Genomic DNA, 72089 nt, shown 5'->3' on the forward strand with positions numbered 1-72089 from the left:
TCTAGATAGTGGTTTTGTCCTCGACTAGGTGTGCATGTGTAATTATAAACACAAGATAACATGTGATGTTAACTGAGTAAGGTAAGGCAACTGCAGATAGTCTGGAATTAGCAGTTCTAGAATCTTCTGAAATTCCGAAGGGTTCAGAGTTTCCCGAATACATTTTGTTAGTTAAGGTGGAAGGGTGTGGTTTGCCATCAGACCGGGGGGGGGATCTTCTGGTGTATTCTGGTAGCAGACCAGAGGCCTGTTCCATAAAGCGAGTTTACCGAATAAGCCAGACTTATGTCGGTTAGTCGTACTCATTTCTTGTTCATTCGGTTCCATAAAGCTAGCTCAACGTAGTTCGAACTCGGTTACTATGGCAACTTAGGCTGCGAAACTAATCTGGTCAGGGTCAGACCAGTGTTAATTTCGTCGACGAAAACTATGACGAAAAATGTTCGTTAACGACCTTTTTCCCATGACTAAAACGAGACTAAGACGTGACGTAAACGGATCTTTGAAAATAAAAACTATGACTAAATATATTATAACTTTCGTTAACGAGACGACACGAAAATGTTGGTTGTTGACGAAGTCACAATACTTTTTTTTCCCAAGAATTTTATATTTAGATAGATTCCTCCTCTCTGTTTAATAAGCGCGCTCTCATCTCTACTGCTGTAAGTGGCCGATTCTCGTCAAGTCCATCTGTCTTTCGCACGAGTTAGAGGCGTGTTCGGGCGAGTTTTTTGTCGTGCTGGTGCTGCTATAGCCCACACAGGCAGCACGGTTAATTTAGGTTGTCATCTGAAGAGGCTACATGGTATTTGTGTGGAGACGTCTGCCTCCCCCTCGGATTCAGCTATGGCTACAGTCGGTGGCTAGCTCCACCGGTACCTCTAGCAAGAATCGGAATTCTATATTCTCCTAGAAACAAATCCCTGTTGTGTACGACAAAGTAAGACGAGAGATAGCTGAGTCATTGAGAAAAACCTTAAAGTAGGACATGAGTTCAATTTAGTGTGTGGTGTTAAATTAGTGTTTACAGCAACTTGTGACTGCCAGTAGCCTAATATAGTTTACCATTTTTTACTTTCAGAGAACACATAGCCTACAACAGGAAAAAAGAACTAGTTTAAGGCAAGGTCCAGGCCTGATGTTATGTCTTCAGAGACTTTGTTTAATATGTGAAGTAAAACTTTCACTTGTTAATTGATTATTTGCTGTCTGACAGAGAAATACATCATTATGTAGGCTACCATATTAAATTGCATAGCATCATATTCTTTTGCATCGCATCTGATCGAATCACATCTTGTCAAATCGCACTGCATCGCAATAGGGGTGAATCGTATCGCATTAGTAGTTGCTTTTATGTATCTTTAATGTATAGGATCGTTGGCAGTGCACAGAGATGTGTATTTCATCGTCCTCAGTGATGGAGATGCACATCTCTACTGAGAAGGGAAAAAAGGAGTCTAATATGGCTATTAAATATGACTAAAACTAGACTAAAACTAGACTAAAAATGTAATTAGTTTTCATCGACGAAAACTAGACTAAAACTAAGAAGGATTAAAATGAGTAAATGTGACTAAAACTAATAAGCATTTTCGTCTAAAGACTTAAGACTAAATCAAAAATAGCTGCCAAAATTAACACTGGGTCAGACTAACTGTTAGGCTTAGCGTGACTTCGTGCTTAACCAGACGTTCCTGTAACACTGACCCAACGGGAAGACGATGATTTACCACGTATATTCTCATTTTCTTATTCTCATCAGTTCAATATGTTCAACATTGATAGAAAATCAACGTAAATAGCCTACATAGGCTACAACATTTAGCCTAATGCATTAAACAATGATGAACAATGGTTTGATAGGCTACGCACCATAGCCGTTAAATGTATGGATGTTAGTTTGTGATTTCAAATGTTTAGGCATCAGGCATAGGCCTATATCTCCATCTAAATTATCCGAGTACAATTATCATAGCAATATAATTGTTAACAGTAGCCTACAATTGCAAAACGAACCTAAATCCGCCCTCAATTTCCCCGACACAAAACCCATGTTAAAAAGTTAGGCTACTGGATAATGTTTTAATTAATAGTTGGCTATTTATTTTAAACGATCAATTTAGATTAGTTTAGAGGGTATTTTTTAATCAACGAAGGTCTAAAAAGGTCCTCAATCGTTCAAGACGTCAATCATGGCGTGTCATTTTACTTTGATTGAAGCGGTGGATGAGGGAGCTGTCATTGTACACGATTAAAAGGGGACGTTCTTTCTGGAGGAAGTAATGTGGTCGTGTGCATTGCTTTTGCCGTGGTGGATTGTATGATCCATGTTTTACCTCTCGGGCTGTTAAAAAATAGGGTGCACGCGCAATTAGCTTGACTGCGTAATTCTGACTTGAATTAGTAGGACTGCGTGAGCTGAAATTGGTCTTTATGGAACCGCTTAAGCCCCGCTTGACTAATTAAACTTATTCAAGTCTGGTTTAGGACTTTAAGTATAGCTTTTTTGAGCGGCCTTTATGGAACAGGCCCCAATTCATGGTTGTATTGTGCCTTTATATGTGTACTAGAACAACAATAGGCACAGGGGAACACTAGCTATATCTCTTTCTTCCCTCTCTGACTCCCTACCTCTCTCTCTCTACATTTACATTTAGTCATTTAGCAGACGCTCTTATCCAGAGCGACTTACAGTAAGTACAGGGACATTCCCCCCGAGGCAAGTAGGGTGAAGTGCCTTGCCCAAGGACACAACGTCATTTGGCGCAGCCGGCCGACCATGAGATTACTAGCCCGATTCCCTAACCGCTCAGCCACCTGACTCCCTCTCTCTAATGCAGAAAGCTGTTTTTTACGAATGCCATGTCTGTTTATTTCGGCTTGTTAGCTCCTTGTTGTCAGATCAGTGCTAGGGTTTGCCTTCAAACCCATGATGTCATGTTCACACGAAACTTCCGTGGGCACCGAGGCTAGTAAGCATTAAACACTTTCTGAACTTCTATTTCAACTCGGCTCTGCCACTGGATTTCCTCTTCGAGAGACCGTGCCTCATCTTGTCTGCCTGGCCTTTCTCTGTTGTTCAGGCAAAGTTTTCTTGGTCTCTCCTGTCTCTTTCAGTTTTTCTTTATGCTTGTCGGCCATTGTGCAGCACTTTGCACTTTGGGTAACAGCCGTTATTGGGTGTGCTTTGCCTTTGGCAAGGGGACACAACCTTTGTTCTCTCACATATATATTATTATTGTGAGAATGCTGTTAAGCAAGTATTGTTCTTTGAATCTTTAATCAACTTATTCTTCTATTTCTTCCATGGCACCTTTCAGCGCCTTCAAATCTTCAGCTATTAAAGCCGTTCAGCTATCAAAAAAGTCAGCAGTTTCAGGCCATTCCTGCTATGACTTTTCAGCTTTGTACCTCTTATGCTTGAATTAATATAAATCAATATTTATAATACTTTTTACATGGGTTACCAATGGAGTTTTCTTTCAAATCCTCTCAAACTTCTTAAAGGGGCGATTGATTGCATAACCGATTTTACCTTGTCATAGTTGAATAACGACAGTTCGGTGGGTAAAATGAACATACAGTGAATATCAAAGTCCATTGACACCTCTTTCCTATGCAAATCTCAAAAAGAAAAAATGTGGCTGTAAAACGCTAGCTTTTCAACAAAGCCACCGGTGTGACGCAGGACGGGGGACCGCCCTTTTTGGCTCTGGTCTGTATCTGTCACGCCCCAAAATGTACATCCAGACCAGCCCGAGGTAGCGTCTATCTCCGATACTAGTTTAGCTGTGCGCTGCTCAGTGTAGGCTACTTATAAGGAATTACAAAGAAGAACGTCTTGAATTATAACAAGGATATTGAAAATGGACCACGGTCGTAAATGCTGTGTTCCAGGCTGTACAGGGAAGGCTAACACTCACAGTCTTCCCAAGGAGCCAAACATTGGACAGGCATGGTTGCTGTTGTCAATGAGAAGATCCCGGCGAAGTTCGACACTCAATCATTCATTTGCTCTGAACATTTCACCCAAGACAGTTTTGACAACCTTGGACAATTTCAAGCAGGATTTGCTAGGAAGCTGAACCTGGAAAGAGGTGCTGTTCCGACCGTATGCTCATTGCAACCGCAAGCTATAAGGACAGTATGATGTTGTGCTAACAGTTATTAGCAATGCTAACGTTTCCTGTATATAGCATACCAGGTAGAATGCTAAACACGTTTCTACACACATCAAATGACTCTAGCTAGACTAGCTGTAGTCGGCATTAGAAGGGAAGCTTCCGAAAAAATTGCCAGAAAACGAACAGCAGTCTAGATGATCTATTTGAAAGAACTGGAGAAAGGCAGGTGCTACATACAGGATACGTTAGCATTGCTAGTAACTGTTACTAGTAACACCTAGACCAGAGGTCGCCAACCTGTCGATCGCGATCGACGTGTCGATCTCGGAGACTTTCCCTGTCGATCTCCAAAATAATTTCAGAAATACTGATCTCCGACTAATTCATGAACGCGGAGGATTCTTAAACTGAACGCGCGTTCTCTTGTACCTGGATTTGCATATTGGCCTGTGCGTGTTGCAAAGCAATTCACCGACAGAATAAATGGGCGTTTTTTCCCGAAGACGACCTTTGAGAGACCTGCTATCCCAGGATACCTGTGGGCGTGGTTGCCGTTGGTTTGTTTATTTACCCGGCCGTGTTGTCCACATAGTGTTAGCAAGCATGGCAGAGGCACCACGAAAGAGGGCGAAAAACTACAGTTTCCATCATGAATGGGAGGAGGAATTCATCTTTACCTTGGTAAAAGACAAGAGTGTGTGTATGTTGTGCCACCAGCCACAGGCACTGTCTAAGCGAGGGAATTTGGAGCGGCACCACAACACTAACCATCCGAAATTCAAAGACTGCTATCCACCAAAGAGCGCAATCCGCGCCAAAAAAGTTCAGGAGCTGAAAGTGGAGTTGAAGGCTCAACAGTCGCTTTTCTCACAACCTACGTCTCAAAGTAAGGCTGCAACTGAGGCGTCATTTCGTATTAGCCACATTTTGGCTAAACACAAGAGACCTTTTACAGATGGGGATTTGTTTAAGGAACTATTGACCGTCACCGCAGAGACTGTTTGCAGCACCTTCAAAAACAAAGAGGACATAAAAGCTGCATTCCGTGCTGTGCCTCTTGGTCCTACAACAGTGACACGAAGGATCGAGTTACTGTCGGATAACGTTGGTCAACAGGTGTTGGAGGACTTGTCACTCTGTGAATATTTTTCACTGCAGTTTGATGAATCGCTGGATGTAATGGACACGGCTCAGCTTGTTGTATTTGTCAGAATGGCTTTCCAGGACTTTACAACAAAGGAGGACTTCCTCACTCTTCTCCAATTAAAAGAGAGAACGAGAGGTGAGGATATTTACAACGTTTTTAAAAGCTATGTCCGTGAAAAGAACATCCCCATTCAGAAACTGGTGGCAATCACTACCGATGGGGCACCGGCAATGTGCGGTGTGCACGCTGGTTTTATAGCACTGTGCCGTAATGATCCGGATTTCCCCGACTTCATGAAGTATCACTGTGTGATTCATCAGCAAGCCTTGGCTGGGAAAGTTGTGGACTTTTCTCATGTCATGTCACTGGTGGTCAAAGTGGTAAACTCGATTCGAGCAAAAGCGCTTCAGCATCGCTTATTCAAGGCGTTATTGGATGAGCTCGATTCGGCGTATGGAGACCTGCTTCTGCATGCTGATGTCAGGTGGTTGAGTTGCGGAAAAGTGCTGCAGCGATTTGTTGACTTGCTGCCTGAGATTAAGACGTTTCTGTCGAAAAGGAACGAGGAGCACGAGGAACTTTCAACGGATGCGTGGCTACTGGACCTGGGGTTTCTGACGGACCTAACCGGAAAACTGAACTCGCTCAACCACGAACTCCAGGGAAAAGACCGGCACCTCCTCCACATGATCAGCGCAGTGAATGCGTTCAAGGCCAAACTCTGTGTCTGGACCACGAATCTGAGGAAAGGGATGCTGACACACTTTACAAACCTGGAAAAAATGTCACAGTCCATCAAAGACTCTTCTGACTTTCACCCTGAGCAGTACTGTGTGCACCTGGACAAACTGGCAGCGGAGTTCAGTCAACGTTTTGGTGAGTTAGAAATCATGAAGGATATTGCTGCATTTCTTTCAAACCCATTCCTGCCTATTAATACAGAGGAGGTTGCAGACCAATTCGAGAAAGCATTTGCTTTGCCAAGTGGAGTGGACATGGAGATGCTTGATTTGCAAAATGACATTGAGCTGAAAGCCAGGTCAAGGGACAGTGACTTTTGGGGACTTGTCAGCCGAGAGAAGTTTCCTCTCCTCAGTGCATGTGCACTAAAAGTGAGTGCCTACTTTGGATCGACCTACCTCTGTGAAATGGCATTTTCACAGATGAAAATCACCAAATCCAAGTACAGGAGCCGGCTTACTGACAGACACCTCACAGACTGCCTCAGACTGGCTGTCTCTGCTTATGAGCCAAACTACAAGGCACTCACAGACAGTGTTCAGTCACAGCCATCACACTGACTTGTCACATGAGAAATTTGTCAGTGTTGTGTTGTAACTTCAGTTTATAAATAAAACCGTTCATATCCAGCCTGCTCATTGCAAAAGTGTTTTTTCTTGTTCATATTGTTCACAAAGTGTTTGATTTCATTCAATTACAATAAGGCCAAATATAAAGTTAAGTTGTAAGTTCAGTCTGGAGTCTGTTCTGTCTCTCAACGCCTCAATAGGTAGATCTTCGGGTCACCAAGGCAAAGGTCGGTGATCTTTGGCCTAAAAAGGTTGGTGACCACTGACCTAGACTGTAGTAGGCATGTAAACTAGTTTAGCTTGCGCAAGATCATAGGTAGAATGTGTGATAATTTAGCCTATAGTTTATTGGAAACGTTATTTCATGTTTCTGACTGTGTTTCATTCAAATAAATAACCTGTGTTTTTTAAATCTACAATTCACAATGCATGTTTGTCCAGATCTTTGTCGTGTTAATTTTCAGCAAGATATCTAGAGCTACCTAACTGAAGCCGAGTAGAATCATGATATGGTTTGGTTGCTAAGCTGTAGCCTAACGTTCTACCCACCTAAGTCAATCCAGTTTGCTTCAACAACAGAAGTGTAAACAATTAATGTTATCAGTTCAAATGATGTGTAGTCAATCTGTTGTGTTGTGTAGACACAACCTGTTTGTTGTGTAGACACAACCACAACCTGTAGACCAAACAGATTGTAGACACAATCTGTTTGTCAAAACAGTGTTGTGTAGACACAATAGATTTATTTGCGCGTTTTTATTTCAAGTCTCCACCTTCGGTGTTTCATTGAGTGCTGCTGTTGGCCGTGTTGCGTTTTTGCTCCCCAGCTTCACTCGTTGAAAACCAACTAATCAGCGCGCAGCTTATCTAAATATTAGTGCTGTCAGTTTAACGTGTTATTAACGGCGTTAACGCACACCCATTTTAACAGCGTCATTTTTTTTCGTTTTGTTTTTACGTTTCGATTAACGTTCTTTTTGGCCCAGCAATTGTTGTAGTCTTTTTCACATGCTGTTGCAGCAACTACTGAGGTTAGAAAAACTACAACACCACACCGGATCTACCTACACCGGAAACAAAACAACAGGCATGCCGCACACACTTGTTTGGGCTTGCGAGCCGGCTAAAGAGTATTGGCTAACTTTACGCTTTGAGTAGATGGCGAGCGCGAGACGCCGAAATGGATGCCAATAAAATTCTGAATGCAAAGTTTACTATTAAAAAGTTGCCAAATGGTCCCATTGACAAGAGCAAAGTGATCTGTGTGTTTTGTCGTTGTGAACTGAGCTATCATCGCAGCACGTCCAGTCTGAAATACCACTTGATGGCAAAGCACACTAGCCTGGCTCTGCCCTCCTACGTACTTCCGCTCAATTTGGATTTTGCTTCTGTACTAGGTCTGGGATGTCGGTTCTGAAGTCGGTTTCCAGAAACACATTTTTTGTAGGTCCAATCAGCGAACAGCTGAGAACGGCTGAGAACGATGACGTTAATGTTGTGCACTTGTTTGAGTAGTTCAGTAATGGCGGCGGAGAAAGATGCGAGCGAAACTATTCTGCGGTTGTGGCAACGCTGCCGAATATAGGTTAAAGCCAGAGCAAGAACATTCCTTGCTGAGTTTTGTTGGTGGCCATGATGTTGTGGCCCTCCTCCCTACGGGGTTCGGGAAAAGTTTGATTTTCCAGCTACGGCAGCTAGCTCCGTTACAGTAGTGGTGAAGGAGTTGGCTAAGGCGAACGCTTGCGATTGGTTATGGCAAATCAGAGTGGCTCTGGGCGGATTCAATAGTTTTAAACTTCAACAGAGGACCCGCCTTCAAGGAAGCTAACGTTTGTCAATCGAGAGATCCCAGACCCTCTGTACAAATGAAATGTACGAGGGTCTGGTTAGGACCAGGTTAAAAGCACACAGCTGATGCGAATTCTCCACCCCCTCGTCAAAGCCAGGCGATTGCAATGTTATTTTCAATTAAAAAAAACATTTGCACTATGCAATCTGATCCACTTTTCCATGTTGATAAAAAAATTAAAATGAGAAAAAATTATTGGACAAAAAGAAATCAAGGGACATTTAGAATAGACAAAAATGTGCGATTAATTGTGATTGATCGCGAGTTAACATTGACATTAATGCGATTAATCGCAATTAAATATTTTAATCGTTTGACAGCACTACTAAATATTAACGAGCATACCATAAAAGGAGAAAAGCTAGTGTTTTTTCCCGGGAACATTTCAGAGGATCTATCAGGGGGCATAGAACAGCACCCGGGCCATTTTCAACCCAACCGATGTTACATACCCTATTCAGAGACCTTAAGGAACAGTTTGAAATACCCCCAAAAAACAGTCAATCGCCCCTTTAAAACTTCAACTTCCAAATCCTTTCAGTTAGAGCCATCATTTAAACTTTAAAATGTTGACAAAACCCTAAACTATTTCAACTAATTCAGCTATTTGATATCTATTCAACTTTTTTTGGTTTCAATATCACTGATTATATTTGAGGACTTTTTCAAACCGTTTCTGAGATGTACATGGGTGTGTACGTGAAAGGCTAGAGTGCAGACTGAAACGCTTAGAGTGGAGGGGAGCTTCGGATGTCGTTGACAAAATATTTCTAGTTTGCCAGCATTGCCACAATTTTCGCTCTTCATGCTTCGTTTTTGGATCAATAGATAGCAAATTTTGTGCTGGTCGTAGACAGTTGTCTGTGGAATCCAACAGATTTACACATTTGTTCAGAGCCCCACGAAAGCGAGACGAAGTCCAACTCTCGCCCCATAGAGTCAAATGCAAATCTGGTGACAAATTCGTCAGAAAAGGCAAAAACAACCAGATTTAGAAACTGCGGGTAGCAGGGACGTGCACAGGAATTTTGAAGGGCATTTGCTAATGATAATAATTCATGTAATGCATTACTTCCATCTTTTATTCTTATTGTTAAAACAAAATGTTATAAACTAACCATCAGCAGACATGTAGCTTAGTTTTCATACCAAAAACTAGCATGTGATAACGGGCTGGTTGTCTGGTAGGCAAGCTAGCCATCTGATTATTTAGGCTAAACGTGGCAAACTGAGCCTGGATTTATGAAGATTTTATTTCATAAAACTTGATGATTGTTCGTTTGTTATACATTTCTACAACTTAAAACTCACCTTTTCTGACAACGTCAAAGCAGTTTTTTATCGACACAGAATAAAACAACCGTGACCGTCTCTTAAGTGCAAGAAAATGCAGGCTCAGGTGGCGGTCGCGTGCAGTACCGCAGAGCAAACAGAGTAGGGGGCATACCCCCTCCCCCTTATGACTTCCACTCTCGTTGCCCATAGGCGTATCGATTGGAATTGAATAAGGCTACTTTATGAAATGTTTCGGGTGGCGATTTTCTACATGAAATCTGCAGCTGTTTAAATTCACTATTATTTATTTATTTATTTTCCTCGGAGGGGCACTTTGACTTGAGCAGGGCAAACGGGCAGTTGCCTGGGCAACCTTAGCCATAGCGTGTGCACGTCCCTGGCCGGTAGAGTCGTAATTCTGACTGCACAGACATATAAAGGACATCTCTGGTTTCTTGGAGTCTTGGAAAATATCTTTATTTTTTGGATTGGACATATAGTTTTGCGTCTAGGTTAACTTGTTTGAGGTGCGGAATCTAGCTAAATTTCTGTTATTCTCTGTCCTCAGAACGTTAGCAATCATAGCTGCACCATCACCGTGGCAACCACACAAACACGCGACAGTCTCTTACACAGGTGATTGGTATTAGCTGATTAGTGGAGACACAAGACAAGCTATTCAGTCAACTCGTCTCATTAAAAGACTAAGAGCACCACGACACAACTACTACCACTACTGATACTGCTATATCGTATGCCACTACTAATTCTGCAGATGCTGGTAATATCTCTTTTACTAACTACTATGCAAATGACACTGTTTTGTTCTACTACGCCACTGAGTGCGCTCACATGACCATGAGAAACGCCATAGCAATTGTCGGTTTATGCCAATAATATGATTACTCCATTTACATGTGTAATTGGGGTGGCCTTCGGCAAGCACAAACCATTGTTATCTCACATATATATTTATTATTCATTATTATTGTTTATTTTCCCACCCCTAAAACTTTGTCAATATTTGGACTACATAGACAACCTAGGTGTCAAAAGTTTCGTCTTGGTAGCAATTGAGTTGCTTTTCGTTCCGTTGCACAGTTTAGGAGGTTACAACGTTTTTGTGGCGTCAAAGTCCCTTTAGTCGACGAAGGGTAATCTTTGCTAGCTACGTCACCACACGTTAGCAACGACGCATGGATACAACGTGATAGAGACGTTCTAGTACGCAAATTGGAGCTTGGATTACGAGTGAAAAATACCACCCAACCGACGGTAACGTCGTTGGAATAATCTTCTAAGGGGGTTGGTTATTAATGAATAAATGCAGTATGAGTAGGCCTAGGCTAAATTCCTGAAAATATCCAGAGAAGGGAAAAACTTCCCTTCTCTCCAAAGGATGTTTAAATTATAGAGATTAGATACATTTTTACACCTGTCTGCCAAATGTATTTGTTTTGATTCAACTATGAGGCTGCTCATCACCATTTCCTCTTGCAGGGGAAATCAGAAGACAACTATTTCGTTTACACTTCACTGTTAGTATTTTGAGTTGTAAATGAGCAGCAAAAAAATGCTTTTAAATATATGTAATCTTTATAAATAACGAAACCTTTTTATATAAAATATTCTGAAATATCAGTTGTAAAAATGTAATAAAAAAATTGACCCCCCTGCAACTGACGCAAGCAAGCCCACCCTACAATTTCCCCAGAAATTGTACTCTCTCTAGTTGTAATTAGTCTAACTTTAATTAATTCTGTAACAATCTGAATACGCCTCTTAATCAAGTTTAGTGGCACAAGGCAGTTAGGTTGTGACTTCCTACACACTCACTGGGTGTGTAGGAGGTCACATCACCTCTAGGTTTGTTTGGCCATGTAAGGATTAAACCAAAAAAAGTGACCATGTCATGTTTTCATTCTCCACTCCTCTGCTCAGGCTTTCACTCCTGTTTAGCCCCCGTTTGACAGGCTCCATGCTGTAGCTATCTGCCTCTAATGACAGACCCCGGGAGCCAGCCTCCCCTCCCACAAGCGTCCGGTTCTCACCTGCCAGCTGTCTTTCTCCAACCTCCCTCTCTTCCTTGCCCCTAGTCGTCAAAGTGCTCCTCCTCTGCCTAATTAACTTTTTCCTGTCATCAATGGGAACTCCAGCAATGGCCCCTAACACCAGTCAGTAGAGCGAAGTAATGGGGCATTTGCAAAGGGACTGCACCAGGGGCCTGCTGTTGGCCAGTTGTGTATTGGTGATACTTAACTTCATTTCAACTGGATCACACTGTGGGCCTCATATACGTACATTCGCAAACGTAGCGCTATTAGCGCCATGGGCAACCCGCAGATTGTGCACGCTGTGATACTTCAGTTTACGTTGTATTTACGAAACTTGTAGGTCATCGGGTAAACAGCGCCTTTCTCCGCCCACTATACTGTACATTGCAAGCATTTATACGCGCAATTGAATGGGCCACCTTCTCTCTTTCTATCGTGGATCAGCCACCAAGTCAAAACAGCGATGACTGTTTGAATGTAGTGAGGAGTTTACAACTGCTGGAATGGAATGTGAACGCTGAGTCGGAGATTCAATGTCATCTTTGATTTCTTCCAGTAACTGTAACATTGCATGGCTGCTTAATCTTTAACGCGTAATGATTTTGTGTTCACTCAACTCAAAAAGTGTGATCCTTGTGGCAAAAATCATTTGGCCATTTCACCAGGAGGCATATGCACATCCTGGTTTACGCCTGCTTTTAAAAAGCGGATAATTTTCACCGCAAAATGGAAGCACGCTTTCACGGGCGGTTTCTGTACATACCGCGGAATACATAATTAGGCGCACTTTACGCATCTCCACCCATCTCTTTATGGCAGGGTTGGGGAACGACATTCATTTGACATCATTTGGTCCGGCCCGCCGTGGCACTGCAGGAACCATATTATTAGGTGCATTATTTGTTGGCAGCAGCGCTATTTTAAAATGTGGAAGAGGACGTGGAGGCGCGCAGCGTTGCGTACCAATGTACCAAAAAATGTCTGCCTGCTCGCATCAAGTGTGGAATTCCTTTCTAGCAAATCAAACCCAGAATAAGTTGTTGGTTTGGCTTAAGCCCCGAATGTTTACAACGTCTGGCTCCGCGCTTGATTAACATGATTAACACTCGAATCAATAAGCAGTCTAAAAAATTGTATCAATATAAAAAATAATACGATCCTTTTCCGTAATCATGATACACCCCCAGAAATGTTCACTGCGCCCCCAGTCAAAGCAGGCTGCATCTGTGCCAGCTAACATCCCAAACCTCACAAAGAGAAGCAGTTAGAGCCATCACATTATCGGTGAGTTAATTAAATGTTTGACCAAATATATCAGGCACATTATAAGTTGATAATTCCGTACGGCCCCCGAATGATTTTATAAATATCCAAATGGCCCTTTGCAGAAAAAAGGTTCCTCACCCCTGCTTTATGGGAACTTCCCCTTGACCCTCCCGTGAATGCATATGCATGACTCGGAAAAGCGCAATTTGCCTTTATCAGTTCCCCCGACAGGCAGTCTGCACTGTCCATCAGTGCGGCATGTTTGTACATACCTCGCCATGCTTTTACGCACTATTTGCGAAACAAATTCACGTGAAGTGGGTGCAAAAGCATTGGTACATGAGGCCCGCTGTGTATATAGAGGACTTTTAGGGACTTTGTTAAAATCAATATGTACACCATGAAAAGAAAAAAATGGGAATGAAAAAAAAATATATAGATATTTAAATGTAATGGTGTATCTACATGTATTTAATAATTATTTATTTTTATTATTTATAGGTTATCCTGTGGGTAGTGTAAGCCCCGGGGCCTCTTGCCTAAAGCATGTGGCTATCCCCTTTCCCCCTGGGAACAAAAGCAAAAGGTGTTAACTCAAATTATGGCGAACAACAATGAACAAAGTTAAAAACAGCAGCACACAGACCAACACAGACCAACACAGACCAACACAGACCAACACAGACCAACACAGACAGCAGTCAGCCAAGCTTCCTAGCTGGTCAACCTCTGGGCCTTATACAAGGCACATCACAGCTGCAGCCACTGACGAGGGGGGGGCGGAGAGGAGTCCTGATCAGGGACTTCGACCAATCAGCCACTGCAACTTCAGCCATCCTGCCCAGGATGACAAACCTGAAAGAAAAGAGCCCCCCCACACACACACGCACAAACCACAAACAAACACACGTACGGACACAGAACCACTGGGAACATAACATCCACAGAAGCGAAAGTGCAGAGACAAGGATGAAGATGACGTCAGTGTGTGTAGCTTTGACATCAAGGTAAAAAAGAACTTCCATCTTCTCAACCAGTTCACTTGTACTTTGGGAGCTTTCAGCTGAAAGCTTTCTCAGTCATCCACTCAAAACACACATAAAAAACTGTGTCTCCCAAGAGCTCTACGCACTCTTTATCTTACAGCCCAGAATATAATGTCACTATGACAGCCATTATGCCATTAAAGCCCAGAATAGAATGTTATTGTCATAAAGTCAATTTATTATACATTTGAAAGAGTATCCCAAGAGCTCTACACTCTCTTTCCCCAGAAGTGGGGCCTAATTGCAGCTCAGAATAGAACAGTGTTGTCATAAAGTCAGTTAAGTCTCAATTTGGAGGGTAGTTTTCTGATGTATCCTTTCCTGTTTTTCTCAATCCACAAAGCCTTGTTCTGTTAATTTTTTTGTTTTAATGTGTATCTTGGAAATTGCTTTTTATTTTTGCTGAAATTTCTATCATGGCATGAAAAGAAAATGGCTGGCAGACCCATATCATTGAAAACTATCAGATACAGAGATAAGGAAATGATGGGAGTAAAAAACTCTTCCACTCATCTCTAAGGAGTTCTGTCATTGGCTTTTATTTTGGTTTATTTAAGTTTGTTTTGGAAGGTTGATGAGCAAGACTTGTGAGATATACCGTGTTCCTCCCTTAGCACTGTGGATGTATTGTTCTGGTGTGTGTGTGTGTGTGTGGGGTGGTCCACATTCGTAAGCCATAGCAACACGTTTTTTTATGGTTTTGTGTTTCACAACTGATGTCTAAACTGAGCACACTTCCATCTGGTGTGGGAGGACATCTAACCTTGATTCACCTTGCGCCTCTGATATCAGATACGGATGGATTTCTCATGCTTTGATTTTACTGGGTAGTGCTTTTTGAGGAATCCTTCATCAGACAAGAATCTGAGGTCAAGTTTATTCTACCTTGAAACAATAGCATCTATTCCTATAATAGAGCGAATAGAAAGTACATTATTATTATTAGAAGATCAGAGATAAGTACAAAGTACATAGTTCAACAGTATTTCAGTGGTCAGATTCAAGTAACAGTCTGTATAAAATGGCCACAGTGCTAAGTAACCACATCTCAACTACCAGGCAAGGTGAACAATAATCACATTTTAGCTACAGAGCAACAACAACTTCTCAGCTAGAATAGTGCAGCAAAATCAAAAGTTATATAATCGGGGCAACATCAAACAATAATCTTGTTTTCAAGTTATTTTATTGTCATTGTTCTATACTGAAATGTTTGCTTCTAAGGCTCCAAAGGGGCTAAGGCTGCACCCACAGCTGCATCACCTCAAGATTGGACAATTCCAGCTGATTAACAGCCCCACTTCCCTGTTATCACAGCCAGTCTGATTCCACCCTGTCTCTCTAGACATTATGTTTTTGTCCAGTGTTAAGGAGCTGGATTAGGGTAGGCATGGCTGACTTTAATTTAGAACCAGTGCCACACTGTTTGAAATCAAACATGAGCGTGATACAGGTGTTTTTTTCCTGGACTCCCTAGAAACCTCAAACATTCAAAACAATGATAACAACAAAATGATCACCCTCACAGCACACAGGTCTGTGTGCTGACTAGCTAGGTTCCAAAACTTTCCTTTTTCCTGCGTGTATCTGCAAATCCAGGGAGTCTAGCTAGTAATCAGAACCAGTACCAGTTTGATTCCCGGCTGTGCCAAATGATGTTGTGTCCTTGGGCAAAGCACTTCACCCTACTTACCTCGGGTGAATGTCCCTGTACTTACTGTAAGTCGCTCTGGATAAGAGTGTGTGCTAAATGACTAAATGTAAATGTGCTTGCTGTTGAATGTATGTGGCTGTCAGCCACAGGTGTGTCTGTGTCTATCCGATCTGTGTGATCAGTGTCACTGCCAGTCTGTAGTTCGTGTTTACCTCTCTTTGTTTTGTAGCAACCAAGGAAGCTGTAGGTGTGAACGTTGAGTAAAACCTGCTTAAGGAAACTGTTGAGTAATGAGAGGATGTCTGAATGCTTGAAAGTCTTTGCTGATATTTTTGTTGTTGTTGGGCACTGGAGGGATAGGCCTGTCATCATCTGTCCCTTTTGTCCCAGATTCTATTTGACAAAATACGTACATTGGTAGGTATGGTGTGTTTTCTGAGAATGTGTTCAGGACCTTGCCTCTGGAACCTCCACCAGAGGGCAGTGCAGACACTAAGGCTGCTGTCTGTGTATGTGTGTTTCAACTATGCATCTAATATCATTTCTAGACCTCCAATTAAAGGCTGCGGTGTCCCCAATGCCGAAGCGAAGGGGATGTTCTGTTCACGTCTGTGGACCTGTCTGTCCCTGGCAGGAAGGTGGAGTGAAGAGGGCGCATCAGGTGACTCACTCGCTCCTGTCTCACAGAAAGAGAGTGTGTGTGTGTCACACCTTTACAGCTGCTCTGAGTAACTGAGGGCCTACAGGAAAAGCAGGTTCAGCCATGTTTTGTTGTGGGGTTTTTTGTGCAGCCACACACAAAGACCAGAATAGTGAGAGCTTGGTCATCCACTTGTCTCCCTTGCTCTAGGTGACTTAAAAAGAAGGACGACATGGCTGCAATGTCTGGGACTTCAAGCAGCCTATTTTATTGAAAGGCAGCTGTATAAGTGATCGATACCGGACTCAGATTCAGAGGGTCGCTAGCGCATGATCATTTGAACCGTTTAGAAAACAGTCCAAATGAACAAGGTGCTAGTTCCAGGCTGTGTGTCTGCCAGCTGTTTTCTGACCATCTGGATGTTTTCCTCCCTGTCGCGACACATTTACACATGCGTTTAGCCTCCTTCACATCTCAACGTTGTGAGGGCGAATTGGAGCATCCCCATTGGTTCTAACCGTTTCCTCCAACACACACACAGCAGGTCACTGAAAAAGTTTTACAACACTTCCAACTTCGCACTGTGGTACGTTACCCAGTCCTTCACGGTCGAACACCTCCTGTTCAGCAGTCCATTTGCATGGCAGGTATTTCAGCCTGGCTCTTAGTGGATATCCACAGATGTGGACATTTAGAAATCTCTGCTCGGCTTCACTTATTTAGGTCCTGCACAAAACTTCTGACTTAGTTGGTCTGAAAGAAGACCTCACCATGAGACACAAGGGATTATCTTTTGAGTACTCTTACCGAAGTTTGAGTTTCTTTTCTATCCGGTTGTAAAGTTGCCTTGCCAGCAACACTGTTGTACTCTAAAACCATCTTCACAGCCCAAGCCTCCTTTGACCCTAGCTTACCTTCCTGTACACTCTCCCTCTGTAATATACAGGTTTCAGTGCTGGCAGTGTCTGATGTGGGGGATAGAGAGTTGGGAGTTGAGTGTGCTCCTGTCATTGATGTTATAATTGTGTGCCCCCTCCCCCCCTCTGATTTAACTCTGGTCCTTCAGAATACTTTTGAAGTTTACTGGAAGTGAGACCAAAACAGAATGTTTACAGTTGCAGCAATCACCAACTCCTTCAATACACTCCTTAGTAAAGTGATCCTTTTCTCAACCCCCCTTTCCCATTCATAGTGGGAGGACCGTAGTCGGGAAGCCCATCCCAGTCCTGACTCTCAGTACTTAAGCCCTCCCTCCCTGCCCCAGCCTCAGACCAACGCTTACAGAGTATGAGTGTGTGTGTGTGTATGTACAAAGACCTTCTCCCAAAACAGAAGAAGAAGAGGGGCGTTTTTTTACAAGCATTTCCATGTGGAATATTCTTAACTGACCGTCGGGATTAGGTGGATCGTTTTTTGTTTTCCTACAAAGCTATGGTGGCTTACGATGAACTGGGTAGCTTGGTGCCCACTAAACGGACTTTACAAGTGATAGACTACCAGAACCAAGCCAACAAAGAGTCAGAGGTGAGATATTCCAGGGTAGATGAAGAACAAATTAATTGTTTGTTGTTTGTGCTTGCTTTAGTGTTACTTATTGTCATTCGGACAGAAACGTGTTGCTTTTTTGTCCTGAATCATATCTGAGTCAATCAGCACCTAGCCCTTTTCTTATCTCTCCCCAACCCTGCTTAGTATAGCTCTGTGTGGGTGGGTGTGTGTGTGTGTGCATACGTTCTGAAACTGTGAATGTGAGATTAAGCGCTGTACCTTGTTCAGTCTGTTTTCAGAATGCTATGTTTCTGATACTGACTCCAGATAACTCCAGTTATATGGCTTCCTTCCACCTGGGCAGCGAGGAGATTGGTTTCCCTTGGGTTTTGCATATTCCTTGTCTGATTGGAGTTACCTAAGCAGGTACTTCTGCTTAGAGGGAGGGGGTGTAAGTATCCCCTATCTATTTGGATCAAAGTATTTGTGTCAGACATGGAAAGGGTATTACCTTAGAATTGTAGTTGCCATTGGGCGTATCATTATGTATGTGTGGTTGGTGTAGGTCGTACAGGCCCTCAGCAGGGTGCTCAGGTGAAGAGGTTCCAGGTGTGATTGCTTCCATGGCCGGCTGAAAGCATTCCTCCAGTCCAGGCTTAATTATACCACTTTTCCACCAACGCATTTTGAGTGCCAGTTCGGAGCCGGTGCCTAATCGCGAACCAGTTATTTCTCTTTCGACAGACTGGGAACCGGAAAAGTGGTTCGTACGTGGTTTGCAACGAGCACCACTTCGGAGCTGGTCTAGTTTAAGAACCAATAAAGAACCGCTTGGGGCGGGGTTACCGTGACCAACAAAACGCTTTGGCCGCCATTGCTCTAAGTTTTTACAATTCATATTACAGCTAAACGGTACTTGTAAATCAGAATCTGAATGAAAATGTATCGAGAAGTGGGCAGTGTAGTTGCTGAAAATGTGCTTATTTTATTGATGAAACTGCTAATTTGTAAATTTGCTCCGACTTTTATTATTCTCGATTGTAATCTCTTTCTATACAAATGGCGAGTTGAACAAACACGTCGGATGCGCCGTGTTTGGATGCCGATGTAGGTTCGCAAAACCATGAGCAACAACAGCAACGAAATGTCCGCCATTGTTGATGTTGTGTTTGGCGCTACCGCGCTAGCCTTGCTAGGAAATATGAGACGTATACAGTGACGTAATGACGTGGCTCTGTGGTGGCTCTCGCCCGTGGAAAAGCAAACCGGTTCTTTAGTTGGCTCCGCTTTTGAACCAGCTCCGAAATGGCTCTAGCACCAGCTCCGAGCTAGCTCCCGGTTCACTTTGGTGGAAAGGGGGTATTAGAGGGGCACAGGGAAGGGGAGGGGAGTGAAACCAAACCCAGGTGTGTTGCCTGACCTCCTCCTGTGTGAGCTGGAGGTAGTTCTTACTGACTGGCTGGCTGGCTGACCGTCTGCAGAACTCAGTTCTCTACAGACTGCATTCTTCCTTCCATTCTGTGGCTGTTGTGGTTGTGTTTTGGAAGAGGGTTCTTCAGTTGACCTGTAAAAGGAAGGTTGAATGTTTCATGAAACAAGGCTAACCACAGATTTTTTTTCATTAAGTTAGAACAACAACAAGAAAAGTATTTATATGACTGATACAAATAATCGGAACTATGGAACCACATATAAATTATATACTCAACTGACTTTTTAAAGTCTGTCAATGTTGTGTGTTTGTTCTTTCTTAAAATTCCAGTCACAGTTGAGTGGTGACCTCAGTTCTTTTGTCTGAGCTCAGACTAAATAGTAGTGTTCCCCTCCCAGCCATATCTGCAGGGCTGGGACTGAAGCACACACACGCACCCCCCTGCACAGTGGTACATTAAAGGGAGAGCAAGGGCTTAGGAAAGGTATCTTTCGGGGGCCTTGTTTTGGGAGAGATGAGAGGCTGGAGTACCATATCATAAGCACCAACGCTGAATCCTGGCTGGTTTCTTGGAGAGAGCTGGACCTTGTCTTCTGGGAGCTCAGTACAGTCAGTTTGCCAAGATTAGAGTCCTCTGTCTGTTATTATCAGTGACTTATGCACTTTGTAAAGCTCTCTCTTGTAAGTCGCTTTGGATAAAAGCGTCTGCTAAATGAATACATGTAAATATACAGTAGGCTAGGCTAGTGTCGTAGGGGTGAACTAACCAGTGAACTAGAAAAAATTAATGTAAAATATATATGAAAATGAGCTTCCCCTATTTGAAAGACCAGCAGCCGTCTGCGCTTATTCAAACTCATGTCGTTGCGCGTATTGAGAACTTTGATCGCTATTTTTCAACAGAGAGGTATACCATTCTGAATGATAAAAGTAGGATGCAAAATCCCTTCGAATTTGAGAGTCCTGATAGGCCTACTTTGCTTGAGTTGACGCCTAGTCCTGCAGAAGAAACCGAGTTTTTGCAGCTCAGCTGCGATCGCACTGACCCTATGGATCTGTGACCTTATCGTCATTCTGGATGAGCATTTCGTCAGAATATCCTGTCCTCAGTAGGGCCAGTATTTCTATGCCTATTCCTTTCACTACCACGTACATGTGCGAATTTGGATTTTCTGTGTTCACAAAAATCAAGACAAAGCACAAAAACAGACTGAATGCTGCGCCTGATATGCCTGTTGCGCTCTCCTCCTGCACCCCGGACTGGAACGCGCTACAAAAACACAGACAGGCCTATGTTGAAATGGTACAACATGTTTTCTATAATTTGTAATCTTTTTGTAATTATTACATATTTTGTTCCAATATTTCTGGTTCAATTGAATGTTGAAAATAAGAAGAAATGGGCTATATATAATTTTTTTAAAGCCTATATTTAATGTCCAATTAGGCACTTGGATAACTTCTTTAAATATTGCTGGTTCAATTATTCAGCGAGAAGTGATCACTCTCACTGAGATAGCTTATTAACAATGGCAGTAGGCCTACAAGTTCTGAAATAACAATAAAATAACAATAGAATATCCTTATTATTGTTCAATAATGGTCAAATCCACCTTAATTTTGTGATTTACGAATAATATCTATTGGCTTGGGTCGCGAAGGCTTGTGACTTTTAAAATATGGGTCCCCAGAAAAAAAGTTTGGGAAACACTGGTTTAAAGCATTTGTTTCCCTCTCTCTCTTAACCTAGAGCCCCAGAGCAGAGGTCTACTCAGTTTTAAACCGGTTCAGTGTTTCGGATTTCTCCTCTCACGGCGATGTAAACTGGGCCATCAGTCCAAATCGGTTGGTTGCGCTTCGTTTGTTGGCTCGGCTAAGAGCCGGGGCCAGCAAGTTTTTCTGGGCTCGTCCGGTGATTGCTGGCAGATGTCAGGAGAAAGACAGACGACACGTCGGGCCGTAACCTAACCACGGCTGCAGTAGTCGCCACGCCAGCCCTCAGACCTGTAGGTCGCTAGGCGTATCTGTCTCACAGCTGTGTCTGTCTGTTGCCCAGACCGGGACCCTGAATTTCGCTGAGATTTGGTGAGCCAAGGTAAAAAAGAAAAAGGTACAAAAAAGAAAAAAGGCCAGAGTTAGGAGAAAACGAGTCCATGGGCCTTTAAGAAACATTAATGTCAAGTTTTATGAGATATATTTTTCCCTACCCACCTGAAACATCACCTCAGAAGAAGATAATTACAGCTGTGGCCTTCTCATCCTACCATGTGTTTTGTTTGAGAGGGGGAACAAGATATCACATTTTTCTGAAATCGTTACCTCAGGTCTGTGAGTCTTTGATGCCTTCGCCGGTTTGGGCTTTTGGCTTTGAGCCAGGCCTGGGGGATTGAGGGGAAGGGGGTGGATGGTGTGTACCTGGCCCAGGTGTGGTGCTGCTCTCACGCAAAGTCTGCAGGGGCCTGTTCCAATTCAAACAAGGGGGGGGAGGGGGCAAGGCGGGGTTTGTCATCACAGCCAGGCCATGGATGTTTACCGTCGTCAGGCCATAATGCTGACTAGGTTTGTGTGTGATAGACTGTTGGACAGCTGAGTGCGTGGTCATTCCTGTTATGCTTCTTGACTCCCCTTCTCCAGCCCAGCAGCAGTCAGGGGGAGAGAGAGAGGAAGGGCCTTTGTGCTCTCCTAGCCAACTCACACACTTACACTCTCACGCACACCCTGATCCTTGTCAAGAAAGACCTCCCTGAAAGCAGCTCAAGACTTGGCGTTAAGGTCATGTAACCTCAGTTCATGGCAGAGAACCTTTTGGGAATGCGCTCAGGTTTAGCCTACTGTAGCTTCAACCAGTGCCACAAAGTAGTTTCTGATCAACTTTTGAAATCTTTCTATTGCTCTCTCTCTCTTGTCCTTGCTCGTCCTCCAGGAACCCAGCAACAAGCGCGTCCGTCCTCTTGGCAGGGTGACGTCGCTAGCCAACCTCATCTCTCCAGTCAGGAATGGGGCCGTCCGGCGCTTCGGCCAAACTATCCAGGTTAGGCCCCCTAACCCCCCCCGTCAAATCCTCTCCCGTCCCTAGCCGGCCCCCCTCCACCCACACACACACCCATCTGAGAAGCTACTCAACCACCCCCTAAACGTAAACGTTAACGAATCATCCCTTCCCTTTTTTGTATATTTTTTTCCCCCCATTTTATTTGGGGACCATGCGCAGTCCATATCCTTCCGGGGCGATGGCAAGTCGCCGGGCGGACCCCAGAAGGTGTGCTGCAAGGCTGCGGTGGCACCCACCCCTCCCAAGAGGAGGAACAGCACCCTCTGGTCTGAGAGCCTGGACGTCCACCAGAAGGGAACCTTTTCCACCAAGGAGATCAAGAGACAGGAGGTGAGGTCCACCACGACTTTCACCCTAACGCGCCATTCACTTTGTCTCGCTAAGATAAGCGAAAAATTGCCTTTAATGGGTTTCAAACTCAGACACATTCATTATATCCTAGCTAGCGAGAGGTGAGAGGAACACCAGAAGGATTTCTTGCCTCCAGCTCCTTGTTAGTTCTCCCCCCCTTCCCTCTCTCTCTCTCTCTCTCTCTCGTTTCTCTTCATCTGTTTGTTTTACACTCAGCCTCAGTATTTGTACCCAGTTAGGGGGGGGGGGGCAAAAAGCCTTCATGACCTATTGTGCCCCAACATGTCCAGACAGTGTGAGCTAACATGGACCGGTAAGGTGTGACGCACTAACAACCACCCCCCAGTACTCCCCCCACACTCCAGCAGACATCTCAACCAACTGACAGAAACCCAACACTGGACCCAGTATGAGAGCACAGAAGGATAGAGGGAGAAAGAGATTTGGAGGTTGAGCTGTGTCAGTTAGCTCGGACGCATCCAATTAGTTTAATTTTACACTGGATGTTAGAAATATACATCCAGTTTTTAAATATGCCTTTCAACCCCCATCCCCGCTCCCCAGGCCATATTTGAGCTGTCTCGAGGAGAACAGGACCTTATCGAAGACCTCCAGCTAGCACGCAAGGTTCGTACTCTTTTTCTGTCCTCCACCCCCTCCTCGCTGTGCTGCACTCGGCCTCCTCCCCCTCATTCTCCTCGTAAACAAAGGAGAAAAGCCTTCAACTGACCTCTGCGATCGTCACCCCCCCCCCCCCCCAGGCGTACCATGATCCTATGCTGAAGCTGTCCATAATGTCCGAGGTAGAACTCGGCCACCTGTTTGGCGATCTGGACGCCTACATCCCCCTCCACGAGGAGCTGCTGGCCCAGCTTGCTAAGGCCACAGGCCTAGACGGCACCGTGGGACATATAGGGCACATCGTCCTCAACTGGGTAGGTGCCCATGAAGCAGATCTCATTAAGGCTCTCCCTGTGTCCAGTAGTATTGTTCTTGTTTTTTGTTCGTTTTTTTTTTTTTTTACCATTTTAGTTGTTTTTGTTTTTCAAGTTGCCGAGGCTGAATGCCTACAGGGACTACTGCAGCAACCAGCTAGCAGCCAAGGCCCTACTGGACCAGAAGAAGCAGGATGCCCGTGTACAGGACTTCCTGCAGCGCTGCCTGGAGTCTCCTTTCAGCAGGAAGCTGGACCTGTGGAGCTTCCTGGACATCCCCCGCTCTCGCCTTGTCAAGTACCCCCTTCTCCTACGAGAGATCTTGCGACACACGCCGCCTGAACACCCCGACACAGCCAGCCTGGAAGAAGCGGTACGACCACGAGAGGCACACGCGCGCTTGCTCATACACACACACTAGCCAGGGTTCGTACGGTCATGGAAAACCATGGAATTTTTAAATGGTTGTTTCCAGGCCTGGAAAAGTGCTTGAAAAAAATTAAATCCCAAAAGTTTTGGAAAAGTCATGGAAAGTTGTTATAATCATATTTTCATGTTGTTAATTTACGCTGAGTTTTAAATAATTCACATGCGTTTAAAAGAAATACGTTCAAAATATAAGCAGGCATACACTCTCATACTAACTGAAAAGTTAGATGGCCATAACAGTAACTCAGAGAAGCGCGAGGGATAATTCAAAATGCCAGGAAAGTGTAGCTTTAACGATGCTTGGCTACAAATGGAAAGATACATTAAACAGACAAAGACCCAGGACGAGCAAAATGCCGGTTGTGTGGTGGAAAATCATTCGACATTTCAAACATGGGAGAGGCGGCATTAACTAGCCATTCCAAAGGTAGCAAACATCAGAGCGCTGCTGCTAGCAAAGCTACAGCAGCACCCATCACCGGCTTTCTCACCACAGCGAGGTCCACTGCTACGCCTACTAGCAGCAGGGGTCGATAACCGATGCTGTGACAAAAAATGAAGTCCTAACTGCGGAGGTAATGTGGGCTGAAGGGGCTTATAGAGGGTTTTCACCGACGCGACATCAGACCGGAAGTCGCCATCTTGGAGGCACTCCGCATCACAACAAAGCACTGGCACTGAAGTATATCCCGAACGTCGTCAAGGAAAATTTTGAATTATTGCCGTGTTTCAGGTTGTACAAATAGGACAGATCGTGAAAAACATTTACTATATTATCGACATCCAAAAGTTATTAAAAACCAGGGAAAGGAATGCCAGAGATTGTCAGAGGAAAGGAGGCGCTTGTGGTTGGCAAAGCTCAACCAAGATCTACGAGGGAAAAATCTGGACAACATACGAATTTGTTCGGCACATTTCTTGTCAGGTATTGTGAAATGTTTATTTCAGCGGCTCAAAACTAATTTTCTATTGTACTGATAATATTTTTTATAGTGAATAGTAATATTTTTTATAGTAAATAGTAAAAACAATTAGGCCTACTGCTTTTACTGTTTTTACTGTGCGCTTATTTTACTGTAAGCTGACGTTGACATAATATAATTCATATCAAACTACTGCATGTGTATGGGTTCGGCGAGAAAACCAGGTAGTTGACAATATCCAGATATCCAACTGAAGGCAGAATAACCGGGTCGTCGCGGATTCAAGTAGATGGAGCTAACTGGTAGGGATCTGCACCGCCAATAAATCCAATTTTCTCAACATATCGACGGTTTTCTTGCGGTCCAAGGCCTTCCCTGTATGCCTTTGGATCTCTGACACGTTTTGGTGACCTTTTCGGTCGTTTAGACATGGCTACAGTTGTACTAAAGAGTGTAGAATTTACGTTATTTTCGTTGTACTCCGTTGAGTTGTTTACATCGAGTGCCTCCAAGATGGCCGCGCATCCGGGTTACTGCCCAGAATGTGACGTCCGTGAAAACCCTCTATTTTCCTGACTATGACCGGCGTTCTATACATTATGCCGCTTATTACACGGCTACTTGCCAAAAAAACAACTTAACACAATGTCTCTTTTTACAATTTATTTGTTACCGTTCGTAGTGTTGATCAGCAGAAAAATAGTTTGACGTTGAACTTCATAGACGTTGAACATTCTTTAGGCTTCAAATCAGCTGACGTCGCTAAGCAACTGAGTACGCTGGGGTTGAAAAGTTACCGGACTGCTTGCGGAGTGCTACAAAAGATGTGAATCTGAGGCAAAAAGGCCACTTCCATTGACAGCGGTCAAATATGCATAGCAAAGTTCAAATGTAAAAAAATTGTTCACCGAAGAACGTTGGGAAGCCCCATTTAGGTGAATGGAGCATTCTACAGTATTACGAACAGCCGTGTAATACAACTTTTTAACGTATACACCAAGATTTCACAAAAAGTTTGGTCCTGGAAATTTGGTTTAAAGTCATAGAAAAGGCATGGAAAAGTCATGAAAATCCGTTGGTCAAAATGTGTATGAACCCTGACTAGCTCATCCACACGCACACACCTCAGGTATTTTAACAGGCATTCCTATAACCTTGTTTTTGTTGTACGTGTCCAGATCTCCGTCATCCAGGGCGTGCTGTCTGACATCAACACCAAGAAGGGTGAGTCAGAGTGCAAGTATTACATCGACAAGATGGAGTACCTGGACGAGAGGCAGAGGGACCCACACATTGACCAGTGCAAGAGCCTGCTGTGTCACGGCGAGCTGCGCAACAAGAGCGGAACGGTGAGCGGTCTGACACACACACGTGCGCATCCTCAGACTCCATAGTAGCCCCAAGTTGTTCTCTGTCCGTCAGCCGATGCCTTTTTTTAACACACTCACGTTATCAATTACTCAAACTCTACCACTCAACCGCACGGGAATCCGCTACAATGACAATCTTAAAAGTCTGTTAAGAATGCAAGTGACTATTCCTGAGATTAAACTACTTTCAGCGCTGCGGTTGTTTTTAACAGTTTATATATTTATCTCCTTCCAGAAGCTGCACGTGTTCCTGTTCACCCAGCTCCTGGTCCTCACAAGGCCCGTCACACGCAATGAGCGCCACTGCTTTCAGGTGTACCGGCAGCCCATCCCGGTACAGGACCTGGTTCTGGAGGACCTTCAGGACGGAGATGTGAGGATGGGTGGCTCGTTCCGAGGAGCGTTCAGCAACGCCGACAAAGGTAACGCCCAAACACCCCCTCTTCAAGTCCTGTTCCATAAAAATACATTATTGATCAGGTGAATAACTGAATCATTCATTTAACTGAATTCATGCTCCTGTTGGATAATTGGGGGTTGATGTTCCTAGACGTTTTTTGACTGTGTTCATTCTCCATCTCCTTTCCCAGCCAAGAACATTTTCCGCGTGCGTTTCCAGGACCCAGCCCAGGGCCAGTCCCACACACTGCAGGTCAATGACGTCTTCCACAAGCAGCAGTGGCTCAACTGCCTCCGCAGCGCCATCTCCGTCCACGGGCCCCACCTTCCCGCCACCCAGCCCGCCTCACCCCTCCCCTCTGCCGCGGGGGCGAACACGCGCCTCCTGCAACGCCGCTCCTCTTCCCTCTCCGCTGTCATCTACATGGAGGGGACTGACGAGAACTGCCCTCTGACATCTGCATCCGCCCCCAGCTCACCCTGCAGGAACAACAGCCCAAGCCCCGCCTCTACCCCCTCACCACACTCCTCCCGCTCCTCCTCCTCATCACCAACAATGCCACTTACTTCACCCCTGCCACACAAAACCAAAAAAGACAAGAGGTCTCTCTGCTCCCTAGGGAAGAGGAAAGAGACTATGGTGTAGGAGGAGGATGAAGGGAGAAAATTGACTCCTGTGGACATTTTCTTTGTAGATACTGGCGGGGGGGGGGAAGGGATCCTCACAGGACATCACTGGGGTATTTATACGTTTTGTGTGTTGTATTATTATTATTACAGCAGTGTTCTGTTTTACTGTCCTCATTGGCAGCTAGTTTACTTCACCCCCCTCCATCCCTCCCCTGTTTGTTTCAGTCCACAGTGGCTGTATGCATACCTGGGTAATGCAGTATTCCGGAGAGCATGGCTTCTGGTTGTAGTTTTACCATTACAATGAGCAAGCATACACGGTCACCCATGAATCTGTGTAAAAGTTGTGCGTCAATTTCTGTTTACTGCTCCTTTGGGAATGGGTAAGCATTAATATATAACAAAAAGTTGTACTTTTTTTATCATTTGAATCTTTCTGCAGCTCTATTTTATTTTAATACAGCACTGTTGTTAGCCCTAGCCAAAGTTATTTAAACCTTTTTTGGGAATATGGAGGTGGAAAAAAGGATGAGCACCCACAAAAGACAATATGGATTTGAACACTGAACACCATCGCTTAAAAAAAAAGTATTGTTGGTTGCTCTACTGGAGGACAAGTATTAGTTTTTGTACATTGCTTTAATGACATGATGTTACTATGATCCAGTCACCTTGTTGCAATGACAGGCAGTTGAAGGAAGTCATGTAAATCCAATCAAATTGCATATGATTTTCATTTACTTTTGAAATATTAGTCAAATATTTATCGCTGCACTAAAGGTAGCGTTGTCATGTTAAATGACGTCCAAAGTAACTATAGAGAAAGGTATTTTGTTTTACTCAGTCTTCAGCAAAAAACAACAGTAACCCAAAAATTACTGAGCCATAGTAATTTAAAAGCGGACTCTTCCAAATTAAATAGATCACTTTTCAATGTAGCATCTTGGAGCTAATGGGATAGACACTGTTGGCTGCAACAAACAATGACATATACTTGTCTGAAAGGATTTGGTTTGTAGGTGAGACAGTGTTAGACAAAAAAGTTATAAATATGTTGAAGGACTAGAGAATGTCTGCAGAAAGCAGGAGGGGAGAAGATGGAAACGTAGGATTTTGAAGAAACTGAGAAGTTGGATGTTTGGTGCGTAACTCCACAATGATAGCTCTCTGACAGAGCTGAGTGGTTCCTTGCTCAAAATGGATGTTTTAAGGCACTGGTGAAAAGCCATTGAGTATAAAGAAGGATATTGTAAGTAATGGAGGGAGAGAGAGAGAGAGAAGGTATGAGAAAGTAATGAAAAAAAGGATGTGTGCAAGATGTGTACGAAAGAAATAACAAGAGGGCGAAGGATGGAAAGACATTACTGCAAATGTCTATAGGACTGCCATAGCAGGTATGTAAGTATTTGCGGTGTAAATCAATGATTATAGAACAATAAAGATCTATGTAAGATTTGCATCGTAACTTGAGTTTCTTGGAATTTTGTACTCCTTGATCTAGAGTAAGCAAGTCACTCAAGGACATCCTGTTTACTGGATGGAGAGTAGTAGGAGAGTATTACTCTTGCCATCTTCGCTAGAAGATCATCTTTCATCTTTAATCTTGATCTTTCATCAAGATCAAGATTCATCTTTAGCTCTATTATCATTTACAGAGAACCTTGGCAGTAGTCAATATGTTTCGAAATGGGGAAATAACTACATCCCCTTACAAAAAAGAAGTATATTAAAGTATACTATAAGTACACTAAAATATGGATAGTATACTTTTAGTTCACCTTTTATATACTTTTAAGAAGTATGCTTAGAAAAGTATACTTACTCCACTAACGACTCCCGCCTGGTGAACGACCTGAATGAGTTCTACTGTAGATTTGAAAGACAATTGGACAGTCCTGAACAACCCCTTTCCACCCGTGAGGCCTCCCCCCTCCCCCCCTCTACAGTGACGACCCTCTCCATTCAGGAGAGAGAAGTGAACAAACTGTTCAAGAATCAGAACCCCCGCAAAGCAGCTGGGCCAGACTCTGTCTCTCCAACCACCCTCAAGAACTGCGCTGACCAGCTGTCTCCGGTGTTAACCTACATCTTCAACACCTCCCTGGAGACATGCCATGTGCCAGCCTGTCTCAAATCCTCCACCATCATTCCTGTGCCCAAAAAGCCCAGGCCAAGTGGACATAATGACTACAGACCCGTCGCCCTGACCTCTGTGGTAATGAAGTCTTTTGAGCGCCTGGTGCTGGCACACCTTAAATCCATCACAGACCCTCTACTGGACCCCCTGCAGTTTGCCTACAGAGCCAACAGGTCTGTGGACAATGCAGTTAATATGGCCCTCCACTTCACCCTACAGCACCTGGACTCCCCAGCATCCTACGCCAGGATCCTGTTTGTGGACTTCAGCTCTGCCTTTAATACCATCATCCCCGCCCTGCTTCAGGACAAGCTCTCCCAGCTTAACGTGCCTGATTCCACTTGCAGGTGGATCACAGACTTCCTGTCTGACAGGAAGCAGTGCGTAAAGCTGGGAACACAGGCCTCTGATTCCCGGTCCGTAAGCACCGGATCTCCCCAGGGCTGCGTCCTTTCTCCTCTGCTCTTCTCCCTGTACACCAACAGCTGCACCTCCAGTCATCCGTCCGTCAAACTCCTGAAGTTTGCGGACGACACCACCCTCATTGGGCTCATCTCTGGTGGAGACAAGTCTGATTATAGGTGGGAAGCGGACAACCTGGTGACCTGGTGCAGCCAGAACAACCTAGAGCTCAATGCTCTCAAGACAGTGGAGATGGTTGTGGACTTCAGGAAGAACACAGCCCCACTCACCCCTATCACCCTGTGTGACTCCCCAGTCAACACTGTGGAGTACTTCTGCTTCCTGGGCACTATCCTCTCCCAGGACCTCAAGTGGGAACTGAACATCAGCTCCCTCACCAAGAAAGCACAACAGAGGATGCACTTCCTGCGGCAGCTGAAGAAATTCAACCTGCCAAAGTCAATGATGGTGCACTTCTACACAACCATCATTGAGTCCATCCTCACCTCCTCCATAACCATCTGGTACGCTGCTGCCACTGCCAAGGACAAGAGCAGGCTGCAGCGTATCATCCGCTCTGCGGAGATGGTGATTGGCTGCAATCTGCATTCCCTCGAGGACCTGCAGACCTCGAGGACCCTGAGGCGAACAAGGAAGATTGTGGCCGACTCCTCCCACCCTGGACACTCCCTGTTTCAGTCACTCCCCTCCGGCAGAAGGCTGCGGTCCATCACATAGTTTCTTCCCTTCCGCTGTTGGCCTCCTCAAGAAGGCCAAGAGTTCACACGGACTTAATGACTTCATGTCTTAAAACAATTGCATTTGCACTACTTCACAATTTGTTTAATATTTGTATTTTATGTTGTATTTTATACCGTTTTATTTTATGGCAACTTATATTTTATTTTATTGTATATTTTATTTTAATTGTATTCCACCCAGTATTGCTAGTGTATGTATCCTTAGTATAGTTAGACCATATATCTAAATTTAAGATTCCTATATGGTTATTGTATGCACCTTCCTGCCAAAGCAAATTCCTTGTCTGTGCAAACTTTCATGGCGAATAAATCCCTTCTGATTCTGAAAAATAGTTCACTTTTGATATACTTTTAAGTATGCTTTGAAAATAGTTCACTTTTGATATACTTTTAAGAAGTATACTTAGAAAATAGTTCACTATTCTGGACTAGGATGTACGTTTTCTATTACTATACAGCAAAATCTGTCAAAATACTTTAAAAGTACATTACAGGTATTTTTTTTGTATCTTCTAATTTTTCATGTGTAGGAAAATCTATTATACATTGCACATTGAATCTTTCTTGGTTCTGAAGCTGTAACCTTAATTACTGTCAAAACATTTTGAAGCCCTATACTCTTATACTAATAATTGTCAATTGGAGTATTAATGGAAAAAACTAAAAAGGTACTTGAGAAAGAAGCAGACAGAAGAGTTGCATTATGCACTTGAAGGTTATACAGTCAAACTGATGGAAGAACATGAAAAAATGAAGATAGCGTGGCTCATTGGCTGGTCAATTCCCATAAATTCCAAATTCCAATTCCCGTAAAATTTGCTGATAAGTTTGCCGTTTGTTCGAAATACAAATGTAACCATGAATTCCTTTTTTTTTGTGTGTCTCCTTCGAATGTAGTGTTTTGTTACGTGGTAATTGTCATTGTTGTGCTGGTTTACCATTGTAACCATGAGTTAAATGACTGTTACGTTTGATAAGAAGAGCTGGATTATTTCAACTTCAGTGCATACGCTGTAAATAGCTTCTATTAGCTAACAATCACTTGGCGAGGTCCCCCGTTCCTGTCAAGTGACGCAAGATCGGCGGCGTTTGAGGGGCCCATAACATTTAAATATATTAGTAAATCAAAGTAAATGAACATTTGTTAAGTTAACATTTGTTAAGTCATTAATTGAAAGTACACTTGAAAGTATTAAGAAGTATACTTGGAGATACTTTAAGAAGTATACTTCATGAACTGAAAATGCACTACACAGGCTACTTTACAGTATTCAAAAGTAAACCTCAAATACACTATAAGTGTACTTTAAAGTGTACTAAATGACCTAAAAAAAGTTGGCTAATTCAGTTTACTTAGTACAAAAATAGTATATAAATAAGTACACTGCTAGTATACTTATAGTACCATGATAATAGTATACTTTTTATACTTAAGTATACTTACAAATTAAACTTAAAGTATACTTATTTTTTGTAAGGGTCGCCCGACACCTCTTTCCTCAGAACCCCTGTTTCCACAGAAGAAAACGTCTTGTCAAATGGGTCCTAACAAATGGTCCCCAAAATCCTTTAGCACGCTGATAGAGATGTAGGACTCTCCTAGTCTGAGGAGTTTATAAAGATCAAATTGTGAAGGTGACATGAATTTGATTTGGTTTTATGGTGTCCACTAAGATATGGAGTTAGGCCTTAAAGGGTTAACTAAAGTTCGGGAGGAAGGTGGCACACCAAGACTCCTCCTTCTCCAATCAACTAATACGCATCAGCACAGAACACGGAAGAATGCAACCAAACTTCCCTTGGTCAATTAAGAGTTCTGTATAAAGTATCTTCCATTCCTCTGGTCCCTGTGCGAGCATGTTGTTGTCACCCTCCCACCCTTCCCTTTCTTCTCTGCTTCTCCCTGTCATCTATCTAGGCTTCCCAGGGGATCTGCTTGAGATGCTGCTCGGCAGTGACCCACCCCAGTGACTCTCCGCCACACCCCGAGTCCATGCCCGGACCCCAGGCCCGGCTTTGCTACCGGCCTCCACCAACCGGGCTTGGCTCTGCTACCATCTCTGCTTCAATAAAAGCTATCTATTCAATCTATGGTGTGATTACTGAACTCGTGAAAATGTAGTAAAAGAGAGACAGAGACTTTTTCATTCCCCTAAAAAAAAAAAAACACATTCATGGCATGCAAAGTAATTTGTTTGAATGGATTACCTTCCAGCCGTTTGAATTTGTCTTGGCCCTTAGCAAGGCCAGTAGTCCGATTCAACTTTTTTTGAGAAATGGCCTCATGTCTGCTGGGGAGGAACAAGATAATTTTCTGAGCATTAGTTCATTCTATACATTTACATTTAGCAGACGCTCTTATCCAGGGCGATTTAAAGTCAGTACAGGGACATTCTTCTGATAACTAGCCAGATTCCCTAACTGCTCAGCCATCTGACTCCCTGGATATACAACAAGCATGTCTGCCTGCCTCTTGCCTAATTACTTTAATGAAGGTCTAACATACACAAGCACCTGAGTGTTGCAGTTCAACCAATGGATACATTTATAGTTTGGTTATGTCATGTATATTATCCAGGCTTTCAGAGTCTGCAGTCAGTAAACTGTTAAAACATATTGTAAACCCCACTCTATTGTTTGAAACCCAGTTGAGAAGATAATAGATATAATTTTTTGCTTGTTCTTTGAGAGGAGGACTAAAAGAGAGCTTACCGTCTGTGATTGTCAATGTTAGACCAAATGTAACGGAGTTAAAACAGTGAAATTCGCTCCTCAGGTATGTAACAGGCCACCCGCGTCAACGAAGAGCTAGCTTTTCTTTGGCGTAGCTGGTAGTGGTCACGCTTGGCAAGTCGGAGGTTGTGCGTTCGAGCCCAGTGAGTGGCGAGCGAGCCTTGTCGTGATGGAGCGTGGCTACATCTGTTACATACCCGTCACATTGGTGCCGTGACCCGGATTCACGAGGTTAGCACAGCTAACCGCCAGAGTGAGTATCAGAGGGGTGAGTGTGAGTGTAACGGAGTTAGAACCGTGAAACTCGCTCCTCGGGTATGTAACAGGACACCCGCGTCAACGAAGAGCTAGCTTTTCTTTGGCGTAGCTGGTAGTGATCACGCTTGTCGTGCGTTCAGCTGTAGCTGTTACATACCTGTCACATTGGTGCCTTGACCCGGATTCACGATATTAGCACAGCTAACCGCCAGAGTGAGTTTCAGAGGGGTGAGTGTAAGGGAGTTAGAACCGTGACACTCGCTCCTCGGGTATGTAACAAGCCACCCGCGTCAACGAAGAGCTAGCTTTTCTTTGGCGTAGCTGGTAGTGATCACGGAGGTCGTGCGTTCGAGCCCAGTGAGTGGAGAGCGAGCCTTGTCGTGATGGAGTGTGGCTACAGCTGTTACATACCCGTCACACAAACGGCAAGCAAACATTGAGATCAAGGCTTTTGAGTTGATGAGTACATCTCTTGAACCTCACTCAAAGGTCTGGACACAAAGACAGCCATTAACAGGTAGCCTGTCGACCCATCTAGAGGAGAATACATCTAGTTCATTTAAACATCTTTTTTCCTTACAATCTTACATGTCTTTTCAATTTTATGTGTCTTCAAACAAGTACCATAAAGTTTGATTAAGTGTGTAGTAAAACCGTCCTGCACTGTTAACTTAAGCTGGTGACCCCTTCATCCTCTGCCAGGAACCTTGGGGTTACCATGGATGACGAGCTCTCCCTCACGGCCCACATTGCCGCAGTCTCCCGGTCTTGTAGATTTACCCTCTACAACATCCGGAAAATCAGGAGATACCTGTTTGAGCACTCCACCCAGCTGCTAGTCCAAGCACAGGTCCTCTCCAAGTTGGACTACTGCTGCTCGCTGGTCTCCCAGCATGTGCAACCCGTCCTCTTCAGAGGATTCAGAATGCAGCGGCCCGCCTGGTCTACAATCTACCCAGACGCTCCCATGTTACCCCGCTCCTCATCTCTCTCCACTGGCTACCCATCAACGCCCGTATCAGATTCAATACCCTGGTACTGACCTTCCGAGCAGTGAACGGGACTGCACCCGACTACATCAAGTCTCTCCTGCAACCTTACACCCCCACCCGTCACCTACGGTCTTCCTCAGACAACCGCCTGGTATTCCCACCGCTCAAGACTGCCCGGTCCCAACACAAGCTCTTCTCCTGCCTGGCCCCCCAATGGTGGAACCAGCTCCCCACCTCCATCAGGGACACTGACTTTCTCCCCACCTTCAAGAAAAGGCTCAAGACGCACTTGTTCCGGGAGTACAACGGCACTTAGGAATGCTTGGCTGGACCTGTTGTTAGTTTCCTCCAGGATCACAATGACTCTTATTGAGTGACTTGTTACTCTTGTAGGTTAGTTATAACTTGTATAACTGCATGCTCTTATGGGTCTTCCCTTTTGGCACTTGTTTAGTTTTTTCACAATGTATGCTTCATGTTTTGGCTGCTTGCAATGTTTGGGACTACCTCGTTGTTAGGATCAGTGACCTATGCTCTTTTGTAAAGCTCTCTCTTGGAAGTCGCTTTGGATAAAAGCGTCTGCTAAATGCATAAATGTAATGCAAATGTAATGTAAGCTGTGATTGCGTAAAACAGGATCTAAGTTGTTTACGTTTGTGATTACTTCTTTGGTTTATGTAAGTTAACCAAACAAAAAATACAAATACTCAACTCGTTCCTTATGAGGCCACTTCATAAGTTAATTGATTTCTTGATTTTATTCAACCACAAAAAAAGGTTGCCTGAATAAAAGAGCAGCATACAGCAAACTGTATAAAGGATCTACTTAAGATGGGTTTAGAGTTTCAATCTATCATAAAGGACAGCTTTCCCCTCTCAAACTATAGGGATAGCAAGTTGACAGGGACCTGAGAGATTGACCTTACTATCTGTGTTACACACTTAAACACCTCCTGAAAAACACCCCATAATACTTATCCTGAAAAGCCACGGCTATACTGTACAATGACAATTAACACCTCTAAACCAGAGTTATGAATAGGGTAGAATAGGGAAAAAACTACTTCTCTTTAATGCCCCTGACTCATTCACAAACATGTTCACATATTTTATTACCATAACAGCACAGTGCAAGTGACTCAGTACTGGATTCTGACAAACATTGGAATTGTGAAATGAGGAAGGGCAATAACTCTGTGCTTTTCAAGACGCCGACCCCAGATGATGTTGCTGATTTCCCAAAGACTTTAAATTGGGAAGTTCAACCTTTTGGAGAGTTTTCTAGAGCATTCTGCCACTTGTGTTCAGAGCAGTGCCTGCTTAGATTGTTGTGCCAGTGAGTCATATGCCCAAGGGAGAGGTAACTCCCTAGGTCCACTCCCTGGGGTTATTTTACCTCACACACACACAAGCACACCCTGAAACTTCCTGGGTGCCTGTAGACTGTATAGTCATATAGACACAGGTCAAATGGGTCCACAGCCTCCCTCCGCTGAAACCCTAAACTTGTTGTTTCGGTTGAAAATACCTCATCTGTCTTCATCCTCACACATGGGGGGATATTTAAGTCACCACTCAAACTCTTAAAAGGTTCTGTCTGCTAAATATGTTTTGCTTTCATTCGATGTCTGAACTTTCAGCGTAGCAATCGCCTCAGGAGATGGTGTGTCAGCTAACCCTGAGAGATTGCATGGTGAGTTAGCAGCTGCCACGGGATGAAATGACTAGGAATGCCTTCAGATATTTAAATAACCATTTAAAGTAAATGGTAAAATGTTGGATGACACGATGCAGCCAGCAGCATTTTTTGTTGGATATGTGGTTAGATGAGGGTTCTACTGTAGGGCTGGTTCAAAGAAATCCTCCATTCATGGCCACCCATTGAGATACTCACCTACTCTAATTACAGTTCCAAATGTTTAGGAGACGTTTAATCTTAGTGTGAGAACAGGGAGGGGATAGATAGTTAAGTGTGTCTACAGGTTGTGTCTGTGTGACTTGGCACCTGGTAGGCTACCTGTCAGTGCTCACTGCTGTTGGTTTTTTAACACGTCATTATAGGGTTCCATAAAAAAATGCATGTGTAAGCATACAGTAAAAGAGTGTGGGCCTGTAGGGCCTGCTAAAATAGTACATTTATTTTAGATTTACGTTCTGGATAGACTTTAATGTAGTAAATCCCTTAACATTTCACCTTAGCTAAGGAAATCATTTAAGGGATTCTGTGCAACACCCTTAAGTAAATTCCTTAGGTAAGGAGAAATGTACCCTTACATTTACATTTATTCATTTAATTTCATTTAGTCATTTAGCAGACGCTCTTATCCAGAGCGACTTACAGTAAGTACAGAGACATTCCCCAGAGGCAAGTAGGGTGATTTGGCAAGGCCTGGGAATCGAACTGGCGACTATCAGATTACTAGCCCAATTCCCTAACTGCTCAGCCACCTGACTCCCACTAGCCTGGAGATCATAATTAAGGAAAAAACTTAAGGTGTTTTGTGCAAGCGGACCCTGGATCCCCGCTCTCCCTCTGCATGGCTCCCCCTCACTGCCGACCTGCTAGCCACCTGCAAACGCACAGTGCGCACTGGCTACTCCTCCCCTTCCACCGATTCCACCCTAGAGGCCATGTTCCTCCTGGCCTTCTTCGGCTTCCTGAGGTGCTCTGAGTTCACGTTCACCTTCGACAGGCCCGTAATGGAAACACATGAGCCCCCCCCCACCACATATGTAACGGATAATGTAATACAAATACCGACGGGACGAACAGGACCCCGACGCGATCAACGGAACTTTTTGGAACATTCTGAAGAGCCGTATAATAAATGCAACATATCAAAACTCAAGCTTGTCTTTTGAGGAAAATGTATTCAATAAGAAAAAAACGCTCAAACGGTTTGCAGGTGAATAGCCTACACATGTGCGCGTCTTTTAGCAAATCTGTGTGCAAAGTCTTTTACCACAGTCTTTACATCTAAACTGCGCACACGTTCATTTTCTATGTGTGAATCTTGTAGAAAGCAATGACTGTATACGTTTTACACAATCATAATATGTATTATTATTAACATGTTTTTTGTATGTTTAAATAGTCAAACGCAATCGCTGCAACTGCACAATACTACTGTCACATACGTCGGTATGTTACCGAGGTGAAATCAGATTCATATTCGAGATTCAACAGACATTCATATTCGTACCTCCGCGTCATATTTAGGGACCGGGGTAAAAGAGTTGGCAGTCCGAATGTTTTTTCAATATATTTGTCAAAATCCACCATACCAACTTTATATTTGTTCCACATTCTTCTACTACTGACTGACCAATTTGTACAACCTTTGGTTTGGTGATAATGTTGATTATTGATTAACCCATAGCCAATAAATCAACAAAAACACCAATATTTCAGTGTTTCCTCAATAGCTTTGTCAAAAGGAAACATAGAAACGTCAGACCTGTTTCACATTATTCTACTCCTAGCTGACCAAGTTGTCCAAGCTTTGGTTTGGTGATAAAGTTGATTATTGATAAACCGATATTAACAATAAATCAAGAAAAACACCAATATTTCAGTGTTTCCTCATTAACTTTGTCAAAAATGAACATAGAAACTTCAAAGTTGTTGCACATTCTTCCAATACTAGCTGACCAAGTTGTCCAAGCTTTGGTTTGGTGATAAAGTTGATTATTGATTAATCCATAGCCAATAAGTCAATAAAAACACCAATATTTCAGTGTTTCCTCAATAACTTTGTCAAAAAGAAACATAGAAACGTCAGACCTGTTTCACATTCTTCTACTCCTAGCTGACCAAGTTGTCCAAGCTTTGGTTTGGTGATAAAGTTAATTATTGATTAACCGATATTGCCAATAAATCAAGAAAAACACCAATGTTTCAGTGTTTCCTCAATAACTTTGTCAAAAATGAACATAGAAACTTCAAAGATGTTGCACATTCTTCCAATACTAGCTGACCAAGTTGTCCAAGCTTTGGTTTGGTGATAAAGTTGATTATTGATTAATCCATAGCCAATAAGTCAATAAAAACACCAATACTTCAGTATTTCATCAATATCGTTGTCAAAAATTAACATAAAAACTTCAAACTTGTTGTGCATTCTTCTACTACTATCTGACCAAGTTGTCCAAGCCTTGGTTTGATGATAAAGTTGATTATTGATTAACCCATAGCCAATAAATCAACAAAAACACCAATATTTCAGTGTTTCCTCAATAACTTTGTCAAAAAGAAACATAGAAATGTCAGAACTGTTTCACATTCTTCTACTCCTAGCTGACCAAGTTGTCCAAGCTTTGGTTTGGTGATAAAGATGATTTTTGATTCATCCATAGCCAATAAGTCAATAAAACACACATATTTCACTATTTCCTCAATATCTTTGTGTTGGTGTTTTTGTTGATTTATTGGCTGTGGGTTAATCAATAATCAACTTCATCACCAAACCAAAGCTTGGACAACTTGGTCAGCTAGGAGTAGAATAATGTGAAACAGGTCTGAAGTTTCTATGTTCATTTATGACAAAGATATTGAGGAAACACTGAAATATTGGTGTTTTTCTTGATTGGCAATAATCAACTTTATCACCAAACCAAAGCTTGGACAACTTGGTCAGCTAGGCGTAGAAGAATGTGAAACAGGTCTGACGTTTCTGTGGTCATCTATGACAAAGATATTGAGGAAACACTGAAATATTGGTGTTTTTGTTGATTTATTGGCTATGGGTTAATCAATAATCAACATTATCAAAAAACCAAAGCTTGGACAACTTGGTCAGCTAGGCGTAGAAGAATGTGAAACAGGTCTGACGTTTCTATGGTCATCTATGACAAAGATATTGAGGAAACACTGAAATATTTGTGTTTTCGAGATTTTCTGACCCAAGTCTGGAAAAGATATTGAGATTAGCAAGGATTTCATGCTATTTTCAGAGATTAGCGATTTCTATAATTTTTTTAAATGTTTTATTGAAAAAGTAAAGGGTGTGGAAGTAGGCCAGACACTATTAGAATAATCAGGTGTATATTCTAGATTTTTTGAAACAAGTTTGAAAAAGTTATTGAGATTAGCAAGGATTTCATTCTATTTTCAGAGATTAGTGATTTTCTATCATTTTTTAAAAGGTTTTATTAAAAAAGTAAAGGGTGTGGAAATAGGCCAGACACTATTATAATAATCAGGTGTATATTCGAGATTTTTTTAAACAAGTTTGAAAAAGATATTGAGATTAGCAAGGATTTCATGCTATTTTCAGAGATTTGCGATTTACTATCATTTTTTTAAAAACATTATTGAAAAAGTAAAGGGTGTGGAAGTAGGCCAGACACTATTAGAATAATCAGGTGTATATTCGAGATTTTCTGACCCAAGTCTGGAAAAGATATTGAGATTAGCAAGGATTTCATGCTATTTTCAGAGATTAGCGATTTTCTATCATTTTTTTTAAAACATTATTGAAAAAGTGAAGGGTGTGGAAGTAGGCCAGACACTATTAGAATAATCTGGTGTATATTTGAGATTTTTTGACCCAAATCTGGAAAATATATTGAGATTAGCAAGGATTTCATGCTATTTTCAGAGATTAGCGATTTTCTATCATTTTTTTAAAAACATTATTGAAAAGTAAAGGGTGTGGAAGTAGGCCAGACACTATTAGAATAATATGGTGTATATTCGAGATTTTTTGACCCAAGTCTGGAAATATTATTGAGATTAGCAAGGATTTCTTGCTATTTTCAGAGACTAGCGATTTTCTATCATTTAAAAAAAAGCATTTTTGAAAAGGTAAAGGGTGTGGAAGTAGGCCAGACACTATTAGAATAATCTGCTGTGTGTTCGATTTTTTTGACACAAGTCTGGAAAGGTTATTGAGATTAGTGAAGATTTCATGCTATTTTCAAAGAAAAGCGATTTTCTATAATTTTTTAAAAGGTTTTATTAAAAAACTAAAGGGTGTGGAAGTAGGCCAGACACTATTAGAATAATCGGGTGTATATTCGAGATTTTTTGACCCAAGTCTGGAAAAGATATTGAGATTAGCAAGGATTTCATGCTATTTTCAGGGATAAGCAATTTTCTATCATTTTTTAAAACACATCATTGAAAAAGTAAAGGGTGTGGAAGTAGGCCAGACATTATTAGAATAATCTGGTGTTTATTTGAGATTTTTCTCAACAAGTCTGGAAAAGTTTTTGAGATTTGCAAGGATGTCATGCTATTTTCAGAGTTTAGCGATTTTCTATCATTCAAAAAGTTTTATTGAAAAAGTAAAGGGTGTGGAAGTAGGTCAAACATTGTTGGAATGCGTTGCTGTTGGTTTGAGGTTTTAGAGTCATACAAATATTATAAATGTCATCATTTTTCAAAATTGTATGGGTAATTTTCACCCGGTCCCTAACTCGGCGCTGCAAAGTAGCGTCTTCCGAATGTGAGACGAATGTCGAATGTCGAATATGAAACTAACTTCACCTCGCTACAGTACAATACCTTCTGGCAGATGAGTGCATCCTTCACAGGCATACCGCTTACACGTCAGGACCAACCTCCCTGACCTTCACCACACCCAGGCTTGCTGCAGCCCACTAGGGTCAGTTCATTTTGGGGATCTGATCGAGCTGCTGCTCGGCCGTGACCCATTAGGACTCTCCGCCACACCCCAAGTGCATGCACCATTCACATCACCTCCATCACCATTCTGTGCATCCCCTAATCACACTCTCGTCCTCCCAGGACAGGCTCTGCTACCGGCCTCCTCCAACAGCACCAGGCTCGGCTCTCTTACCAGCCTTCACCAACCTTAAAAGCAAGTGAAAACGGGAGCTAACTTGAAACCTAGGGGTATGTGAATACTATGCGACCGGCAATAATGGCGGCCAGATCATCCAGAGTCTGATAAATATAATATTTTCGGCTAAAATAATTGATTTGTGCTATACATAGCCCTGTACATTTGCAACCATGTTCTTAATTGAAACGTTTTTTTTTTACTCTAGTTTTCAACACAAACATCACATTGTTGATTTCCACAACACTCCCACATTTCTCTGACTAGCATGTCTACAGTTTTAACTTAACTCCATTAGCAGGGAATTTCATTTGATATCAGTGCATAACACTACTTGCTTTGGAGACATCAATATATGTAACTGTAACCAAGTGGTGTATCATTTCATAGGGCTATGTAGCCCTTACCCCTCAGTTTTGAGTTTTGAGTTTTGGACCCAGACCTTTCGTTTGAGTACCATATTAAGCAAATCACCAGAACAGCATTTTTCCATCTACGTAATATTGCCAAAATACGAAAATTCCTCTCAAAGGATGATGCTGAAAAACTAATACATGCTTTTGTTACGTCCCGATTGGACTACTGCAATGTGTTGTTCTCTGGCCTCCCAATTACCTACCTAAAAAACTTACAGCGGGTGCAAAATGCTGCTGCTAGACTATTGACTAAAACTAGAAAGTTTGATCATATAACATCGACTCTTATCTCTTTACACTGGCTCCCTATCCAAGCCAGAGCTGATTTCAAAGTTCTACTACTAACTTACAAATCTCTGCATGGATTGGCACCACTGTACCTCTCCGGTCTCCTTGCACCCTATTGCCCCGCAAGGTCTCTAAGATCTCAAAATGCCGGCTATCTGGTAATACCCAAAGTTAAGAAAAAAACTGCTGGAGGTAGGGCGTTCTCATATAGAGCACCTCTTCTTTGGAACAAATTACCCATCTCAATTAAGGAAGCTGATACTGTCTCGACATTTAAAACTAGATTAAAAACGTTCTTGTTTAGTCAATTCTATGATTGTTAAAGGGAAGTATGTGTGTACTTTCTATGTAAACCTGGGATGTGTGCTTGCCTATGTGTGTATCACATGTAACTTTTAAATTTTAATTATAGCTTATGTTCACATTGCCCAGCTAGATGTTACAAATAAAGTAAACCTGTTACTGTATATTGTTAGTATTATTATTATTATAGTTCCGTTGCTGTATATTGTTACTGTTATAGTTTTTATTACTAGTTGGAGACAACGGGGGACTGGCTGTTTTCATCCTTATTCGTATAAGTATAACCTACTTTAGAGTTCTTTCCCCTGGAACAGATTTCATGTTCCAACTGAGGGGGGCTGTCGTTGTTTTGGTGTGTGGGGCTGCATCAAATACCCTTTTTGCTCTGTTAAACTGCTGCACTAGTCCACACTTGACCGGTGGGGATCTCATTCTATTTTGACATCATTCTATCATTCTGTTAGCTGCTCCTGGCATTCTCTAATCCCTGCCCTCCTCTCTGTCCCCCCCCCACACATTCCCTGTGGTGTGGGGGGTTTGAGCTGTCAGGACCTGCTTGGTCGTCGGTCTGCCAACGCTGAACCAGGTTGTCACCCGGAATCCAGTCTCCATGACGGCCAACAGCGAGTTTCCCGGTCCCATCCAACGTCTATAAAGCCGAACAATGGATTTTGGTGTTTCAAAACCCATTGACACTGTATGACTATGTTTAGCTTGTGTTCTGCTCCTCTCTCTTACCAACCGTCTCTGGAGGAGGGGATCCCTCTCTGAATTGCTCCTCCCAAGGTTTCTTCCATTTTTTCTCCCGGTGGGAGTTTTTCTGGGAGTTTTTCCTTGTCTTCCTTGAGGGTTTAGGTTGGTTGAGGGGCAGTTCTATGGGCGCATGTGAAGCCCTCTGTGACATGCTTGCGTGTAAAAAGGGCTATACAAATAAATTTGATTTGATTTTGAGACACAAGGGCTAGGGGTAAACTAAGGGCTAGGGGTAAGACAGAGTATTGGGATTTGGCTTTAATGGGAGTCAGGTGGTTGAGCGGTTAGGGAATCGGGCTAGTAATCTGAAGGTGGCCAGTTCGATTCCCGGCTGTGCCAAATGACGTTGTGTCCTTGGGCAAGGCACTTCACCCTACTTGCCTCGGGGGAATGTCCCTGTACTTACTGTAAGTCGCTCTGGATAAGAGCGTCTGCTAAATGACTAAATGTAAATGTAATGCCCCTTAACCCTCACTGCGTCTTTGTTCTCTCCCTTCTCATCCTCAGTCTGTCTGTTACTGTAGTTTTCGTGTCTGTGAAAGGGGTGGACAGCACACTGCTCATTAGAGGCAGGGCCTAGTGAGTTTAGTCTGTCTTATGTCAGCTGGGAGTTACTTGACTGTCTCAGCCCAACTCTCTCATCTGTGTACTAGAAAATAATTATATTCACATACTTCTGATGGTGTGTTTCATCAACCGTGGTTATTTGAGTGGAATCGCTTTTCAAGTTTTTACTGTGCAAAAAGGCATCTGTATGGTGTTGCACCTTATCCTTGCTGCATAGCTGAAGGATGGTCTTACCCATACATGTAGGTGCCAAACTTGACATGCGCGCACACGCCGACACACACACACGTACACAGGAGAGACACAAAACGTTTTTTTTTTTTTTCTTTTCAGAAGACATGTTGGGATCAAATCTGTGAATGTGACCAGTTCTGACATCAGAATGGCTTGCCTAGTCACTGGGACAGGGGTTGAAAAGTAAGGCCTCCAATTTGTAATCATTGTAAAAAATTGTGAGTAAGCGTTTGGTCATTGTATGCTGCGGGGGAGTGTTCGCGGTCTGTTTTGTTCTGTGTCTGTGTCCTAAGGGTCCCAATGACTTGGAAAATTGATTGTACATGTTTATCTGAGATACAATGCATTTTTATGTTCAAAGTACCTTGTGAGCCACGGTGGCAAAAACCCACTGACCCATAAGATACGGGACAGCCTGCCTCCCTGTCTGCCTTCAGTGAATGTGTAGCTAGGTGTGTGTGAGTGAGTGAGTGACCTTGTGCTTGTTTGTATATTGTGTGTGGGTGTGCATTTGTGTGAGCAGAGTGAATGTGCGGATAGGGTTGTGTGGTGTGTATGTCAGTGAGTGATCTTTTGTGTGTATGAGGTGCTTTTCTTCCTTTCAGCTTGCATGTTTGAGCGTCAGTGGCTTTGTGTTTGTGTAGTGTCTGTGTGAACGTGGGTACATGTGCCTGTGTGAGCGAATGTGCAAGTAGGTGTGTCTTGTTTGTGTGCGTGAGTGACTTTCTGTGTGTGTGTGTGTGTGTAGGTTACTTTGTGCATGTTCATGCAGTGTGTGTGTGCACATGTACACAGAGAATATGTATAGAGAAGGGACAACAGACACAACAGTGCCAGTCAGCAGTTAGTCTGTCCACTTTCTTCAGGGTTCATACACATTTTGACCAACGGATTTTCATGACTTTTCCATGCCTTTTCAATGACTTTAAACCAAATTTCCATGACCAAACTTTTTGTGAAATCTTGGTGTATACGTTAAAAAGTTGTATTAAACGGCTGTTCGTAATACTGTAGAATGCTCCATTCACTTAAATGGGGCTTCCCAACGTTCTGCGGTGAACAATTTTTTTACATTTGAACTTTGCTATGCATATTTGACCGCTGTCAAGGGAAGTGGCTTTTTTGCCTCGGATTCATATCTTTTGTAGTACTCCGCAAGCAGTCCGGTAACTTTTCAACCCCAGTGTACTCCGTTGCTTAGCGACGTCAGCTGATTTGAAGCCTACAGAATGTTGAACGTCTATGAAGTTCAACGTCAAACTGTTTTTCTGCTAATCAACACTACGAACGGTAACAAATAAATTGTAAAAAGACACACTGTGTTAAGTTATTTTTTTGGCAAGTAGCCGTGTAATAAGCGGCATACTGTATAGACGCCGGTCATAGTCGGGAAAATAAGCCCCTTCAGCCCACATTACCTCCGCAGTTAGGACGACCCCTGCTGCTAGGCGTAGCAGTGGACCTCGCTGTGGTGAGAAAGCCGGTGATGGGTGCTGCTGTAGCTTTGCTAGCAGCAGCGCTCTGATGTCTGCTACCTTTGGAATGGCTAGTTAATGCCGCCTCTCCCATGTTTGAAATGTCGAATGATTTTCCACCACACAACCGACATTTTGCTCATCCCGGGTCTTGTCTGTTTAATGTATCTTTCCATTTGTAGCCAAGCATCGTTAAAGCTACACTTTCCTGGCATTTTGAATTATCCCTCGCGCTTCTCTGAGTTACTGTTGCTATGGCTATCTAACTTTTCAGTTAGTATGAGAGCGTATGCCTGCTTATATTTTGAACGTATTTCTTTTAAACGCATGTGAATTATTTAAAACTCAGCGTAAATGAACAACATGAAAATATGATTATAACAACTTTCCATGACTTTTGCAAAACTTTTGGGATTTAATTTTTTTCAAGCACTTTTCCAGGCCTGGAAATAACAATTTTAAAATTCCATGACTTTTCCAGGTTTTCCATGACCGTACGAACCCTGCTCTGTGTCCTCACCACAGCACTTCCCAAACACTCTCCATCCCCCCTCTCTCTCCCTGTATTTCTCTCTCCCTCTCTCTTCTCTGGAACTGAGGAAAGACCACCCGCGGACTCATGGACCCGTCTGTTACTGCTGACATCCGTGGTCCACCTCCGCCCAGCGAGCCAGCCAACCTTCTGGAACTTGTCCACAACCAGGGAAAGCGGTGTTGTTGAAGGTGTTACTCACCCCTGTAACTCACCCACTCCTTCACCCCTCTGAGAGTACTCTCTCATCCTCACACCAGCACATACAATTGTTTCTTGAATCCTTCCACCTCTTTGCCTGTGGGGTCAAACACAGATAAGAGGTCCCAGACTCTCCTACCAGCATGGGCAGATATCACAGGATTCCCCCAATCCGGGAAAAAAATCGCTTTTAATTTCAATATGAATAACATGCGATGAAGGCACTTTTGCTGATAATGGACATAGAATAACCGTTTCTAAGTTTAGTGTAGGCTATGTGTTACAGCACAACTCTTGGTCGTCCCCCTATTGTGCCCCTCAAAGTTGATATCAGTTTAAGCCCCTGCCTGCCGGTCTGCAGGGTGCAAGAACTTGAGCATTGATATATAATTGACTTTGCTAGCATTGTATCTACTATCTTTTATATTTAATCTAATTGAAAATGTTGTCCAGTCTATGATCTGAATTTTAATGCATCACAAATCAAGCGGAGCTGGTTCATGCAGGGGGACGCGACACATAGCGCCTCATTAGCAGCGCGTCACTGGCAGCGCCTTATCACGTAGTACATTTACATTTATGCATTTAGCAGACGCTTTTATCCAAAGCGACTTCCAAGAGAGAGCTTTACAAAAGAGCATAGGTCACTGATCATAACAACGAGGTAGTCCCAAACATTGCAAGCAGCCAAAACATGAAGCATACATTGTGAAAAAAAACTAAACAAGTGCCAAAAGGGAAGACCCATAAGAGCATGCAGTTATACAAGTTTACAAATTAAAACAACATGAACCACAAAAAAGTGCAGGACTGTACCTGTGGAAGAACAATCAATAGTAAAATATTTCACAGCGAGTACAAGACTTAACTTCGTTATAACTAATCTACAAGAGCAACAAGTCACTCAATAAGAGTCATTGTGATCCTGGAGGAAACTAACAATAGGTCTAGCCAAGCATTCCTAAGTGCCGTTGTACTCCCGGAACAAGTGTGTCTTGAGCCTTTTCTTGAAGGTGGGGAGACAGTCGGTGTCCCTGATGGAGGTGGGGAGCTGGTTCCACCATTGGGGGGCCAGGCAGGAGAAGAGCTTGTGTTGGGACCTGGAAGTCTTGAGCGGTGGGACCACCAGGCGGTTGTCTGAGGAAGACCGTAGGTGACGGGTGGGGGTGTAAGGTTGCAGGAGAGACTTGATGTAGTCGGGTGCAGTCCCGTTCACTGCTCGGAAGGTCAGTAGGGGCACACCTTCTTAGCAGGGCGGGCTATTTAATCAGGATATCGCTGCACTCTGCTTTGCTAGTACGACACAGGTTACTTTCTGTTAATCTGCTGCCTCCGCCTCCCAGGCCTCCACCCTTGGTTCTGTGTTTCCTGTTGTAGGGGGAATGCGTCGCTCCTCTCTGCTCGGAGGTCGAGACGGTGTCTCCGTTGGGTGCGGCAGGGAGCCGATGCAAGCAGAACCATAATGCTAAATCCTTTGTTACAATGATGGGTTGTACCGTGTGAATAAAGTATCAAGTAAATACTACAGTGAGTCGTCCTGTGGATACCTCATTGAATTGCTCCTTCTAAGTATTCTTCCATTTTTGTCAGTTTTTCCTTGTCTTCTCTGAGGGTTTAGGGTTGGTTGTTGGTGCTGGGGTCTCATTTATAAAGCTTGCAAAACGGGGCTGAATGTGCGTACGCCACTTTCCACGCAAGGGTTGTGATTTATAAAAAACGAACTTGACGGGAGAATGTGCGGTCCTCCACGCAAACTCTGACCCTCCCGTAGGCCAACGCACATTTTGGAAACAGTTGGAATTGGCGACCCAGATGACCGTACTGTAGTCAGACTGGAGAAAGTAAATGTGGGAAGAACGATTGCTCACAATATTTATACATTTTGTTTTCCTCACACACTTTTTTTTCACTCGATTTCATCAATATCATGAAGATTTAATCCAGCAGTATTATTTTAGTTTACTGAGTGATAATTGTTCCATAACTACCTTACAATCGACTCAAATTTTAAATCAAAATTCAGTGCTGTCTCACCATCATATTGTCCACTACCGGAGTGCAGGAGGGGAAAATGCCCGACTGCATGGAATGCAGATTACATCACATATCCTACCTTTAAATAACTGCGGAATACAGTGTATAACTAAACATATTAATTTAATGCTGTGCATATATCATTACATGTCAAAAAATGGAAATAAAGTCGTTAGGCTCCCGCGGAATCGCTAGACTCCACGTCCTCGTTATCAGTCCAGACTTCATAACAAAACGCTTTTGTTTTCAAATTGTATATCAACTCGCGGTATTGCTGCCATAGTTGACGCCACTCGCAGTTTTTTTTAATTGGTGATCTACCGGCCGCCAAATTTTTTGAGTTTTCGGGCTCCACCAATAGGCTAACAGTGTCTGAGAAGTTGTCATGCGCTATGATTCACTGTAAAGAACAATCGCATGCCAGGGGTCATGATCAGTTACTAGATTAGGATTCATGAGGTGATTTGCATTGACTATTTATGATTAAAAATGGGCGTGTTCAGGGCGGGGTAAAATGCTGATTCACGTACGCACACTGTGGGTAATCTGTGATTTATAAAGGAAACATTGCGTACAGATGTGCGTATGCACGGTTTTATAAATCAGAATTTTTGTGTGCTTACACCATTTTAGGCTTTTGGGCGTACGTACACTTTTAGTAAGAATCCTACGCACAGTTTTATAAATGAGACCCCTGGTCTGTGGGCAACCAGGAAGCTTTTCATGACCTTGCTTGTCAAAAGTTTTATTTGAGTTCTACAGTTCGACAGAACTTTTACAAGCTTCAATGGTTGATAAACCATGTTACACAACCGCTCTTTCAACAACACTCCACTTCACTTCACTGACATCGGAAATCACACCGACATCAAACGGCCAAGGCTGAGCTACCTCTAGTAGTTCATCCTCCATCGAGTTTAAGAGTTCAGCCGTGGGCAGAGATTGCTAAGTTTTTCTTCTCTATTGGAATATTCCTGTGAAAACACTACCGTTCACCTGTCACACTCTGCCGTACAATTACAATCACTTGGGCTTTAAAATGGTTGTCAAAATATTTGCAATTGACCAAAGCTCTACTGACTGTACATGCATACAGTACCTGTCTCTGTGATCCACATCAAAAACTTTTATGAAAGCTTCCCAGAGGTGTTCAGGGTTTCAGGGCAGAAAAAAAAGAATTGCCTCCATGACGAGTCACTGGTGTACAGAGTCCTCTTACTCAACAAGGTGTTTCTAGGACAGACCCTGACAATGGTCTCTTTTGTTTATCTCTCGCTCTCAGGCTTGTCCTCAGACTACCACGCTAACTCTTACACGGGATACACAAAGCCTTGCAGAGCCTCTGTAGACACGTTATGGGTTATATTCAATAAATATCAACAAAAAAGTCCTCAGATTCAAAATGTCAAATTGGTAGTGGAAGTATTTTGTAGTGGAAATGCGCTGTGGTTGAGCCAAAAACTAAGGAAACATTCCTCAAGAAATTGCGATAATGGCCCCTTCAGCTTTCGAACAATAGCCTGTAATAGTTCAGCCACCTCTATCCATTGGAGAAAACTAATTTCAGAGAGCACTTAAGTATGCCCATAAAACCGACAGCTACATTTGCCTGGATTTAAACATTTGTGCTTACAGAATGCCTAGTAAGGCATTATTTTTTTATTAAAGGGTCATCAGATGAAATCATGGTTGTTGGGTTTTATTATCTTAAAACATTTTTTTGTTGTTGCATATTTTCTCTCTCTTTCCATCACATTAGTAACTTGTATCTGAACTTAAGGGACTATGGAACCTATACCTATGGGCATTCTCTCTATTCCCTTCACTCTGCCTCTCATTGTTGTGTATCTGTAAAACACAAGTGCACCCAACAGAATGCTGATCCTGGCTGTGTAGATGACATAGCACAACACACACACACACACCACATTGGCTCTTGCTAAGTTGCTGCTCAGTGGTTAACCAATTCGACCTGACTTGAGTGCCGTGAGAAGGACGAGAGAACCCTTCCTCTGGCTCTCACTATGGTTTTACAGACACAGTCCCTTGCCTTGACACTGTGAGTAGGAGGCCAGCTTGGCCCTCCAGCAGGGATGGAAACATCACACCACTGTTGGTTTGATTGAGCTCTGATTGGTGGTTTGGTGAGAGACCACTCCAAGGCAGGTGTGTATTACCAATGTAAGGTGTGTATGTGGCAGAGGTGGTGGTTGTGGGGGGGGATCACACTTGCCAAGTGTTTGTGTTCTCAGACATCGTGACCCTTTGCAGAGATGTCAGGTTTGTTTGTCTTGTTGAGGGTTGTCCAGGAGCTTTTATGTCAAGACAGAGCTTTCTGACATGTAGCATTACCAGGCAGTGCCATGAAGGAGCACCTGCTGTCTGACAACAACAGGCATAGTGGCCTGATACTTTCACTGGACTAAATTCAGACATAATTTGGAGAAACTAAAGAATAACTCCCAAGGGTGCTTTTCTGGGCAATTGTAGACCTGGGGGTAGGGGTGGGCGATATGGCCAAAATCTTCTATCACGGTATGAGTCATTTTATATCACGGTTACGGTATATATCACGGTATAGTAATTGTTCTGTAAATTCAATTAAGAAATGGTACAAAATAACCATACCGCACATCACCACACTTTATTATTTATTACAAACAAAAACAACTGCCTCACATGAGACAACACTGGAGTTAAAAACAAAAGACTCAAACTGTACTGTAGCTACAATATCCAACTTATCGATTAAAGATTTTCTGGACTGCGTGAGCTTTCTAGCTATCTGTCTACCTGGACACAATAATTTGCGTTCGGGGGTTAATAAAGTACCTATCGACTATGGAATCTTTATCATATGGCTTCAAATTTTACAAAGAGGAGGCTAACAAGTAACACTAGCAGGAAGTAGCATTGCTACGATTGGTATGCTAGGTTGCTAGGTAACGGAAGCTAGCTAGCTTTTTTAATGAATGCTCATTAGGTATTTGTAGCCTACTTATCATTTTGATAATAGGCTAATATAGCTAATATAGACACTTAGAGAATGTGTTGCCTTCATTATAAGGCTTATATATTAGGCTTTTAATTTGTTTGCGGCTCCTGACCGAATTGTTTTTTGTTTTTTTGGTCCAATATGGCTCTTTCAACATTTAGGGTTGCCGACCCCTGTCCTAGATCAAGAATGCTAGCAACGCAACCAGTGTAATTTTACAACAATAATTTTACAGCGCGAGACATAAAACTTGAACAACAAATCAAATTGGTTACCTGCAGAATGGGACATCAAATATATAAGTAATTAGCATCGGCATGAATGTGGTCCGCTTAGACAGAATACACTCCACATTGAAATTTCCGTCAGAACCAACGCAAATGTGCTTCAGGTCAAACGAAAATAGCAAATCAAATAGAAGTTAAACTACAATTATACAAAAATATAGTATAAAGTATACCGCGGTTGAAACGGTATAGCCAAATCTCTCCCGGTAGACATTTCTACCGTCGCACGGTATATACCGTCTTACCGCCCAGCCCTACCTGGGGGGTATTCCAGGTAGCGGGTTTAGTGAAAACTTGGAGTTGTTTAACCCTGAAAATAGGCATACTCCAAGTTCCACGTTCCAGAAAGAGAGGTAACGAAACCTTTTGGTAAGTTTCCATGGTAACTTACTCCGTGAAACTAACCTGCTCGCTAGCAGGTTTTCCATGCCAAACTCAGCGTTTCTACCGATCCCCTTCCACTTCATGAGCCCGATAGCTTTGGCAGACACGGCATATCATTTCCTCGTTCAGCCAAGCGATCTCGAACAAAATTGAATTTGCTTTGTTATACTTTGTGAGACAATTTAAAGATTGCGATTTGATGTGCTTAAATTCCCTGATGAATATCTAAGTCAACGTTACCGTTTCCCGTCACAATCTGTAATTTAGCAGACATTCTCAGCCCTTGGGCCTTCGTCACTAGTGTTACATGCCATGGACATGCATTCAGAATTGACCAAATGCTTTTGGGCACAGAAATAAATTTGAATAATTGAAATTTAATTTGGTCTTCTTCATTGCCTACAAATAGAAATCACAATGAGTAGCCTAGCCTATTCCTATTGGCTATTGTTCCTACAATTTACATGATTCATATGATTCCTACAATTTACATGATGTAGCCTACCATCCTGAAACTGGGGTTTCAGCAAATCTATTTCAACATTGTAGGGGGTCAATATTGGCCAAACAACCGAAACTAATTCCCCTATGGTTTGAAGGAAGATGGGAAACTGAACAGTGTATTAACATTAACCAAATAATGCCAATACCAATGGAATTACAGTTATTTGACTATTTTGATTTTGGGGTTAAATCAGAGCAAGAATGGTCAAATTAAGGTTAAATAATTTTTCATCATATTGCAAATGAATGATATCAATGAAGGTTAACTCTTATGCCTACTCTACCATGATTATTGTAAACCAGAGATAGAAAGCAAGAGTGAGGAAGAAGGAGTAGGACAAGCTAGAGCTGAGGAGAACGTCTCAGGAGATCAATAATCCACAGAACAATGCTTCAAAATTCCTTAAAAACAACGACAATCACCCCAGAATCTTGACCCTTACTTATCAACATGACTAGCAATTCTACAGTAAGTTACACAATGAGATGTGAGAGCCATCAAGTTGAGACTCCATCCAGTAACTCCATATTTTACCATATGAGAGGTGGGGGCAGGTTGATAGCCTTACAAGATCAGCCTTTATTCTTTTGCCCTAAGTACACCATCGCTTGGTCAAAAAAGAAATTCAGAAAATTCAACTATTAATATTCATATAGGTTATTGTTCCTACAACCAACATCACCTGTGACAATGCATCCTCTCGTAACTGGTGTCCCAGTAAATCTTTTTTGAGATTAGCCTTTATTCTTCTACCCCAAGTAGGCCTACACCATCTCTTGGTCAGTTTTTGGCACTTTCTTCACGAGGTGCAGTTTGTACAACTAATTTACTTGTAACTGGGTATACATGAGATTACATTAGCTACATTTCACTGTTACACATGCAAAATTCACCTGCCATTAAATGAACATCTCACTCTAAACAGCATGCCCCGCTTTTATATTCATTATTCTCATAATGTCAGTGTAACTGACAATTACAAAAAAGCCTGTAAATAAAAGTACATGGAGAGATAACTACCATTAGCTACCATACATAATTCTCTGCATCCATGTCTATGTCCAATATTCATGCACGCGCTAAACTCAGAGTTGCCGTACTCCGAGTTGAGTTAACAAATTCATATCAGCTTTTCTGGAATCAAATTTTCGGAGTTTCCCATATTAGAGTAACTCAACTCAGAGTTCAGGGTTAATCTCAGAGTTTGTTAAACACACTACCTGGAATACCCCCCAGTTCTGGACCAGAGCAGCCCGATGGAAACGAACATTATCCCAGACAACAACAAACCTGGACTGATCTGGTCCATCCTGTACAACTGCATCATGAAGTGCATCTAGAAATGTGAATGTGTTGCGCATTATAGGGACCCAGTTTGGCATGATGGTGCAGTAGCCCTCGAACACTTAAGGCAGCACACAATGTGATGTTTCCCCCGCGCTTCCCCGGGACGTGCAAAATTGCTCTTTGGCCAATTATATTATGTCCCCGTCGTCTGTTTTTGCTAAGGTTGAATCCAGCCTCGTCAATGTAAATACATTCATGCGGCTGGGCAGCTCCATACATGTCCAAGATTCTCTTTAACAAAAAATACATATTGTGGATGGCTTTACTCAAAGCACACTACACACTACAAACTTACTACATTGACTACATATACAGAACTGACCCACCCCTTCCACCACACAGGTACCTGAATGTATCTACCCAGCTAACACATGACGTTGCGGCAACGTTGCCAGTAAGTGCTCAGTTGGTAACCCGCGACGTTACCTTCTGGCAACGTCGTGGCAACGTCGTAGCAACGTTATAAAGGGAATGTTGCCAGTTGGTCCCATGGGCAACGTTGCCACGACGTCGTTCCTTGGTCGGCTGGTTACGTTATTTTTAGACCAGTGGGCAACGTTGCCGCGACGTCGTACCTTGGTCCGCTGGTTACGTTATTTTTAGACCAGTGGGCGACGTTGCCGCGACGTCATACCTTGGTCCGCTGGTAACGTCATTTCTAGGTCCGTGGGCAACGTTGCCGCGACGTTGTACCTTGGTCGGCTGGTTACGTTATTTTTTGGTCCCATGGACAACGTTGCCGCGACGTCGTACCTTGGTCGGCTGGTAACGTCATTTTTAGGTCCGTGGGCAACGTTGCCGCGACGTTGTACCTTGGTCAGCTGGTTACGTTATTTTTTGGTCCCATGGACAACGTTGCCGCGACGTTGTACCTTGGTCGGCTGGTTACCTTATTTTTTAGTCCCATGGACAACGTTGCCGCGACGTTGTACCTTGGTCGGCTGGTTACGTTAATTTTGGTCCCGTGGACAACGTTGCCGCGACGTTGTACCTTGGTCGGCTGGTTACCTTATTTTTAGACCCGTGGACAACGTTGCCGCGACGTTGTCCCTTGGTCGGCTGGTTACCTTATTTTTGTCGCAGGACAACGGATCTTGAGTGCAATATAGTGGTTTATATATATAAATGTAGACACTGCATGTAATTCATGTGCTGCTCAGCCCCAGCAGGTCATTGGTCATCAATGTTCTCATATGCAGACACATCGTAAATTAAAAAAGACAGAATGTGGAATATAATTTAGTCTTTCATTCTTTACTATAAACATGTACAAAAGCAATCCATGTGTGATGAGTAACATGATTAAGCAAACATTATTTGTAGGCTATAGCACACCAAAGCTGTATGACATGCAAATTTGTGCTCTAATAGTTTTGTAATAGGCCTACAAAATTGTTAAATGTGACCAAAAGGTAAGCGACTCTTAAGAGTTTCATTTTCAAAGACAAGTCATCACAGAATATTACAATTCTTCCTTAGCAAACCTGCCCCTCAGTCTGCCCCTGAGCAACAACTTTGCGCATGCCCATTTCAAGGCATAGCTGAAACTGGGCTTCCTAAACAGTTTTTGCCGGGGTCCTACCGTCTTTCACACAATGGATTTTACCTGGAAATAAGTTACTTCAAAGGTGAGTTTCTTTACAGACATAGTTTTAAATATATAAACATATTTTTAGAAATTGGATGGGGCATATAGGTTTGAAATTGAGTTGTTTATAGCGTTATATCAGATTCACATTGTTTACGTTAGAATTTCGCTAGCTAGGTTAAACCCTCCAGAAAGTTGTTTTGAAATACTGAAAATGCATACATGTTATCAAAGTTTAGAGTCTCAAAAATCACCCTCAGAAGAATCAGTGAAAATAAAAGTTCAGAACTGTTAGAAAACCTTGTCCCAAAATAGTTTATTTAGTTAGCTAGCCCTGAATTTTCAAAGACGCTAGCGCGTGGCTGATCACGTTCACAGTCAGTCATGGCATGCACAGCAATGGCGTCTGTAAAAGTATCATGTCACTAATTCTTCCAATTTGTACATGACATTTGTTTTTGGATAAGTGTATTCGTTTTAACCTTTAGATGCGTGAGTTCTAAATATTTCAGACACTTTCACCAGAGTACGTGAGTTATTTTTCCAAAACGGAAGGTATGTAGCTTTAATTAGCTTCCGTTACCTAGCAACCTAAGATAATACTCGTACCAATGCTACTACTTGCTAGTGTTACTTGTTAGCCTACTAATTGTACATTTTGAAGCCATACTGTAGTGTTTATCATATAGTTTCTGCCCATCGGAAAATAGTTGGTTGGAATGTTCAGAATCACACATGTGCAATGCTACGCTGTGGGGCCCTGCTTTCGAACGATCACATATGTGCGATGCTTCTTCAATATCAATATACAAATAGGCTACTATGTACGTAAACTACATTCCACTTTCATTTCTGTACAGGTGATCCGACCACCATCACAAGTACTGTGTCCCTTGGAAATTATGGTAAAGTAATGAATGACCGTTTATAACAGTGACAATAATTGTATGAGCCATGGCAACCCTAAAGGCTATGCTTTGAAGCAAAAGTATGACTTAAAACGTTTGCATCACCAGATGCCATACCTCTAGGTGTCAACTCTGGTCTGGTGGAGGAGAACCCATAAGGTGCCCCGGAAAACAGCTGGCAGCCAGGCAAGTGCAAATATAAGACACTCAAAAAAATACTCATACCATTGCCATTGTAAGGCATACCTAATTGTAAGGCATACTTAAGTTGTTCTGATCGTGGGGGAAACATATTTGTCAAAACAACAAATGTTGTCTTACTAATGCTTTGTATACCCCATTCAGCTGTACCATCTTGGGCAAAGACCAATCAAGGTAACATTTGTTATGTACATCAATGTTACAGCTAATCTAGAAGAACCACAGTGTATGCCAATCATGCAAACTCTTGTAAACTTGTTTTACTTGTCTTTAATTACAGACACATTACAGGTTATGCTCCGGAAGATGGAGACATTGGAAGAGAACCAGCGAGAGGCTCTCCTGTTCAGGCGACCACAGGGCAGACACACTGAAGAGGTGCCAGTGATGGACCTACAGGTGGCCCAAACACAGGCTGAACTTCAAGACCTTGAGGAGCGCCTTAAGGTGCTGGAGTTGCGAAAGAGAGCGGTAAGTGTTTGGAGATCCCACAAACTATGGCTTACACGCATTCAACGTTCACATTGGTGCTGACAATAAGTTCATGACTTCTAATTCCAGACGCTGTGATGAAGTAGAAGACGGGACTGGGAGAGAAAGCTGTGGAGCTCCGCATAGAGGAAACACTCAAACACACCCCGGCAGCCCATTCAAAACCAGCCAGGTGAATGAATCATGTTTGCAACTTCCATATCCAATCTTTCACATGGCTATGACACAAATCTAGAATCACATAATATTTTAATTGATGACGTATATTATTTTAGATGTGATTTTTTTAATGACTTGTATAGCCCCTTTTCACACGTGCGATTATGTTAATCGAACACTAACTTATTTTGTGCTTCCTTGTCAGGGCCAACAGACAGAACTCATAGCGGGGACTGGAAGAAGATTTTAATTCATTTTTTGCACTTTGTTTGTTTGGCACTTTTGTTTTGCAGTGTTTGTTTTGCAGTGTTTTTTTCTTTGCAGTGTTTGTTTTGCAGTGTTTGTTTTGCAGTGGCACTTTTTATCACGTATGTATATATTTTGGCCATTTTAGTTTTTTAATTGTAAATGTTACATGCATACTTTGTGCATTGTCATTTTAGCAGATGCTCTTATTTACAGTAAGTACAGGGATATTCCCTGGAGGAAAGTAAGGTGAAGTGCCTTGCCCAAGGACACATCATTTGGCAACCTTCTGATTTAATAGCCTGATTTCCCAACCGATCAGCCATCTGACTCCCCTTTAGTATAGGTAGACCACATATTTAGGATTCCTATATGGTGAATGTATATACCTTCCTGCCAAAGTAAATTCCTTGTCTGTGCAAACTTTCATGGCGATTAAAACACTTTATGATTCTGAAATGCTGCCTCGTTTATGATTTAGCTTGAGTCAGGCTACACATCACACAAACATATTCCTCCTAACGTTGGCTATCTATTATACCAAAACAAGTAGCCTTCTGGGCAAATGAGGTCTGCATATGAAATATAGGTTACTTCATAATTAAGTAAATTGTTGACGTTGCAGTTACGGACTAGCAACGTCACAGAATTACGTTGCTAGGAGGTCACCGTTACGGACTGGCAACGTCACAAAACAACGTTGCTAGGAGGTCGCGGTTACCGACTGGCAACGTCGGAAAATAACGTTGCCACGACGTCGCGGTTACGGATTGGCAACGTCCCAAAACAACGTTGCTAGGAGGTTGCGGTTACCGACTGGCAACGTCGGAAAATAACGTTGCGACGACGTCGCGGCTACGGACTGGCAACGTCAGAAAATTACGTTGCTAGGAGGTTGCGGTTACGGACTGGCAACGTCGGAAAATAACGTTGCCACGACGTTGCGGTTACGGACTGGCAACGTCGGAAAATTAACGTTGCCACGACGTCGCGGTTACGGACTGGCAACGTCACAAGATGACGTTGCGGCAACCTACTGGCGCCCCACAGATGCACGGTCCCGCAACGTCGCCAAAGACGTTGCGGCAACGTATGTTTGGTCATCGCGTGACGTTGCGACAACGTCAGGGCAACGTAAATGTGTTAGCTGGGTATGTGGTACTAATCCAGTGGTACATATTCATCTGTTACTGGACTGCACCTATTCTTTATTGTATGTAAAGGACTGAAACACTTACCTGTACATATTCATGTCGACGTTCTTTGACCCCGACACCGTTCCTCTCTAATGGGACCCTGTACAGTTGCCTCATGGTTATGTTGTGCTTTACCAAGATCCGTCTGATAGTTGTAATGCTTACTCGATTTATGTTGTTGAATACTTGCCCATCTGCAAGTATTTGTTGCTGTAGCTGGTTGAGACGGATTGCATTGTTTGTTCTGACTAGGTTCACTATGGCAAGTTCCTGCTGTTGGGTGAACAGGCGTTGGCGTCCACCCCTAGTAGGTCTTCTAGCTATTCTGTATAGAAAAATGCAACCACAAATTGTTCTTGTTTGCTTCTTTTTTACAGTTCTGTGTATACTGAACTTTACTGTATTTACCATACACATTACTGAAACATCTCAACACGTTATCACGGTATGTTTCACAAAACTACCACTTTTGTTGAAAAAGGAGCATTAGCAACCCTGGAATACAATACATGTGATACAGAAATGTGATATGGTACAGTACTGTAAATACTCTAGATACAGTCTGAGTAGAGAGTTGAAGACATACCTGTTTTCCAGTCGAAATTTCCTTATTATGGATGAAACTGTGAAGGGGCTTAGATTAGGATGGACTCTCTGCCCAGCTTCCCTCATAGTCAGGCCATGGTTTATGACATGGTCCACCAAAGTTGCTCTTATGTCATCCGAAATAATGGTCCTTGCGTGGCCTCTTTGACCACGTCCTTCTCTCTCTCTCTGTCTTCCTCTGCCTCTAGCTCTCCCTACCTCCATGCTTGCAAAGTTGTAAAAATGGCATAACTGAGGCCTATTTGTAGCTGGCTGATTGGTGTTCAGTTTTGTAAGTAAGTGTTTTCAGGTGTGTGTCTATGTCTTTTCAATTAACCAATATGTGTTGTATTTTGAATAGATGTGTTTTCCCAATGGTACCCTGAGATTTCATTTTTGAACTAAGTGTCTTATGTATGAAATAGTGTGTAGTGTCTAGGAGCAAGTGTGTTGCAGAAAGGAGCAAGTGTGTTACAGAATTGCAACTAAAGTGCAAAGCAGCGCTTTTGTTTAAGGAATGGTTACACTTTGTTTAAAGGGGCAATTGACTGGGTTTTTGGGGTATTTCACACTGTTCCTTAAGGTCTCCGAATAGGGTATGTAACATTGGTTGGGTTGAAAATGGCCCGGGTGCTGTTCTATGCCCTCTGACAGATCTTCTGAAATGTTCCCGGGAAAAAACACTAGCTTTTCTCCTTTTATGGTATGCTCATTAATATTTAGATAAGCTGCGCGCTGATTGGTTGGTTATCAACGAGTGAAGCTGGGAGCAAAAACGCAACACGGCCAACAGCAGCACTCGCTGAAACACCGAAGTTGGAGACTTGAAGTAAAAACGCGCAAATAAATCTATTGTGTCTACACAAAACTGTTTTCAACAGATTGACTATATATCATTTGAAATGATAACATTACTTGTTTCCACTTCTGTTGTTGAAGCAACCTGGATTGACTTGTGGGTAGAACCTTAGGCTACAGCTTAGCCACCAAACCATATCGTGATTCTACTTGGCTTCAGTTAGCTAGCTAGGCTAGCTCTAGATATCTCGCTGTAAAATAACATGACAAAGATCTGGACAAACATGCATCGTGAATTGTAGATTTTCATTACACAGGTTATTTATTTGAATGAAACACAGTCAGGAACATGAATCAACGTCAGCCCCATTGCCAATAAACTAGGCTAAATTATCACACATTCTACCTATGCTCTTGCGTTAACTAGCAAGCTAAACTTGTTTACATGCCTACAGTCTAGGTGTTACTAGTAACAGTTACTAGCAATGCTAACGTATCCTGTATCTATAACCTGCCTTTCTCCAGTTCTTTCAAATAAATTATCTAGACAGGCGTTAGCAATAAGCCAGACTGCTGTTCGTTTTCTGGCTATTTTTCGGAAGCTTCCCTTCTAATGCCGACTACAGCTAGTCTAGCTAGAGTCATTTGATGTGTGTAGAAACGTATTTAGCATTCTACCTGGTATGCTATATACAGGAAACGTTAGCATTGCTAATAACTATTAGCACAACATCATACTGTCCTTATAGCTTGCGGTTGCAATGAGCATACGGTCGGAACAGCACCCCTTTCCAGGTTCAGCTTCCTAGCAAATCCTGCTTGAAATTGTCCAAGGTTGACAAAACTGTCTTGGGTGAAATGTTCAGAGCAAATGAATGATTGAGTGTCGAACTTCGCCGGGATCTTCTCATAGACATCAGCAGCCATGCCTGTTGAATGTTTGGCTCCTTGGGAAGACAGTGAGTGTTAGCCTTCCCTGTACAGCCTGGAACACAGCATTTACGACCGTGGTCCATTTTCAATATCCTTGTTATAATTCAAAACGTTCTTCTTTGTAAGTCCTTATAAGTAGCCTACACAGAGCAGCGCGCAGCTAAACTAGTATCGGAGATAGGCGCTACCTTGGGCTGGTCTGGATGTAAATTCTGGGGCGTGACAAAGATACAGACCAGAGCCAATAAGAGTGCGATCACCGGTCCTACGTAGGACCGGTAGCTTTGATGAAAAGCTAGCATTTTACAGCCAAATTTTTTCTTTTTGAGATTTGAATAGGAAAGAGGTGTCAATGGACTTTGATATTCACGGTATGTTCAGTTTACCCACCGAACTGTCGTTATTCAACTATGACAAGGTAAAATCGGTTTTGCAGTCAATTGCCCCTTTAAGGTATAGTAACAACAACTTCAAGTTATGTTACTTTGGTTTAAGCATGTGTCTATAGTGTTCAAGCAATGGACAAAAACTGTAAAAACACTTCATGTCATCACACATATTTTTCTTCTGAACTTTAAGAACTCATTTAAGAAATAACTCAGGAAGATATTGGTGAATGAGGCCCATTGTCACCATTAGAAACAAGTGTGAACATTTGAGTCATAATGTTTTACAGATGACAACTGTGTTGTAGTTGTGTTTATGCCGCCTGTGTTTACCATTTTGCAGCACAAGTGCATCACAGTACAAAATATTTTTAGTGAATGAGAATGTGTTTAGAGTTTTGCATAAAGAGTGTCTGATTCGACAAATGGATTTAGGCCACTAAACATTTGATTTAGAGAATGGGGTTTAGTGTTTTAGCACTTGCGAAAAACTGTAATAGTTCATTCTGGGTTAGCATCCTGTCTCTGACCAGGGTCAGGCCAGAGATTTTCATCACAGGCTGTACATGTCCACCTCCTGTCATTTTTACCATTCCTATGCCTTGTCCTCTGATGTTTGAATCCATGATACCGAAACACAGGTGAGCTTACCTGTTGCCCTTTTTATTAATTACAATCTCCTGACAGCATGTTGAATATTTTTTGCTGTTGGTGCTTACACATGGACAGTTACGATACGATACGATGAACTTTATTGTCCCGCTCAGGGAAATTTGTCTTGGTCTCTGTGGTGCGTCATCATAAATGCCTTGACAGTCACAGACAACAAACAATACATCCTCAGCCAAACATTATCAACAGTTACATAACATTATTGCACATATCCCATAACATAACACAGACATACACCTCATAAAAATACATGCTAAAAGATCACCGTAATAAAAGCACTATAAAAATTATTACATGGATTACAGCCTCAAGCAGCATTGAGAAGTTTTATGGAAGTTGTAACAAATTAGTTCTTAAAACGGTTGAGTTTGCAGCAAGGGACTCTATATTGCCTCCCTGAGGGTAGGAGGTCATACTCTGGATGGAGAATGTGAGAAGGGTCCCTTGCTATTCTCTGGGCTTGACTAAGAACAGATTGTTCGTAAATAGACTGCAAGGTCTGGTAGCTGCTTAGTTGGTGGTTAAGGGTGTTTGAATTGTGTTGGTTTGATTTTGATTATCAAACGGCAGTATTTTCTAAATTGAAACATGGTGACAATTGTGTCTTAAAGTGAGAGGTGTGTTTAGACTTTTGCAACGAAGGGTAAAGCTGAGTAATGTGTCAAAAAGGGTAATTTTAAAATCGTTTTTAACCTTTATTTAACCAGAAAGGTCCCATTGAGATAAATAATCTATTTTTCAAGGGAGACCTGGCCAATTGAATAAATTGCGTTGCCTTACACGTACCATTTTAGTGTAATAGCAATCAAGAAAAACTGTATTCCAGCAAACAGACCAAGTCCACTTGGACACCCAAACACCCAATCGACAATAATCTAAATGATTCCATTCTAAGCTGTCAGCCATGACAGGCCCCTACCTTGATGTTTCCCTGGACATCAGGGGGAGTCACATCAGAGAAGCCAAAAGGTCTATACCCTCGTCATTCTGATCCTAACACTTGTGTCCCTTCAGAGCCCTCGTCATCTCCCCATGTTGACTCTCCTACTTTGAAAGCCATTAGCCTTTCGCCCAGTGTGATAGGAGAGTGGTTACGGTTCACTTTTGCTGAGTCACAGCTGTTTCCCACATACTCACCTGGGGCCTCATGTATAAACGTTGCGTACGCACCAAAAGCTTGCGTATGCTGGTTTTCACGCACACTTTGTGATGTATAAAGATTTACTTGACGTGAGAATGTGCGGATCGTCCGCAAAGTCTCGTCTGGCTCTGTAACATGGCAAATTCTAACTGAAAAGTGACGAAACTCACCAAACATTACAAAATAAAGTTTCCACTACTACGTTTATGACGTTGATGATTCAAAAAACATAAAAATAAAAGTTTGATCATAAATATGGATGATCACACCAAAATGTCAAAACCCAAAACGGGAAATGCTATATAGCCTTCTGTTTAATCCCCCACCACTTAATAACTTCTGTTAAACTTGAGGGTGCCAAACGAACAACAAAATCACTCAGGAAATGCATGTCACGCAAACCTGCCATGCTGTTACAATGCGCCACCACTCATTTCTTCATTTCAAGTTTTACATCAGACTATTTCTTCTTAATTTCTGCCATGGTCCGGTTCTCTGAACCCACAGCATTTATGGCCCTGTAATAATCAGAATCAGAATTCTATTTATTCGCCATGGATGTAATACAAACACGGAATTTACTGTGTCAGGGAGGTGCAAAACACTAAACATATACAAATCTTAAATTAAGTGAAAGTACAAAAGTTTAACTATTTCTAAGAACTAAACAATCTAAGAATACAACAATTTAAATATAAAATAAAATAATAATAATGATTTTATTTGTAATGCACTTTACATTTAGCAAAATCTCAAAGAGCTACATGTTAAAAACAAGAAAGGGAGCAAATAGTGACAGTTTTCCACTCCGCCCACTTTCTTTTGTCGCTAATACCTGATGACAGGCCGCCAAACAGGACACAATTTGTCGCCTCCACCTCTGTTGTCAGAACCTCGATCTCACAGTCACCGTATTTCTTTGAATAAACGCTGCGGCTTTTAACGTTCATTTTTGGTGCAGCGTTTATTCAAAGAAATACGGTAATTCAGACAAAGAAATGACCTCAGGAGCGCATTTATAGTCCATCTGCATATTAATTTAAGGGAGGAGGCAAGGCGGGATGGCTCGTTCACGTGCGGTCAATCTCACGTTGATTGTGATTTATAAAGGAAAGGTGCGCAGGACCTGGCGTATGACCGGTTTTATACATATGAATATTTCTGTGCGTAGGTGCTTTCCGAGTTTTGGCCGTACGCCATCTTCTGGTATAAAAGCTGCGCAATCCTTTATACATAAGGCCCCTGGCCCATACTCACTACTCACTACTCCCTCACACACTCCTGGCTAATTCAGCATGTCATAGTAACAAGGAGCAACCATATTCACTCAAGCCCGTTTCATAACTATTTGTTGTGAACATTTCTGAACTGTAGTTTGTTAACAGAGTTTGTCTCACACAGAGCGATTTGCCAGAATGACGGGCATCGTTGTAGTCCCACTGGAAACCAGAATATTAAGATTGTGCCCAGGAGCTTTTGTGATTCCCAAAATGGATGAAAGAACTACAAGCATGTGAAGAGGAAAGACAACAGGCCCTCGTGAGTGAGATCACGTCTCAGACTCAGGGCTCTCAAGTGTTACGCATTGAGAGTGACAGTCACTCATTTCGGTCTTTAGTCACACCCTCCCGCCACACATCGTATTTCTCACGCCAAAAAAAAATATTTATAATATATTTAATATGCCGCAGCACCCAACCAAAATTCCTAGGGCCGCCCCACTCTCACTATGGAACCGGCAGTCAAGCGCGTCTCCCCTGGAGTTCTTAGTCGAGCCTGCCACTTATCAGCTAATCAAAAAAAAGAAAGGGTTTATACAATAGCCAATCGGAAAATAGCACCATTGTATCTGGGTAAGATTGAATGCAACAACAACAATAGAAAAAAAGCATATCCTGTAATTTTTCGGGATTCTTCTACGTCTTCCGAAAGTTTTGTTCTCCTACAAAGCAAACCGCTGGAGCTCGAGCATCACTTGAGCACAGTCATGATCTCCTGTTTTAATGTTACAACAAATTCACAACTTGTTTGACACAAACAATGACAACTTGACTGCTGATAAAAAATGTTTCCCAGATAATTTGCATCAGTTTTTCACGAGTCTCTTAACCAACAGTTTAACAGCCTATTCACTGACAACACCTGCTCAGAACAAGTAGTTCATATATATAGCCGGTGTGTATCGGTGAAACTCACTCGTCAGGTAAGTAAAATGCCACCCGCATCAACAGTTATCTAGCTTTTCGTTGGCGTAGTTGGTAGTGGCACCGCTTGGGATGTCAGAAGTGGCAGGATCGAATCCAGTGCGGGACGTAGGTCCAATCCCTTTGACCTTTAAAATAATGTCATATTTTATTATTATATCCTGGCCATGGATGCATTAATCATTGCTACCTTTCAAAGATGTCAGGGAAAAAGCAATTCATTCATTAATTTTGACCCCCTGACGGGGGGGGGGGGGGGGGGAGAATGTCACTCTTGCTTGTCTTCAAAACTTGAGAGCCCTGCAGACTACTGTGGTGACATAAGCTAAGTATCATCAAGTTGTAAAGATTATCTGTTAACCTGCTTCAGACCTTACTGCAGTCATAACACAATTTTAACGGCATGAAACGTCCATTCTCCTTCATGGGAGTAGCTTTCTGACACACACACACAAGTAGAGACTATCTCATCCAGAGAAATTGAGCTCTATATCAATGTTTATTTGAACCGAACACTCATTTAAGTTACGTTTACGTCAGCGCATACCTTTCAGCTGGACCAGCCTCTCTTTTGTGTGTGTGCTCTCTGTATAGAGGACTGACAGACAGAGTGGTGCCTCCGTGCCCTCTCCACAATCAACGTTTCTGCCTTTACTCTGCACCCTCAACAACATGGAGAAGGCCCCCTCACAAACACTGCAGGGAGACAACGGCAGCCTGGCAACAACATGTGGCGTGAAGACTATCATGGCATGTATGGAGATTATTAGCTGATTAGCTGAAGTGTGTTCATCTAATTGGATGCTCTTACGAAAGGAAAACATATTCACCAATATATAACTTGAAATATATTGTAATATATTATATTTCCATTACATTTTCCAATATATTACATATTGGAAATACATGGAATAACATGTTGATGATACATATACTATACAATATACTATATATTCATATAATATATTGCAATACACTGCAAAATATACATGATTGCCGCTTTCAATATATTGCAATATATTGAACATGATTATATGATATGTGCTTATATATCCCAAAATGTATTCAATTTTGTATTTGTAAATATCCACCATAATGTATTCCAATTTATATGGGAAAATTTGATTTGTGATATATGTAAAGATATAGGGCCTCATTTACAACAATGGCACAGTTTACGCTGTGTATGTTTTTGCGAGTTCGGTAATAGCGCCCGCTTTGCTTCCTCATTTTGTAGAGTACAAAGAGTACTTCCTCAGAGTAGAGGCGCACTCTTACTGACAGTCTTTGTAAATACCGTAGAATATATAATTAAGCGCACTTCTCCTTGTACACCAACAGCTGCACTTCCAGTCATCCGTCCGTCAAACTCCTGAAGTTTGCGGACGACACCACCCTTATTGGGCTCATCTCTGGTGGAGACGACTCTGATTATAGGTGGGAAGCAGCCAACCTGGTGACCTGGTGCAGCCAGAACAACCTAGAGCTCAATGCTCAAGACAGTGGAGATGGTTGTGGACTTCAGGAAGAACACAGCCCCACTCACCCCCATCACCCTGAGAGACTCCCCAGTCAACACTGGAGTCCTTCCGCTTCCTGGGCACTATCCTCTCCCAGGACCTCAAGTGGGAACTGAACATCGGCTCCCTCATCAAGAAAGCACAACAGAGGATGTACTTCCTTCGGCAGCTGAAGAAATTCAACCTGCCAAAGACAATGATTGTGCACTTCTACTCAGCCATCATTAAGTCCATCCTCACCTCCTCCATCACCGTCTGGTACGCTGCTGCCACTGCCAAGGACAAGAGCAGGCTGCAGTGCATCATCCGCACTGCTGAGAAGGTGATTGGCTGCAATAAGCCTTCCCTCGAGGACCTGCACACCTCGAGGACACTGAGGCGAACAAGGAAGATTGTGGCCGACTCCTCCCACCCTGGACACTACCTGTTTCAGTCACTCCCCTCCGGTTGAAGGCTGCGGTCCATCAAGACCAGTACTTCACGCCACAAAAACAGTTTTTTCCCTTCCGCTGTTGGCCTTTTCAACAAGGCCAAGGGTCCACACTGACTCTAAATGAGCCTGCTTAAAACACATTGCATTTACACAATTCTATCTTGTACATTTGTATTGTTTGTAATATTTGTATTTTTTGTATTTTCATATTGTAATTGGCAACTTATATTTTATTTTGTGGCAACTTATTTCATTTGATTGTACATTTTATTTAATTTTAATTCCACTTAATACTGCTAGTTTATGTACCCTTAGTATAATAGTCCACATATTTAAATTTTAGGTCCCTATATGTTCATTGTATGCACCTTCCTGCCAAAGTAAATTCCTTGTCTGTGCAAACTTTCATGGTGAATAAATCTCTTTCAGATGGTGATTGGCTGCAATCTGCATTCCCTCGAGGACCTGCAGACCTCGAGGACCCTGAGGCGAACGAAGAAGATTGTGGCCGACTCCTCCCACCCTGGACACTCCCTGTTTCAGTCACTCCCCTCCGGCAGAAGGCTGCGGTCCATCAGGACCAAAACCTCACACAGTTTCTTCCCTTCCGCTGTTGGCCTCCTCAACAAGGCCAAGAGTTCACACGGACTTAATGACTTCATGTCATAAAACAATTGCATTTGCACTACTTCACAATTTGTTTAATATTTGAATTTTATGTTGTATTTTATACTGTTTTATTTTATGGCAACTTATATTTCATTTTATTGTACATTTTATTTAATTTTAATTCTACTTAATACTGCTAGTTTATGTACCCTTAGTATAATAATCCACATATTTTTATTTTCGGTCCCTATATATTCATTGTATGCACCTTCCTGCCAAAGTAAATTCCTTGTCTGTGCAAACTTTCATGGTGAATAAATCTCTTTCTGACTCTGATTAACGCATATCCTCCCACTTTCCACACGACCCTCCCACTTTCCCCATGACCCTTCCACGAACACATATTGAAAGCGCAACTTGCCTGTTCTCGCTCATGTGGCAGGTAATCTGCAATTTTACCCAAGTGTCCCTGTTTGTAAATAGCCTGCATCGTTAAGTCAGTCTTTGCGAACAATTAACGCCTGGAAACGGGCGCAAACGGCTTGATACATGTGACACTATGGGCCCCATTTATGTTTAATGTATTGTGGAATACATTTTAAATATATGTACAATTATATGGAAATATGTACATAGATATTGTACAATGTATGTGCACATTTATGGGAACATGCACATACAATGTATGTACATATATGGTGATATATACATTTACATTTAGTCATTTAGCAGACACTCTTATCCATAGCGACTTACAGTAAGTTACAGTAAGTACAGGGACATTCCCAGAGGTCAGTAGGGTGAAGTGCCTTGACCGAGGACACAGCGTCATCTTGGCACGGCCAGGAATTGAACAAGCAACCTTCTGATTATTAGCCCGATTCCCTAACCGCTCAGCCATCTAGAAGGTATTCTAACAACGCTGTCACCGGCAGTATTTCAGATGGAATCGATTCAGACAGTACCATCTGCTAACTGAAAATATGCCCCCAAAAATGTAAATAAGATTGACATTTATTTAGGGGGAAATGGCTCATTCAAAAGAAGTTTATTGGAAGGGATCATTATCAGTAACAATACCAAATGCGACCCTTTGGTACATTGTGCTCTGAGCAAGCTAGCTGCTGTTGCTAGCCAAACTTAGCTTAGGCGACTGTTTGAATGCGCTGGAAATTAAAAACATTTCTTTTGACATAAAGTGTAGGCTCTGGCATTGAAGACAGCGACACACCACACAAGCTTGAGTTTAAACACATTATTTAATGTGACATTACTTGCTATACATGCAAGTTTTGATTGCTTAAATGTACGATGCTGCTAGTACACCACGGCACGGCACGATACTTGCTGTGCAGTGCAACAGTCTTACTAGCACATCTATTCACGTCGTATCTATGCGTCATTGCTAACGTGTGCTGACGTTAGGCTAGCACTGCCCTTACGGAACAAAAATATATTGCAGTATATTGGAAAATATCATGTGATATATTAGGCTATATATTTCCATATAATTGTACTTATGTTTAAAATATATTCCACAATATATTCAACACATAACTGTACACATATTTCATGTATATCTTTCCATATAATTTTACATATATTTAAAATATATTCTACTATATATGAAGCATACATGTGACACTATATTTGTACATATATTACCCATACATTTTCCCATATAAAGCGGCATACATTATGGTGGTTATTTATGAATACATAATTGCATATATTTTGGGATATACAACCACATATATTATATATTCATGTTCCATATATTGCAATATATGGAAAACGGCAATCATTGCTGTATTCTGCAATACATTGCAATATATTACATGAATATATATTAGTTTATAATATTTTAGTAATATATTTATCATCAATATATTATCCCATGTATATCCATATATAATATATTGGTCAATGTAATGGAAAATAATATATTACAATTTATTTCAAATCATATATTGGTAAATATATTTTCTTTCCGTAAGGGTAAACCGAATCATTGGCCGAAAGCATGTCATATCCCAGTACGATACGTGGCGCTGTTTTCATTACAACTAGTGGTGATACAGCCCTTTCCGCTTGACCTCTTCATCACTACCAACAACAACAACATCAACATTTCGAGAAAGACGGCGAACGGAGAGCAAAGTGAAGCTACGTCCCTCTACATTTTGTGCAAGATGATGTGACACCCAAGATGTGTGATCACATTTTTGAGTTTTTGTTAGTTTTATGTTTGAGCAATGTTTTGAAATATGGGTCAAAGGGGCCAATTAATAGGAAAAAAGAACCAGAAAATTTGACTGTTGTTGCCAGTAGGAACCAATGTGGCGCTGTGTTTCCATCGGGGACTCTATTAGTAGGCGGGTGTCGGTACTCCCTCAATTTGCTGAGCGGCGCGAAAGCAAGAACAAGCACTGTCGCCAGACTCTCAATTATTTTCCTGTTTTTCAGGATAATCTTATCTGTGCATGGGTCCTCTGCCTGGGACCTGTAACAATGACAATAGGAGTACTGCGAATGCAAATGGCGCTATTGGCTCGCATTGTCTGTTTGTTTCTGCCGGGCCGGCTCCCGGCAGCGACAACTTATCGTCTTTTTCGACTTCCAGGTCACGACCTGGGAGGGAGGGCGGCGGTATCTCACATGCGCAAAGACCCAGAGTCCAATTCATAGTCCAATTCACCGTTTACAAGCATGCGATGTCTGAATTATCAACCGACTCGGATCGAGTTATCTCGGGGTGTCGATCGGATCGTAGTCGGACTGCAATTATTCGTACAAAAGGTGTTAACAAGAAACTGATCATTCTATTTCAGTCCAAATAAGCCAGTAATTTGAATCCATGTAAACGCAGTGACTGTCTTAAGTCAAAAACTAGAAACCTTAAAACGACACTGGGATGCAAAACTGCATATCCCAAATCCCTCAATTCCTACTTGGAATAAATATAATGATTAGGCCTACTATGACTTAGTTATTTCATATGCATATATTTCATATTGTCGTAATTCATATGCTGACGAGAGGGGCATTATATTTGCTAATAAGCCACACATTTCAATTCATATTTTGGTTATTAACTAAGCAACTAGCTAGTAATGCCCGCGCTGTAAAAAAAAAGTTGAAAACATGACTTTGTGAAAGATTCATAATTCAATTCATACATTATGCAGTTACAGTTTTTCACAATTACTAAAACACATTTCTTGAAACAGTCACCCATTTTCTCAAAACTGTAAACACAAACCAAATCTTCAAACTACATTTCCAAAACCTCTGACTCTTCTGGCAAAATCAAACACTCACCCCTAAACCAATGTAGTGTGGTTTGCACGGTTAAGATTAGCAATACTTAGTTTATAATAAAGTATAGTCGTTCTTGGGGGCACCACCTCTGATTCGTGAAAGGGACAGAGGAAACCTTGTTTAATAATATTGAATAATAGCACTCGTAATAATCAGTCTAATCTTAAGTAGGGAATTCTATGAAAGTAGAGCAGATCATATAACGTGAGAGATACGCGAGTATTATACACAATGATTTATTTAAGATAATGAAATTATAGTGAACACATACCAGATAAGTTATGGGTTAGTTGGGCTAAAGCAGTACAGTAGGCCTAAATTCTAATGAGAGCGCACTACACAATGGCTGCGTAGAGCGCGTGTGGAGGGGGAGGGGAGAGAGAGAGTGAGGAAGAGGTACAGAGGAAGAGGCTTCTATAGTAACAATGGACGATCAATAGCAACTGACCTAACGATGGTCAAGTTAAATCATTTGTAAAATACAATCAAACATCGACCATTCAATCACAACATGCCAATATGTCACAAGTAAGAAATATTGCAAATCGCAGTTACTTTTGTCGGTTTGAAGAACGGAGTCAATGGTTCGTTATATCCAACGAATAGGAAACGGAATCTCTCGTCAAAGTTCCGGGCGCAAAGTGAATATGCAGGTTATGAGGTAAAGGTTAGGGAGTGACGCGTTCACCCCAAGTTAATCCTACGAACAAGCGGGGGTGATTGTAAGTTCGGCGATTTTATACTCCAAAGAACAGGGGGTCATCCGTGTGAAGGTGACCTCTCTCATTGGTCAGTTACTTCCACCTGGGCGTCGTCTTGAGATCTGCCCAGAGGTGTGAAGTGGCTGATAGTTTAAATTCCATTATCTCAAATGTCCATGAAATGCTTAAACTTCAGAATAGAGCAA

The 72089-nt window shown here is 42.4% G+C and overlaps 1 protein-coding gene across 1 annotated transcript; it reads left to right on the forward strand.

Annotated features, from left to right (window-relative positions):
• Positions 1 to 17648: 17648 nt before the first annotated feature.
• On the forward strand, positions 17649 to 28661 carry net1 (neuroepithelial cell transforming 1). Its single transcript, XM_047022950.1, has 9 exons — positions 17649 to 17895; positions 22215 to 22322; positions 22503 to 22673; positions 23259 to 23321; positions 23456 to 23629; positions 23745 to 24002; positions 26160 to 26330; positions 26587 to 26773; positions 26942 to 28661. The coding sequence occupies exons 1-9, from the start codon at positions 17803 to 17805 to the stop codon at positions 27394 to 27396; spliced, it is 1680 nt and encodes a 559-aa protein (XP_046878906.1). The 5' UTR covers positions 17649 to 17802; the 3' UTR covers positions 27397 to 28661.
• Positions 28662 to 72089: the final 43428 nt, after the last annotated feature.

This window comes from Hypomesus transpacificus, chromosome 7, assembly GCF_021917145.1.
Source record: "Hypomesus transpacificus isolate Combined female chromosome 7, fHypTra1, whole genome shotgun sequence".
Classification (NCBI taxonomy): Eukaryota; Metazoa; Chordata; class Actinopteri; order Osmeriformes; family Osmeridae; genus Hypomesus; species Hypomesus transpacificus.

Bases quoted from the DNA above. Each gene is read 5' to 3' on its own strand.
- net1 (XM_047022950.1), top strand. From the start codon at position 17,803: ATGGTGGCTTACGATGAACTGGGTAGCTTGGTGCCCACTAAACGGACT. The intron at 22,323-22,502 runs GTTAGGCCCCCT...GACCATGCGCAG, and splicing joins GCTTCGGCCAAACTATCCAG to TCCATATCCTTCCGGGGCGA. The intron at 26,331-26,586 runs GTGAGCGGTCTG...ATCTCCTTCCAG, and splicing joins TGCGCAACAAGAGCGGAACG to AAGCTGCACGTGTTCCTGTT.